The sequence below is a fragment of the Ptychodera flava genome, chromosome 8, assembly GCF_041260155.1.
Source record: "Ptychodera flava strain L36383 chromosome 8, AS_Pfla_20210202, whole genome shotgun sequence".
NCBI lineage: Eukaryota > Metazoa > Hemichordata > Enteropneusta > Ptychoderidae > Ptychodera > Ptychodera flava.
In genome coordinates this window covers 36,970,996-37,042,892 of record NC_091935.1, presented here as the reverse complement: position 1 = coordinate 37,042,892, position 71,897 = coordinate 36,970,996, and the positions used below count along the sequence as shown (strand labels likewise).

Here is a 71,897-nt window from a genome sequence, read left to right as displayed (position 1 = left end):
CTTCATCATGCATACCGGTAGATACAACAAATGAATAAGATCATGATGATCTAGTTTCATATACCTCTCTTAAAAGTATACTTCTGAGTATCAGCTGCTCCCACAAAATGCGGTAATCAACATAAAGAACAACTGTATCTCGTATGCACATGTACTTTTCAGTGTTGAAGAAATCAAGGAAATCGTCACAATGTAAATCTTGGCAAGGAACTTTTAGGAGGTTACAGGTTATCCCCAGGCCCTGTCAAAAGGCATGAATGATCATGTATGACTAGTGCATGGACAAAACTTGCCGACCCTCATAGACATTGAGGAAAGGCTGACTGAATGTGGCTACTTCTGGTAAATGAAACAAAAGACATTGTTAGGAAACTTAAGTTTCACATCTTTTGTTCATACAGAATCATACAGAATCATAGTAGACAAATTAGCCACAACAGCTTAACCCCCGTACAGGTGGTACCATAATACTGAAAACAATGAGGACCAATTCAAATCTGAAGATGATAGATGATGTTCTTAGTCTCTGTTTCGGTTCTGAACACAGCATTCCTCTTCTGATTGATAATTATAGCATCGTATTTTGAATTAGGCCACAGTGCAGCTGCAGCAAGCAAAATTTCTGATATGTACAGGTAACCACAGACAGTATATCTTCATCCTTGATTTGCAAAAGAATGTTCAACCCAGTGAACTTACAAGTTCAAAGTGTCGAAAAAAATGAGTGTTTGGATCGATTGTTGACATGAACAATGCGTCACTGGTCAATGTCTCTGTTGGTCAGTTCTTTCAAGGAATAACATTGCCGCCTTATGACATTATATCTTATGACATTTTTAGTCAGGCCATCCTGGAGCTCTATCAGCCACTAGTCTTTTCATGTACAAGAAAATCAGTGATTCAATCCTGCAAGTGTGGCAAGTACGATAATAGAAAACAGCACACAGACATCAAAACAAGTGGTCTGTTGGATATTAACCATCAATCTGAACCCTGGGGAAGTTTCTAAGAAATTCAAAAATGTTGCCAGACGTAAACACCTGACTATATCTCATTTGATTCGTTTGTTTTGATAGCCTTTCATTCTGCTATAAATACTCTCTGATTTCACAACATTCTCGGTAAATACTGTAAATAACATGCAACTTATGAGACTAACTATACTATGTATCTTGGTAACTAAGCCTACATGACAGCTTTGAAAAGAAAACAGAAACTATTATTCAAACACAGTTGTCTTAACATATTGGTGATAGCATTAACATCAGCTCATGCTGTGATATGGATGTTTTGTGGAAAGTTGTCCAGTAATGACAATGTTAATACAATATGGGAAAAATGCACAACAGCACCAAATATATTGACTACAAATTTCTTTCATTCTATTGGATAACTTTTTCAAATAATACTTTGCATAACTTGTCACCTGTAGAAAAACGTAAGTAATTCTAGCTTTTATTGGGTTCTGTTTGATTATAACTCTCCCATTTATGTTCTTTTTTCCTTTGCTTTTTACAGAATTGCAGTTATTATTGGGGTTTTGCTGCGTTTGTTGCATACTATGTCAACCATCCACTTTACACTGCACCAGGTGAGTTACTACAATTTAATAGCCTGAGATTTTCCAGCATCAAATGTCTACAAAATTTGAGAGGGAGAAAATTCTTCATCAGTCTTACTCTGAAAATAAATCTGTGTGTACGTTGCAGTATTAAAATAGCTGTTTCTCCCGGTGATGTTTGTGTTTGGCATTTTGACAAGAACAAGGTGAATGATGGACTTTGAACTGTTTTGTTTTGAATTGCTCATTGAGAAAAGGTAGTCTACCGGTATAACAGGAAAAACAAGCCAATATAGTCATGACTTAATATGTGAAACTTGCTTTCTTTGGTCAATAAATATATCTGGGTTTGTTTTCAGTCCCTTTGGACAAGGATCTGATCCCATGTCATACACATGCACAATTATTTTTAGCTACTATAGACTATAGTCTATAGAAGCTATTGGGATGGGTATCCGTCCGGCGTCCGTCGTCAGTCTGTATGTATGTATGTATGTATGTATGTATGTATGTCCGTTTGTGAGGCGTCCGTCCACTCAAATATCTTGAGAACCGAAGTAAATACTGATTTGATATTTGTTGTGTAGATGAAAAATATGATTTTGAGAAACTTTTTTTTTTAATTTTTTGATATTGTTGAAAATAGGCAAATTAATGCCAAAAAAGGTGTTTTTGGTAAAAAATCTTCTTCTTCATAACCACTGGTCAGACAACTTTGTTATTGGTATACAGGTCCCTAGGGGTAACCCAACTTAGATTTGTTCAAATTGTGATGAAACATGCAAATGTGTATTTTAAGGAATTTTTTTGTCATTTTTGGTCAAAATTTGACTTACATTGTATGTAATTCTTGTACTGTATAAACCCTATCAATTCACCCAGAAAAAAATAATTAATATGATTTGAAATAATTGAATTAATTAGGCAATCATCAAAGCCAAAATAGTTTTAGTGTAGAATTATCAGAAAGTTCATTCTTTTTTTGACAGTTCATAGTGAAATGCTTACCATCTTGGAGGATTAAAACTGTAAAGGCAACTTTCCTGAATCCCAACCTTGACATATTCTGAACGGTCATGTATTGTGCCCTGTATTTTATCTAAAAGAAATTGCTCAAATAGTCAATAGAGATAGAGATAGAGAAGTTCTAATTTCCAATTACTGTTGACTTGGTAAGGATAATAAAATTACTTTTTGAGGAAAAAAATAGAGTGGTCAATTAAAAGAGTGGTCAAAGTGATAGGGTTTTTATGGTAAAGCTGGGCTGTAAGATTCCTCATGTGCTATTTATAGCAATTATGCAATCTGTGTAAACAGTGCAATGAAAGTGTTACATGATTCCTTACAATGCTTTTGATGACCTTGAACTTCTTATTCTTAAGTTTCAAACATTTGTCTCTTCAGTGTGCTTTCTCTGAGTATGTACCGTCTCAACTTATTCAGCAGAACTCATCAAAGATATCCACCTTCTTCATGAATACATGTGTCACAAAAGGTTATTCTCTACGTAACACAGCAGAGCTCTGTCAACTGTTGAGTTGCTTGTTCTTTCAAAACCGCTGGTCTGCCAGCTTTAATATTTGGTTTACAAGTCCCTAGGATGACCTAAGTGAGATAATTTCATACAGTTAGGAAATACTTAATTTTGTATCCATGTCTATAGTAGCTTCAGGGACTTTGGCCCTATGTTTTTTGCATGCTATGTCCCAATATGGCTGCCAGCCAGCAATTTTTGTTCGAGTGCAATTTTTCACATGTCTAGTGCATAATACAGCAATGCCTGAACTGATTCCTTTCAAAGTTGATGCAAGCACATTACCCTACTAGTGTGTCATGCATATGCATGTTGATATTTTTTCCTGGTACAACTAAATATGGCCAGGTTTATAGAGTGTAATGCTGTGTTACTCAACACATTTCATTCATTGTGTTGACTTAATTCATTCACATTTATTCCCTTTATACAATGACATATGGGGACAATGTCATTGACAATGACTTGTCTAATAAAAGTAATCATTAAAATTTCAAAATCTAAATTAGTTGTGTTTGATTTATCATTTTTGCTGTAACCCATATAGGTGACATCCAAGTCTACGGAGCATTGGTAGGATTTCTGGTAAGTTCCCGATTCAGTGTCTCTTTCTTCACAATATCAAGATAAGATATCACTGTCTGTTTACCATACCAGACATGTGTTATATGTATTTATGGCACGTAAATTATTGCAGTGTCAAGTGATCTAACACTTCATGAAATTTCATCAATTATGCGATACCAATGATATTTCTGCATATGTACATAATGATTTTAATCACTTTTCATTGAGTAGATGCTTGCCCCTGAGAAATAGAGCTGTACTTAGTCAAGGTGATGAGTGTGTAAACAGCAAAGATGATGGGTATATTTATAGTGACAGTGTGATAGAATCTTGGAAGAGGTGCAGTTCAGTTATCTTGGTTTGTTATTCCATAGATAAATGAGTACGGAAACTTTGCAATTCATGTGGCACTGAGAAACCTTCGTCCGGAAGGCACCAAGGAGAGAAGGATCCCTTTCCCAACCGGCAACCCCATGACTCAGATGTTCAACTTTGTCAGCTGTCCTAACTACACCTATGAAGCCGGCGCATGGATCTGCTTCACAATCATGACACAGTGTGTGCCCGGTGAGTGACAGCGCCCTCTATTGTCGCTCTTGATTTTCAATCTCCCACAAGTTATGGCATAGAGATATAGCAGCAATGGAGTTTCTCACAAGCTCTTCCATGTTTTGACAAATCGTATCCTAGCATCCTCCCCCTTAATTAATTAGTATCTTTTTAATTAGTCACATTCACTCGCGTTGAGTAGCTGTAATGCCACACTTATTGCAAGATTTTATTCTCTGCAATCATTATTTCCAGTTTGCTCACAGAAATGTGACTTTATTCTGTGTATGATGTGTAGTTGGCAATAACTTATCTTGTCTATCACAGGAAAGTGCAAAACTATTCGTCATATCCAAAATGAATTCAGAATTAAGAATGCATTTTAATTTTTTTTAATTACATAAAATCTGAAGCTCAAAGCTGAAACAAAATGTAATCTAACAATTTTGCATGGTTGCTGTGTCATATCATGTTAATCTCTATTGCAGAAATTTTTCTATGTAACGGTAGAAATAACATTTCCTGGAACACCGGTAGATTAAAATAATCTCATCAGTTCCTAAACTGAAACCAAAACAGTCGGTTTTTGGTTTAGAATCAGGGTTCAAAAACAGAAAACAAAAATGGCGGATTACATCCTCAATCCTACCAGAAAAATTTTACAGTGTTTGAAGCATGAAGGCTTGCCACACTTGATATCATAGAAATATGTCATATCCACAGAAAACTACCACTCTGTATAGCCTTTCTTTCCTCACTTTTTCAATTTAACAGCTCTGTTGTTTACTGTGGCTGGTTTCTATCAGATGGCTGTGTGGGCTCAAGGTAAACACAAAAACTACAGAAGAGAGTTCAGCAACTATCCCAAAGGCCGCAAGTGTATAGTTCCTTTACTTATTTGAAAGGATGGCATTTTGTTTTTCACTTCCACATCCAGGATTAAAGTCAACAGGGAAGATAAAAAAAAAATGCAAGCTAAAGCTGAATTTAGTATTGTCAAAATGGAAAATGACTTTTTTATAGATTTTTTCGTATTCTTGAGAGATGCAAGAAAAAATTCTAAGATGACACTTTATTATGCATTACTGACAAATTTGATACTGGAGTGTGTACTTCACTTTCTGTCCAAATTTGTCCATGGTTGAGTGAAATTTACTTTAGGAGAAATGGTGATTCCTTAATAATTTTACAAGGTTGTTTGAAATGAGAAATTTTATGATTGTAGTGGAAGAGATAATAGCTGACTGCCTTTGCTTAATTGCTACGCTGGTTGTAAATGATTATTTTTTCCCACCAATCAATATGAGGATGTTGATTTTTTCAGCTGTTCATTGCAAACTTGATTGTAAACTTTCTTTAGAATTATTATTTTTTTAAACGTGTGATTCTTATCTTGTTTTCTCTTTCTTTTATTTGACAATGACTGTCACAAAAGCAATTCAGAAGTCATGTTGTGGTCATATGTTGAAAGTGTGAATCCTTGTCAGAAACTGACTGTTTCTCAATTATGGCATTAGTCGTGCAGACATACTTTGGCGTTGTTGCCATGCAAACATATCTGTATTTTAGCAATTACTTTTTAGTGTGTGTCCCAACTCAGAAAACATTTTTTTAAAAGACAGACATTAACATGCCATTAGAGCGAGTAGTTAAACTTACCAGTATTTTAAGTCTCCATTCAAAAAGTTGAATTTGTTGTGAGAATGTATTACTTTTGATTTCTTTTCCGTCAAGTGAATGTTGATAACCTTTGATTCATAGAAATGAAGGTACAGATCTTGAAATCCCAATTTTCTGTCATATTCTGTGGCAATCTGGCATTCTTTTCCTCAATTTCTAGATACTCCGAACAGAACCGTGAATTTCTGTATATTCCAAACAGAACCATGAATGTTTGACAATGGCTATGCAGACATTAAAGTTTTTTGTAAACTATCAAATGTGTATTTGTTTAGTGTTTGTAATCCTCTTGTGTACTGCACAAGTCAATAACACTCTTGATCTACTTGTGTGTCAGAACTCTTGTAGTTTTTTACCTTCTCGTGTCTATTTATAGACAGAGAAGGTATTAGAGTTGAAAACCAGTATGCTGCTGTCAAGTACTTCCGTCTGTCAAGACTTCCGTCTGTCAAGATCCGTTGACGTCATGCCATTGTGATGGGTCATATCATAAACTGGTGGGGGTGTTCATGGCTCAGGTTGAGGTGTGGGAGAACGATTTTGAGCTATGACAAAAAATCAAAAGGGACTTAGTGGCATAGCCACAGTGTTAAGCCTTTCTCCAGGTTTCTTAGTTGACTACAATCTATTACAGACTACTGAGCTGACGTTAGGGGTACTCACTTTGTGTTTGCTCACTCTGTGAGCGCTAGTGTTTGGTACTGAGTTGCGTGGATATCCCCTCATGGTCTCACGTGATCTTGGCCTGTTGCATAATCTGCGGAGATGATCATATGCCTCCGAGTCTGAAAACTGTCATTGTGTAAGCCTGTCGGCATTTTCCTTGCATTTTTTCTCATTTATTTTGCAAAATATCGGCGAGTACCTCAATATTTCAAGATAACCCTTTCTTCCCAATCGTTTCCTGGAGTTTCAGAGTCATATGAACGAAAATGAGTGAAAGTTTTAGACAGGAAAATCGGACGTCGGCCATGTTCAATGTTTACAGTACAATCAGAAGTTTACGTGGAGGAATTAACCAACAAACACTATTCATGATGCCCGCCCTCTAGAGGCAGACCCTCCTATATGAAGTACCACATTTGATGCTTGTGGAAAGCTTGACCACACAATGGAGCATTTAAACTTTTAGAAAATGACAAACTTAATAAGAAGGTATTCAGAAATGTCAAATACTGCGGAAAAATGCGCAAATATTCAATATAAACAGGTTAACTGACTGGTCAGCTATAAAAAACAATGAAAATGTTTATGATCAAAGTTTTTGAGATGCGCACATTTTAACAAATACAGAAATTATTAACATTATAAATATAAGACCAAACTATTTTTTCAGGGATGGGACAGGTTGGAAATGAGGGGTGAGAGACAAAGGCACTCCTATTGCTGCATGTGGATGCAGCCACACCATTTCATTTACAGCATACTTATTCACTGTGTTGTGTTCAAGTTCCATATTGTACTGACTGTCATACAAGGATAATATGAGCAAATCAAATCAAATTAGAAAAGGATCAATGCTGTTGTGTGGATTTTGCTGAACATGGCTGATTTTAATATTTCGCCCTATATATTTGGTATCCAGCAAAGGCATATTTTGATGTAAAGTCAAAATTAACACTACATTGCTGACAATATATTTTACCGTTTCTGCATGAACTTTTCTTTTTTAAATTATAGTATATTAGTACTTCAAACAGATTAACAGTTATCGTGATGTCAACCCATAATTTTACATCACAAAGACTGTAATTCTTCCAATTTTTTTGTTTTTCAGTCATTTTATAAATTTGCACTGCACAAGATGATTGAACAAATTGCAATGTTTGAATTTGTAAACTCAAAGAATAAAATCCTTTGGTCACAGATTAAATTATTTTTTAAAAAGAAATTTACTCTTAAACACTTTTAGCATATATTCTTCACACGGTCATGTATTTCAAGGAAAATATGCCTATTAAAAACAGTAATTTCTTCACTTTCAATTTTTTTTCAATACTATGACAATTATCAGCCATGAGGTTATACAAACACAAGACCAGATAAGCGTTTTTCATCATTTTCACAGGACTCTTTGGAAAATCCATTAAAAACAGTTAAAAGTGACTTGAAATGATCACTTGGTATACATTTAATTTACAGATGCCAGGTTGTGTATTTCACATGCACTCAGGTCAGTAAGGAAGTGCGTCATTACTATTTTGGACTGTGAATTCTTATTTCTGAATTATTTAACTTTTTCCCACATTGAACTATCTTTAGGCAGTTTATACTGTAGCTTAGAATTTTTTTGATTGATGTATTTAATCATCTTTTGGGTTCTTTGGGTCCATATCCCACCTCATGCCCCTACATCATCAACTATTTACCAACAACTCCATGCCAACAACCAATTACCTGACCTGGCCACACATTAGAGAAGGTACAGCGTCATTGACGGTATTTTTTAATTTATTGAATATAAAATACACAAACAGTAGCCATGGGTTGAATCTTTGAAAATTTTTCAAATTCTATGCTTAATCAGAAATGAGCTCTATGTTGATTGGACTGTCTCATCATGACTTATGTACCTAACACATCGAAACTGACTCTTTTGATGGAAACTTCTAAACAATGCATGCAGTTAGCGCTATGGTTACCATACCTGTTTGGCACCTGGATGCTTTATTTAGTAACCTTTTGTACTCATGTGATCATCAAGTGCCTGTCTGCATATGTGTTTGTGTGCAGACAATATGTGTAACATTCAATTCTGAAACCACGGTCCCTCCATGCTGAAACGCATGTTTTAGGATGTGTTGGATGTTATTATTTGGTCACGCAAACACACACAGATTTATTTAATATGATAAATAAATTTTTATTGAAACATTTTTATAACAAGACATCTTTAACCTTATGAGCTGCTTATTGGCAGTTTGGTCAGGGTGATAATTTGTGTTGTAAATCAGTAGAAATAACTAAAGGGGCCTGGGATTAGGGCGTGCAATTAACAGAGATGGAATGTTTTCTTGAAATACTACACAGATATAGTGAGAGGATTGCCGTACTAGGAATAAACTGACCCAGCTCAGCTTGTGTTATGAAAATGCTCAATATATCATATTTATTTTCAGGTAGTATGTGCCTCGAAAGTGAAAGCCAAATTTTTGCTTAAATTTGGTACAAGGAACCTTTCAACCTTCTCTTTCAAAATCAAGAATAATAATGGGGGTCACTGTCCAAATTTTGGTACTTGAGAAACAAATAACCAAAGATTTATCATTTTACCAATATGTGTAATTCAATATGTCTGCTATCCCTGTATTAACTCGATAAAAAAATAAAATTTTCAATTTTCATAACATAAGAACGGTTAAAGTTTTTCTTTCTCCTAGGGCTTCAAAATGAGCCCCTACAAGGGGTAGTTCAGAAAAGAATTTGAAAGTTGAGAGTCCCCAAGGCACATTCTACCTTAAGAGAAGTGGTCGTCGGAACTGCGCATGTGCAACTTTCTTGTTTACAAACAATGTATTTCGTGCACTATATATAGATGCATCATGTCAAAATAGCTGCGACTTTTAAATTTTACGATGTACATTAAGACAAACATGTTTTAACTTTCATCAATTGCAAACGTAGCTTGGATACAGTGTATATATCGGTCGTAGGGGTCCTAGCGACCTTTGAGCGCCGTTCCGACGACCACCGCCGTTTAATATCATAATTGAGAAATACTTGTATTGCTTGCTGGACCCTATGTCCAGGATTAGGCAGTGTCATCCCGGGATTTGCTGATTTATCCTACTGTATCTGACTTGTGGGATGCAGAAAATTAAACAACACAACTTGTCTACAAATATATCCACATTGTATCATGGTTAAGCAAATTTCAGAAACTGTACAATGTGCCATGTCACTCAAAAAAACTTGTTGGTTTGATATTTATCAAAAAGATCAACACACCTACAAAATAGTATCGAAACAAAACATTTTGCTAATGAAGATCCTCTTTGTAAAGCTGTACATAAGAGATTCAGGGACGGTAGATACCCTACGCTCTATGGTAGATTACACCACAGTCCTGTGATTACACGTAAAGTGCCCTGGGTGTGAAAGTTTATGGTTTGTTAAACTCGCACAACCATCCTGTAATTTTGATGCAGTCATCTGTTTGGTACAGGCCGCTGTTACATTGTGTGTATGTCCACTTCTGCTGGACTCATGGCAACGTAGTTTGTGGTATCAGTTCGTCTTTATTGCATGCACCGAAAGCTTTCTTAACTTGTAGGATTACAACATAAAGGTCAACACTGAAAGGGCCGAAAGCATCAGTACATGGCGGCGTTACAGGTAAAGGCCCTCACTGAAAGCATGTGTAAATAATTGCACAGATTAAAGTCTACTCCTTTTGGTAAATGTTGGCCTGGGTTACATATATCCAGGCTGAAAGCTTTTGTTTATGATGTTGTTACAAGTGCCGAAAGGAAGTTACACTCTCCGTGTCGAAACCATCTGTGAATGATTTCACTGCCAAGGAACGTCAAGAGTGACAGCTCTAATCAGTCTATAGAGGGACCATGCTTGAATGTTTGATACACTTACTGATATAAAGGTTAGTACTGAGAGCTTTCATGTATGACACGGTTGAAAAGGTCCAAAGTGGAAGCTTATGTTAATAATTAGGTCAAAGAAAAAAGGTCACCTACAAAAGCTCCGACAAATGATTTGATTACTGATAAAAGTCCGATTATAAACTGTTTCAAATGATGAGGTGACAGCGGCCCTCACCAAAGTGTTTTCTGAAGGACGCAGGTGTTAAGGAAAAAATCCATGCTGAGTGGTTTGATGTTGCATTTACAGATAAAGACCAACACCGAAAGCTTTCAAATGATGCCGCCAAAGATAAACTCTACATGCGGCGACTCGTACAAACCTCAAACACAAACACTTAATGATGAGAACATTAATTTTGAAGACTGGTAGACCGTCAATCATTGACATAATTACTGTACCCTAAAAAGAATGTGCTGTGAAAATCATGAGAGTGAAGTGTTCTTTCTCAGTTGTATCAGGGCAACCAAACATGGCTACCGTAGTTGGTAGGTTCTCCAGCTCATGGCAAATTTGCTCTGGTCCACTATTTAAAACATCAGACAAGTAAATGCGTCTGCATCAACTGGAAGCTAACTGGTAGAAATTCCTGCCTGAACAATAAAACTACCTGCTAACGATCTGCAGCAGTATTTTCCTTTCATATTTAAACTTTTCTTGAAAAAAACCAAACAAATCCAATGTTTTTAATGTCTTTTATTTGTAGCAAAGATAATATACACAAACGTTATGGATTTACAAAACCAGTGTACAGTTTTCATTTGGATATTTACAAAGTGGATTTGAATGTCTTTATTTATTGAGAACAAGACATTACCTTGATACAAAGTTCAGCTCAGAACAAAAATACCATAGTCAATGTTGAATTTGATTTCTTGTGGACAAATTACTCAATCCACTTTTCACTGTACGTGATTTCTGATGGGGAATTCTACATATTGCATGATGACAATCCAAGTCCACAATATGAACTGAAAAAAAAATGTGAGTTCTGTTGATCATTAATTAATATACAGTTGGCATTCAGGGTTGCAGTAATGAAATCAGTTTGAGTCACATCACTTTGGCAGAGTTACTGCACTACCATAGGGGGAAGTCTGCCACCAGAGGGCGGCCTTTGTTGTATCATGCTTTCCAATTCAAACATTTGTGCCCTAAGTTTCTTGATCTCATTTCGCTGCAGATCGATAATTTTATTGTTTTCGAGATTGGCTTCCTGGTCACGACTTGACTGAGCACTGCTCTGCGCTATGGCACTGGCTGCTGCATCCGGAAGTGGTTGGTTCTTGTTTTTGCGACTAATTCCCAGAGCTGCTTCCAGGTCGTGCACCTGTGTTCTCGCAATTTTCAGTTCTCGTCTCAGGTCATTGATTTCCTTGATCAAAGAAACATTTTCCTGTGAAGAGAGAGAAAGAAAAAAATGATCATAACATTATGTAGGAATAAATAAAGTCTTAATCAGAATGTTGCCTAGAACTACTATCAATTGAAAAAAGTACAAAGTAAGAATTTAATGATTCAAACATTTCCATTGCTATTGTGAAATCAAGATGCAAGTTTTTTATTTAAAAGCCATACATTATGCATCAGAATTTACCTGTAGATTATTGACAAAGTAACAGCACACAGAAGGGTGTCGAGATGTTACAACCTGACACAGGAATTCACCACACAATTGCTATGGATGGTATGTGTGGGAATATCAAGTGCACATACCTGCATAATTCTGACATTGTCAGCCCGGTGGATTTCTGTGTCTTTGGCCAGTTTCTTTCTGAGAGAAGACACACTCTGTTCTAAATGCTTGCGTTGACGACTGTATTCCCTCTGGATGTCAGCATCCACACTGGCTGACTCGGGCTGAAGGGAAAAAGAAAACACAAGATGATATTTTTACTCAACATTAAGATGCACAACACAGACATACTTCACTTCACTGAGGCAGCTGAACGATAGGTGAAAATTCTACATCTCTGTTGTTTGAGAACATGATTAAAACAGTTGAGTGTCATCTTTATGGAAGACAAATGACCTGTATAGTGCCATTAGTTTACATACATGCGATAATTATTTTGATCAAGGACATCTTTGTCCAAGTGTCACAGCCAAATCTATACATACAACAACTGAATTTCATTGCACGCAAAATATCACAACTATACCATTTCATGAACATATTTTCAAAAGATATGCCGCTGTAAGTATGAGACCAAATATGACAATATATCTTTAAAGAGTTCAGTACCAGTACATTGCTTTTTGGGGTTTTCTTCTATTCTTCACAATTGAAATGTGTCTATCAATGTAAACCCAAGCCCACACTCAAATGTCACAGAATTCAAATATCTCTGCATGTACTTACTGTGTCATCCTGTACGTGTTTCTGATACAACTGTTTGATGCTTTCTTTCAGTTTCTTTGGATCCTGTATGTAACCTATGCAATTATGGAGATCAGTCTTGAAACGTCTCAGCATTGCCTCAGAATCACGCACCTGAAAAATAATTGGGACAAATGAGGATTAAGTTTCTGTCAGTGGTATGGAAGCTGAGTTTGTGTGTTACTTGTTCTCAACACGCAGCAATTTGTTAACAGGCAGACACTGTTCATTGATAAACTTGACCACATTAAGACTAATACCAGTTTATCTAATCATGCAGGATTTTTTAACCCTTGCAACGACATAGTATGTCGTTGTTTTCACAAGATGTAGACTGTTTGATATTGCAATGTTGACTTGCTTTTATGTGCAGTCAATTATGCACATGCCATGCCAGTTAGTTTACGGTTCACACTATGCTTATCCCTCATCTAAACTAAACTGAACTGAACTGAACTGATCGACAGCATACACGACGTCTTTGTTTCACGTTTACTTTTTTCAAGTTATGATTAATGTGGAAATTTCACTAAAATGTCGCTGATCCAGGGATTGTGTAATCAGTTTGATTTGATACTCCGATATGAAATACTGTGTAAATAAAGCTCGGTATCGTCGCTGAGTTTTGCTGCTTTTGGCTATGGTTGTCTATCTTAGTATCAACGTGATCCGAATGCCAGTTCATGGAGATCAAGATCGCGAGAATGTAATTGTAACTGTTTTCTGTATTTTGTCTTCCTTTACAATTTCAAGTAAGTGCTTTGAATAAAGAGTTTTTTATGTTGTCTTTAGCATATCAGTGGAAAAGCATTAAGATTTGGACTGTTTAGTTTTATCAATTTCGAACTACAGAAATCAGCTGTCGCCACGCTTTTGAGATCGTGGCGATTGCCGATGGGTTTTGTTCGCCACAAACAAGTTTTAGTCACATTTTGCGACTGTGGCGACCTCTACCGCAAACCCTGCTTTCATTGCCAAGCATATGATTACGTTTGACTAAAATTTTATGATTTAAAGGGAACAATTGATATGCAAGGTTTAAGGAGTAGTGGTGGTGAACATTGTTGGTTTACACAACAAGTCTTCTTCCAAGAGAAATACTTGCAACCAAATTGCATGTAACAGCATACCTTCTGTCTTTCAAGATGCATCTCTTTCTCAGTGGCCTTCAGTTTCTGTCTCAGCTCTGTGATGTTCAACTCAAGTTGTGTGTTCTGTTTGTGGAATCTCTCCAGTTCACTCTCCATCTGCCGAGACAAGACAATGACAACCATGGGTGAATACAGATTGCAAATAGGGAAAGATCAAAACACAGTTTAAGTAATAGGTAGAACAGCCTACTATGCGAGCTGTGAATGTTGCAAGTCATCAGCCAAGACTCAGTAAATATCAAAGTCATTACACCTATGGCTAATTACCCAACACTAGATGGTTCCATGAATGAATGACAGAAACTATACTACTTTTGCACCTGGCATGGTTACGTCATCTATTATAGCATTTTGACTCATAGTCAAATAAAAGGTGTCAAAGTCATGATAAAATAAATTTGATGTAATCAAGGACTATCTGAGTAAAAACAATACATATTACATACTTCTTGTATCTGTTCTTTCATGGCCTTGATGTCGTTCTCTCTTGGCTCGATCTGTTTCTTCAGCTCCTTGATCTTGTAATCCAAGACAAACTTGAACTTCTCCAGTTCTTGATTCTTCTTCTTGAGATCATAAATACGTTTCTCCTGCAGGTCACATCAATTACAAAAAGTTTGGTTATTCTCTTTTTCAAGAAAATACTCGCCTAGCTACGATTTATACAAATTTGGTGAAATTACTGATATGGCTGACAATTTTGATGAAGCTTTTCTTATCATATTAAATACTACCACATCTAATGAAACAGTCTATTGACTGTATATTTAAATCATTTCCAACTCCCATTTCTTTGTACTTGGGTCAAACTGTATCACTTTGCACTAAGGTCACTTCAAAGGATGGTCTTCAATGTGTGCATTCCAGCTACAATTTACTGTTGTACTGCTGCAATGCTAAACAACTTTGGAGATTTTTTTCATTATAAATTTCAAAATCAAAACTGAAATCTGAGAGGTCTCTTGTTACCTTATCTTGGATAGTTTCATCTCTTTCTTGAATTTCTTTCTTGAGACCATAGATATCTTTCTCCAGTGACTTGATGACACCTTGAAGTTTCTGCTGCTCATTCTGGAGTTTCTTGATCTCTTCTTTATGGTCTTCAATCTCCTTCTGAAGACTGGTGAACTGAAGGTAGAAATTACAAGTTCAAAGTCAAGGCTGATACACAAATAGGTTGTCATCAGATAGCTTGGTACAGTTTCTGGTTGTGTTCCAAAAGGGATAACAGTAACAAAGCACTACTTATAAAATGTATGACAATAATATGTGATTGTGCCTGAGAAGCTCATTTTTTCAAATTCTGATTGCATTTTATATTCTTGATAGCTTGCCTCTTATTAATCGTCTAATTTCTTTATAACATGATCTCAACATTGAATTTTGTGAAAATGCTTTGGTCGATTTCCTTGTAAATGCTGACTAGCATGCAAGCAGTTGTACATGAGAGTCATGATGTAATTATGCGTAACCTAAAGGATGAGTTTTTCCAAGACACTGTAAATCACCCAATAAAACGCATCGACTATTCTAAACATACCTTCTTTCTCATGATGCCTGTTTCTCCTTTCAATCTAAGGTTGGCCTCTTTCTCATCTCTCAGTTTTCTCTCATATTTGTTCTTGATGTCCAGGATCTCCCTGTCAGCATCCTCTTCTATCTGTTTCTTGGTCTCTTCATATTCACGGTTCTGTTGACGTGACTCGTCATTTGCCTTCGGGAAGACAAAGAAAAGAGATGTAATTGAGGATGAAAAGTTTTGAATGAGCTCGCCTTGATAAAACTTCAATGAAAATTAATTTTAGGTTTTATATGAAGAGAGTGGAATGGTGGAATCAAGCTAAAACTTATAACAATGCAACTGGATCATAGGAAGTACACTTGCTCTTTTTTCATAATGAATCACCAGGACTTGCACAAAGTAGATCAGACCATAGAACCTAAGGTCTTTGATTTGACAAGCGACTCTTCCACCTGTGTCTACCACAGGTAATTTTGTCAAGGGGTAAAATGTAACAATTCAAAATATGACTGCATTATCAACTGGAAAGATGGTTATTTTGATTTTTTGGAGTGAATGTTTCTGGAAGATGACAGCTTACCTGTTCAAGTTGTGTTGTTTTCTCCTGTAACTTGGCTTCATAATACTCGGTCAGTTCTTCCAAGGCCTGTTCTTTGGACTCTTCCATCTCTTGCAGTTGTCTCTCATAGTCTTCCTGCATCTTCTGACTCTTGGCTTGCAGTTCTTGGTATTTTTCATATTCCAGCATCAGTTTCTGGTTGTTTGCAGACTCTGCAAAACATTGCACAGAAAATGGATCAGTAAAAAATTGACAAATCATCCACACAAATGTTCTCTACTGGAATTTTTTTTCTATGTTTCAGTGCAACACCACCAGTACTATAATGATATCTTACTTGAGAATAAGTTTGTTATGGTGGGCTTCATAAATTTTTTAATGTCAGGAGACAGAGACGGAGAATTCACAGTTGACAGTTTTGGGAAGTGTGACCAGTTTTGCTGATGGCAATGCTGTGGGCTACTTTAGTATGGCTGGGACATGCAAGATTTGACAGCTAGTATATTTTGGTCATATACAACACAGGTATAACACAACAATTCTAAATCTATGAACCCCTTTGCTTTCACAACTACACATTATCTGGGTCCATTGAATTTTAATAAAATTTTGTAATAAGTTAATGAAGAAGAAGCATTGGAATATACATGCTCAACTGTCTTACCAAGATCCTGGAGTTCCTTGGCGTGTTTCTCCATGCTTTCTGCAAGTTCCTCTTCATGCTTGGCTTCCTCCTTGTCCTTGTCAGTCTTCAAGACCTGGTTCTTTGTCTTCAGGGATTCCATTTCTTGGATGAACTTCTCAGTCAGTTCCTTGATCTTCTCATTGTAGTTCATATCCTTCAGTCTCAGCTGGTACTCATTCTCCATCTTCAATTCATCCACACGGGTCTTCAACTCCGCCATCATTGAATTCTGTCACATAGGAAGCAGATATTTGAAGTTAAACACTAAAGTTCCTTTGAGACTGTCTGGTGATCATTCATCCAATGAAGGAGAGGCAATAGTCTGCTGGGCTTACAGATGCTTATAAGAATATTAATGGACTGAAATTCTTGCCACTGATAAATTGTTCATCTCATTTTCGACATGTGAACAGTTAAAATCTACAATAAGAAGCACATGCAATTAACTGGCAAACTGCGTATATAATAATCTGTCTCAATGTATGCAGTTTGGACGTAAATTAATTTCTGAGACATCGTACATCAAAATGAAATGATAATTTTGTTACCTTCTCCTCCAAATCTGACTTTGTGATGAGAATTTCTTCGGCATATCCGATTTCTTTATCTCTCTTCAGACCACGACCTTCCTTGTCGGTGATCTTCCAGATCATTAGCATTGCATCTTCTGACACAGTTACTAGGTATTGGTCATCGTAAGTGATGCGCATCTGAATATGAAAAAGACAAATGTAATTTTTAGTACAAAAGAATGAGAAAACGATTCTAATGATTATGCTGTAAACTGTCATCCAAAATATAAAAACCAGTGACAAATATCATATTTGGTAAATGTATTCTATTACAATTATATTGTTATTAATTGCTGTATGTATATCTAAAGGCGTTCAATATTGCTGGGTGCAGGTCTATACATTTCCAGGCATACACGGGCAAAAGATATTCTCTTCCCTGACATGAATTTTGAAGATCTACAGTTCCAAGTACTGGATACCCACCTTTGAAATAGCGTTGGCATGTCCCATGTATTCCGTCCACTCTCCAGGTACTGTCAGTGGAAACTTCATGGATCTCAATGCTCCACTGTTAGTACCAGAAAACAGCATTCTGCCACTGTGAGACATGGCCACCTGGGTCAGTGTCATCTCGTTGGTTTCCACGTCTCGTAATATCTGCGAGTCGGATATCTCCTTCAGGGTGCAATCGGAGCCAACGGCAAAGGTCGTCTTGCCATCGGGAGTGATGGCCACACTAGTGTAGCTGCACGACTTGAGTACGCTCTCGCCTTCACGTTTGCCTGTGAATGCGTTCCACTCGTACACAGCACCGTCCATGCCGCAGGACACGATCTTGCTGTCGTCAGCACTCCAGACAACCGACCGCACTTTGCCGTTGTGTCCCTTCAGGTTGTTAATGTTCTCATAAGTAGTGGAGGAGTATATTTGGATGACATTGCCATGGACGGCAGCAAACAGGTGACCACCATTGCTGAAGGAACACTGTTAGAAGAGAACAAAGTTGATGAAAATCCTATGCTATCCTTTCACAAACGGAAATGATAACAGGTAAATGCAAAGTAAAACAAGGGTTTGGTGAGCTGTCAGAAATGCGTATCCAGACAACATTCTGCAAGTTGAAATATACTGCTGTCTGAGTCTTATTAATGGCAATGAAATGTATGGCAACTGACACTATTCAAAGTGAAAGTACTTTCACTTGTTATGATTTTCATTCTGCAAAGTGATTCAGTAAGTTAGCGTGATGATTTTGGGTTTTCCTCCTCCAATGCATATAGAAGCATCTTCAAATGTGTACACATCGGCACTTATTCTCACTTTCCGAACTTGTTTAAAAAACTCTCAAGAAAGTTACATGAGTGGAACTGACCTCACGGCAGCCTCTGATGGTAAATTCTTTGAATGTACGGATATCATCAATGAGTAAATTCATCAGACGGAGCTTATCACTGAATCCAACAAGGATGTAAAGACCGGACGGATGCAGGGCAATGCTGTAGGCTTCCTCTTGAAACTCCTTGTACAACTCAAGAGAACTGAAAAAATAAATTTGCAGTGAGATTATTATGTTTCAATGATTATAATAGTTTTCAAAGATTTAATTTGTTGTAGTTATTTCTACGAATCTCACCAAGCACTGCACTGACTGAGAAGGTAATATTCATTTTAGTAGTCACTGCAAAATATAAGAGAAATCTTTGCAGCCAAGGGATTCTAAGGACAGGATTACAGGATTCTCCGTGAAATCTCTACATTCAAAACTAACATAAGACTGATATAAACAACCAGTCTACAATCAAGATCTGAAAATGAATACAGTACTGATTGGTACAGCATCAGCTATCCTAGGAAGCCAAATGAAAGCAAAAGAGACATACGGTAAAAGATGTTCCCTGAATGCACTTGATCTTGAGTCACGTCAGAAATGACAATCATAATCAAACATATTGGGGATGCTGGTCATAACACCCGACATATCTGTTAAAAAATATATTTATGATAACTTCATGAGTTGAGCACTCACTTTGTTTCATAATTCCAGATACGCACTGATCTATCAACAGAGCAAGTGGCGATGAGTGGCTTCCTAATGCAGACATCAAGGCCAGTGACAGCACCGTAATGGAAAGGCTGGGCTAACACTTCAAATGTTGCTTGGTCTCCCTGAAATACAAAACAGAGACAATGATGGTCAAACATGATTGAACCCAACAACACCAATTAACTTGACTCTATTTAAGTTTAGTGGTGAGGTTGAAGCCACATGACATTAAAACTAATTTTAATGATGGAAAACGGTTGCACAGAGACTTCAAGAAAGATTGTTAAACTATGAAGTCCTATTTTAAAATAATAAAGAATATCAGTGGATCAAAATGTTGTCAGAATTTCTTCAAATTGTAATATTTTCTTTGTGTATTGCAGCAAAACTAGAGATTCTGTGCTGACAGTGTCAAGGCTGACAAAGTTATTTCTGACGCTGTATAATCTTCACAACTACTTGTCCATCTATTAACATAGTGCTATGGTAGTAAACAGTTACAGTGAGATATTCATCTACAGCTCTTAGCAAACAGATACCAAGCAATAGTACGCCTGATCTATCAGAAAAGGCAGTATACTCACTTTGCCTATGTCAGCACTGGAAAGTCCCATGCAATACAATTGGTTTGTCTTGGTACTTGCTACAAGGGTTTCCTCGGACGGACTCACAGTCAACCAGTTTATTTCATGGTTTTCTGCTTTGCTTGGGTCAGCACTGGCTGAGGGATCTTGAGGAACCTGAAATGTTGGAAGACAAAATATTAATCTTTGATATACTATGAATTGCTCTCTCGGTAATTGCCTGTAGCAGTAAAGTCAACATCTAAAATAGTTCATTTTTCATTTTCAGAACTACAGTTTTCTTTGACAATGCAGTTTATATTGACAAACTTTATTTTAGGTTGTTATGATAAAGTGATCAAAAAGTAATACTCCTTACTTTTATTTCCCTTGTTTTCTTGTAGGAATCCTTATCATCAGTCTTTTCATAGAGATGTACAGTACCGCTTCCACCGGAGCATGCAAAGCCCTTGGAGTAGGCTACAACAGCTGTTACTTTTGGTGGACCAGATGGCTGAGCTGGTTCCTCTTCAGAAATACTACCCATCCGCTCTCTGAGAATTAAATGTCAATGTTGTTCAGTCTCAATGAAAATGTGAAATATTCATGCATATTTTTATATTGTATGCACTGCGAATAGTCATATCCTAATCCTTGTTCTTATAATCTTTGTTGTCTAATGAAGGCAATAAAAAGTATGAATTTGATCAAGTTTTAGTCTGTAAATTTGATCAAAGTTTTGGCCTTGGAAAGGACATTCTTGTCAATGTCAGTGCACTACTGAAATTGAGTACAAGTATACATTCCAATTTTTTTTACATTTTGATCTTGTTAGAAGATACATTATTGGAATAAAGTTCAATGAACTCTTGAAACGACTCACTTGTCTTCAGATTTCTGAGCAGAGAACTGAATTGAGAACTCGTTCTTAAGTTCACCAGTCTCAAAGAGTAGGAGACGCCCTGTGTCGGTGCCAGCAACTACTCTCTCATCAGACACCCACGCATGTGACAGGAAATTCTGTGGGTCCATCTTCTGGAAGGCAAACTGCTTCAGGTTTCCCTCGCTGTAACGGAAGAGTTTGAAGATTCCATTGCCGACAACGCAGAGCTGTGTGTTATCTTGGGGATTGAAGGAAACCTGGAAAGAAGATGAAGTGACATGACTCTTAATGATGAAGATTGAAAGAGTACAATTGTGTCTTTCATAATGCATTTAATTGTCTCACGTACAAAATTTCTGTTAACGTTAACTGATCACTGAAAAATTTTACAAATACAAAAGATTGCCCGCACGCTGGAATATCAATTTAGCTTGAGTATGAACACTTGTCATCAATAATAACAATGAAGATTTGGTTTACATTTTTATTGTGATGGAAAACACTTTTGACTGCAAAGAATATAATTTAGAAACCTACCTGGTAGACATCATTGTTTTGTTGGTTTGTTGTTTTGGTGACTGCCATAACTTTGGATTTCTCCCAGGTCCAGTAAAGCAGATGCCAATCTGGACGTCCACCCTGGGCAATCAGGTACTTGGAATCTGGACTGAAGGCCAAGCTGACATATTCATTGAGGCAACCTCGCTGGAGCTCAAGACTTTCCTCTTTCTCAGGGAGTGGAGGTCATAGATGGTGATGGTGGCCTTCTCTGCTCCCTTCTCAGCTATGGCAGCATACCTACGGTTTGGACTCACGCACATTGCTGTCGTGCCCAAGCTTTTATCTGAGCCGGGGATGAATTTCTGTGCTTTTTGGTCAATGTTGTACAGGATGATGTTGGAGCCACACGGGTAGACAATTGTCTGTTCATCTTGGTAGCATATGTTACCCACCACTTCCCCTTTCAGGCCAAACACGTGGCGTGCTTGTGCCACAGCAATCGACATTTTGGCACCTTTTGGTCACTTCTCAAGTAAGAATTATAACCTGTCGGTAACAAAAAGCGGCAATTATTACTCTATATGTCAATCATTTCTTACCTACTGTAGACAACTAGGGTTCGGTGGTTCAAATCAACATTTCTGTTCTAAAAGTAACAGCATATTATCATAGGAAAGATGTCTTTAATTATCTCCTATATTCGTCAAGCCATCACTCATCAGTGCAGTGCTTCATAATAGGGGTAGGAACCGGGGTACGAACCCTTTGTAAACAATCGTTGCGAACGCAGGCGATTACGGGCGGGCGCATCGTACGAAGTGCGTTACTGGAAGTAACTTAACCTGTGGGTAGACGATCACCAAATCAACCGAAATATAAAATTAAATTCTTGCCATTGCTGATCAAAATAAGTTGAAAATATGGAGGAAGGTAACAAGAGTTGACTGCAAGATCTGCAATTTGACAGTGAGTGACAACGTTGACTGCAAAGTGTAATCTCGAACTCATCAAACAAGTCTAAGGTATAGCGCCTTCCCGAGGGTTAGTTGCGACGTCCTTGCAGTTTGCAGAGTAAAACCATTTAAAACGAGTGTTTTGTTAAAATGGGGCTACAAACTTACCTTCGAACCAGCCAAAATTAGATTTAATGTGGTTAGAATGAGAGAACTCGATGCTAACCTCTCCAATCGGACAGTGCCTGGTTGTTGTGTTCTGTCTGTGTTGCTATGTCAACTGGGCATGCGTACAGTGATAGCCTCTAGACTTGTACAAACATACGTAACTGTACACCCATCTAAGCAAAATATATAAGCAGTGTATGCAATTAAAAGGTATTTTAGCCAAATATCATATCATAATTAATAATCATACTTTATATATTTGCTATAATAAACATAAATATTAATGATTGCGTTTAGCACGATTTTTACCAACAATAATTTGTTAAACGAGGCTGAATTAGCGCCATCTATAGGGCATATGCTGAAATTAATCGTCAAAATGGCTGCGCCCATGGACACTACAAATTTTAAGTCGAATTTTTCCCAGTATTTGTTTTGAATTCCGACTCTACGCGGTACCATGGCCTTGTCTTTCTTAGGCCGAAGGTGTTGCCAGACACTGACAGTGCGATTTAAAGCGGCTATTGGTAACAGTGTCCGAGTACTCCTTTCGACTGAATCAGGGAAACTGTCCGAACAAGAAACAAGCGATGGTCAACAAGTTGAAAGAGAAACGCAAAACTATGCAGCTCCGGTGGACGAATTTTATTACTTTCACGAGGGATGCACCGAAGAAGTCAAGAGGACCGTCATAGATGGCTATAAATTGTACTTGAACTTCCTAACAGAAGATGATGAGCAATCGTTACAGAGAGAAATCGACAGATACATGAAGAGAATGCGATACGAGTACGATCATTGGGATGATGTAAGAGGGCGCACTCACCCAGTATATTTGCACGTACACCACGTAAAATATGATCAAATCTATTCTCACTCAGCATGTGTATAAAGTTAACATTTTGTGTACGGATATTACCGTGACGGTAATGTTCGCATTAAAAATATACTTGAATATCTATACAGCGCGTCAGATCAACATTTTTCCCCCACAAGTCTGACAATACAAGATCATGATAGTAGCAATTAGAGTCGTGATTTTTTAAGGCAGGCTTAGGATTTCATAGTTATGTGAAGAATGAACAGTGATCACATTTCTTTCACATTCTTCCACATGTATTTGATGTACCCTTAAAATTGGAAGAATGTTACTGTGTATCTGTATTCGAACTTGAGAAAATTATTGCAGCTACAAGAATTTTTTAAGAAAAAGTATACTTTCCCACTACGATATAAAGATAGGATGGAAATGTTTCACACTATTCTGGTCAAGATGGACTCATAGAGCTTACATGTTTTATATATTTTGTGTATTGTATATTCAATGAAGAATATGTTTAGGATGGCACTCAATAATGAGTCTGTGAGCTGTTTCAGACATTTTCTATAAAAAATTCATTTCAGATGGTGGTAAAAGTTTGAGGGTCTGGGTGCACTGTACATGCTGTTTAAATAGGCCAGAACCACTGGAACTCCTTAACTTCATATTTGTCAACAATGAAAGGGCATACTGCACCCTGAAAAGTTGAAGCTCAGGTCAAAGATGTGACTCATTGTCTAAACACCAACAACTTAAAAATGTTATCTCTATTGTCCCCAGCATCAATATATTGCAAATTTTCAAGTTGCAACATTTGACATTTCAGATAAGTAAATTCTATAATAGGGCAGAAATTGTACAGAAAGATATTATAAAAAGATATTAAACACACAAAATACAAAGTTTACCCTATCAATTTTTTGTAGGCAATACATGGTTACAGAGAAACAGAATTCTCGCGGTGGTCTGAAAGAAATCAAAAAATCATCAAGAGAGTTCGTGACCTTGCTTTTCCATCTGATATGAGGCAGTTACCACTTGTTCACGTGATAGACTTGGCTAAGGATGGGTACATAAAACCACACATTGACAGTGTTAGGGTGAGTACAGTATACATGCATAACTAAAGTAATTTGCACTCAAAGTAGTTTCATGTTTTTTTTCTTTTCTTCAGCAGAGTTTTGTGAACTATAGGATGCCAGACCACTCTATCAGTGCAGGTTTATACCTGGTTATTTTATTTGGGGGGGGTTGCAAGAAATTTTGTTGTGCATCTTAGATGTCATACAAAAATGATGCAGTACTGCAGGTTTTTGTTTACATTTTTTTCCATTCGTAGCGCCTGCCACCCTGTCAATTGTTTAGATGTAATGTTTTCAAACAAATCCAAAAAACAGGTTTGTGCAGCTAGCTTTCATTGGTACATGGGAAAATGTGAGAGACAAACCCTATTCTCTTTTTGCTGTTCGACTATATCAGCAAAGACAACATATCTGTTATTTATGATCATGCAGTTTCACGGTGGTGATTTATCATTTCACTGAGTTTTGACCATCTCAAGTTTGTTCACTTGTCAAATTTGGTACATCTTAGTATGACAAATTTGACACCCATGATAAAGTGATTTCCATTCTTACTCTGTATATGACCAGCAAGACATGCGTAAACATACATTGACAGCATGTACCAACTTGTGCATATTTGTTGTTGTGTCAAGTCACTTACTACAACTGATCAATTGTACATGTATGTCAGCTGTGCCCATAGCTTAAATGTAAATTTCATCTTTTCATCAGATTTCTCTGAATCTGGTGGATGGACTATGCCCTGAACAAGTTGTGTCTCCACCATCATTTTGCATCTATTGATAGCATTTGTTCTTTCATTTGACTTCAACTGTGTACACAACAACAGGTACTTTTGGGATCAGCTGACATCTGATATGTTTATGTAATTATATATGCATAGACACATGTATGCATGAATATCTGTAAGGAATTCAGAATCACTGAATTTCCCCCTTGTTATGTGAGTAGATACATCATGGATCGCAGATAAAGTTTGCTCCAAGTGATCATGCCAGTCCAACAATATGCATATGAAATGAGTTAAAAATAAAAAAAATGATGTAAAATAAAAATTAGATCAAAATTTGTTGATATTTTGTTCCAAAGTACCTTATATAGAGTGAGTTAAAGTTTGTTTATGGTGAATTCTGCTGTTTTATTACATTCTAATAATTTTTTATTCTTTTCTTCATTCTTTATCAAAGATTTTCTCATCAACAATGGTGACATTCAGAATATTTTGAATCCGGTGGAAATTCACAATATTTTGTTTTTTGGACATTTTGATTTTTGATCAGAAATATCCAATGGAAATACTCACTTTATTGCATCCCATTTTGTCTGCTAATTCCCAGAGATGTTTACATTTATATTTATTCATATGATTACAAAATAAGCTACAATGTATCTTTAGCATGTTTCCAGAAATTTTTGGTCTTCAAATTGATCAAAAACTGCTCAGATATTTTAAATTACATTCAGTTCCATTTGTTTTGTTCCAGAGTTATTCTCACACAGGTTTGATTAAACTATCTATGATAAATCTACAAACAATATGATCATGGGTCCTTGTTGATTATCTGTGTACATATATCCAATGCTTGGCTTCAGGGCAGAGATCAGGGTTCTGTAGAAATTGATCAACAAGGGTGGAAACATGTCTATTGTACACACATATTACCGGTACAAGTATCACATTTCACATATCAATTAAATGGACATATCAGTAACACTGAAATTGTTCTTTGCTTTCTGTCTCTTCTAACGACAGGATAGCTACAGAAATGTCTTAGAGTACTCGTGCAAGTTTTAAAATATTACTGCCTTGACGTCTATTTCTGTGTCAAGCATTAAAATCTCATAATACATTGATTACTGTTTTACTGTTTTGTCCATTTCAGTTCTGTGGCAATACCATCACTGGGTTAAGTCTGCTGTCAAGTTCGATAATGAGACTTGTCCATGACAAACACAAAGAAATTAAAGTGGATGTACTTCTCCATCCAAGGTCACTCTATATAATGAGGTGAGAGTACTAACTCAATTGATAATCTTGTCACTTATTCAATTAAAAGGACATGACTAATGGACCGTGAATAATTAACTTTATGATTAATAGTCAATAATGATGAATATTAATAATTAATATTTGAAGAACAACTAGTGACATTGTCCTTCTTGACATAATATTGAAGCTCTCCCGTCATCCAATTTATATTGACTTAACATTTTGGGGCAATAAGCTACAACTGTCAGACACTGAGAGTAAAACCTCCTGCAAACTTCATATTTCATCATAGATTTGCTCCAAGTCTGTGGGCATATAGATATCAAAACATAGTATTAAAATGGAAGGAATAAACTTCAGCAAACTGTTGCATTAGTGGTAGGTTTTTGCGTACGCGTAGATCTGTATTTCAACATAATTTAGGGAAAAGAAGATGAAAATGTAGTCTGTTTTCCCAGAGCAAAGATCATGATTATTTTATCACTGAAAAGTTAGCAATATTGCCCCTAACATGCAGGAAATTTGTAATTCTCTGATTACGCATAAAAAATTATAAACCTATCTGTTTCATGACTCTCCTTTGCATCAAAATGGTGTACAGCAGCTAGATTCTTCCCCTTGGATATTTTAGTCACTGCTGTCTTTTGCCCATGAACTTGAACTTAATGTTCTCATTACAGTTCAGTGTAGCAAGGTCAACAGCCCCAGGATGTCGGGGTAAAGCCAAGGCAAACTGTCTTAATTTCACCTTGTAAAGGACTGTGTAATTCATGTTCCAACATGTCCACAGAATTGAGAATGAAGAAACCCTTTAAAATCTTGTTTGTCTCTCTCTCACTATCTCTCTCCGGACTCTGATTTACAGGGATGCCGTGAGATTGGACTACACTCACGAGATTTTGCAGGATTCAGAGTCTCATTTCAAAGGACAGGCCGTGCCTCGGGACAGGAGACTATCAATCATGTGCAGAACTGAACCAACAGACAGCCAGAGCTAAGACAAGCAGGTCGGCCATGGATTGCAATTTGTGTATTCAAGATCAGTCGCAAGGCACACGAGTCGTTCCGTACTGGATGACAGACTTTCAAAAATCAGAGCCTTTTAGTGAAACTTGCACAAAGTAACTGTTCAGAAATCATTATGGTTCAGATAATTATTTTTAGCCACTGACAAACATAGTAAAATACTTCAGAATAATTGATGTGTGAATATAGTCTGAATATAAGACCTCGCAAATACAGTGGAAAGCATCAGATTTTATCAGAGAAATGTTTCGAGAGCCCAGCATGGTATGGACCCAAGTACTTGAAAGATTATTTTAAATGACTCGAACACTGATCACTGTCATTCTTACACTCAGCAGTGTTGTGCAGTGTTGCTGTATTCTGAAACTGTGCACAGTTTTTAGGTTTATATATTAAGGCATGTTATTATTAGTGATTTACATTTCTTGTACAATATTTTATCAAAAAATCATACAATCTATTTTAGATTTTACTGTTTTGGGAATGTGATGATCATTTTTAGAAAGAGTTCATAGCAGGAGAGAAACTAGACATGTCAGTCGTTGGATGACGCATTGAAATCCATCAATTGAGAGTGCTGTTGATGGAATATTCTGTCATGTAACCCAACATGACTCAGATTTTGCCCGCTGTGTCGTCATCTTTGCACGAATGCTGGCTGACACATTTGCTTTGAGTAGTGAATAAATTGAGGGGCCTAGTTCTCTATCACTGAGTAAAGTAGTCTCATTATGTTAACCGCTTTTCCTTTCTTCATTGTGGTTTAACTCTTTATTCAGGTTATGTTAATGTCACATACATACTCTTTCAATCACTGAAGTCATAAAAGTGCTGGATTTTCTTAAGATAGAGCCATAAATTCAAAGGTGGTATCAATCTGTAACACAATATCCACACTTACGCATAGACAGTTTTTTTAAATTTCAGTCTGTGTTCATTTGACATGAATATTCATTAGAATGTTTTAGTATGACTAGCATCAGTAATGTGTAAATCATCAGGACAAATGATTTGTGATGAACAAAAAATAAGAAAGGTATTGAGCCCACTTTTACTGCATCAGAACTGGTGTGATGTGTACTGCATTCCTGTATCATGATCAAACAAGATGTGCGTTCCAAGAGACATTGTGTGATGACTGAGACTATCAGATGATAAAATTAAAACAGAGTTACATAAAAGGGCAGTGTAATGATTAACAAAGAATCAATGAAAACTGCTAATTCCGGTCTAAAATAAAAAAGTATTCTGGTCATGTCAGCATATTAGATTTAGGTCAAAGACTCCTTGTCAAAATGTATTACAAGCTTACTACAGTGAATGCTATAGGTGCCAAGGTTGTGTTGTGCAGAATCTTCACGGATATAACTGGAAATAAAAAAGTATCTTTTTCTTATTCTCATTCAATTTGTACATTGTTGTGTGTTGTTTGGTCACCATACTGGTAACATAATTTTAATTTCGCCACCAGAGTTTGTTTTTAAATACCATAGGAACACTTTAACATTCAATAATTGAACACATGGAAACATTATCCCATCTTTGAGCTCAGACTTGTTGTACATACCATGGGCAATGTTACTACTTTGAAAGGATCTGTCATCTACATTCTTATTCCTAAGCCATTCAATACAGTGTCTTATATGTGCATATTTTACTGTTTGTAAAGTGTGATGGGGATACTAAAAATCTCAATTTTATGAATAGATATAGAGATTTTTTTTTTACATGATGTGTCTTCCAAATTCTTACCAATCAAGAACATCAAGCCGTTTGTGGTCAAATACTTGGATGTTTCCTAGGTAGTTTTCCTCGTGAATCATTGTGAAACCATCCAGGTGAATCCGGCGATTTTCAATAGATTTCCAAAGTGTTCAGTAAATATGCAAATGTACACAAATCCTTACCTATCAGCATTTAGCGTTTTATCAGTTTTGGCTCATAGGGAGTAGACTGGTCAGAAAATATTGCTGAAACCACAGACAAGGAGAAAAAGCAAACCACACCAGCACACTAAACATGCAAATATCACAATATGACATAAATGTGTTAATGATGGCATTTCGTTCTCTTCGTACTCCACTGCAAAAGATTAAAGTCCCACTGGCTGTAACTCTTGAAATTTGACCTCAAAATATTTTCCTGTTTTCTCCCGGTTTTCTCTGAATTCTAGCCTCTGAAGCGATATGGGCTTTTACTGCACTAGGAAACCATTCCCTTGCGAAACGTTTGACAAGTAAATTCAAATTTTAACGATCATTGTGATTTCTCTCCACTGTCAAACATCGATAATATTAAATAGGACAGAGAACATACAATGTCACAGTTGATAACATTCACCCCTATGCATTACATTGTACTACTCTGTGCAGTCTGTGTGAAGAATTCAGTGCAGATATGCACAGTATCAATAGTTTTTGCGTTTCCGCATGGGGGTGTTTTAATGTATGGGCAAACATTTAATGGCAGTGTAATCTTTATCTTGTTCGCACATACACTCCTAGCGGGTAGTTAATAATAAGTATATACACACATCTAAATTTATACATTCTCACAAACTTATTTTCGCTTGGAAGTAAAAATCATAAAAATAATGCTAAAAGTTACAGAATGCATGGCATTCTTGGTGGAATTTATTGTCAGTGACTGTTTCGTCACGAACGCCAGGTCAGAGTTCATTCTTGATCCAGTAAAACTTTTGCCACGGACCTATAGTTAAATTTTCTGTCACCCCAGCTATAAGGATAGCTATCTTTGATACTTTGCAGCTTTGAATGGATACCGTCAACATAATTTAATGAAGAGATGACGTGTGGCTCAGTTGGACTTTGATGGCCCGAGGGTAGTGTGACATCATACATTCAAATTTCGCTCATCAGTTTTTCTGTAACTTGTGATCGCTAAATTATCTTCTCCTTCTTCTTTAGTGTTATGAAATGTGAAATGTCAGGCAGTCTTACGTAGGAATATGTTAAGCAATTGTCCCTTACAATTTAATATAAAGTCATGTTACTCAGAGAATGCATGGCAAATATCTTTGCCCGTATACAAAGGTCAATGGCCTTGATCGCACAGAAAGGAACTTGAACATGAATTAATGTCGTCTGTCATATGTCTGTTTGACTCATCGTGTAGAATCGATACACGTTTGAAAAAAACCGCTTTATATATCTCCAAACAAAAAGTCGCAGCTCGGCTGTCAAAATTATATCAGGACCTCGTTTTCTTGTGGATTGAATCTTTCTATAACACGATTGCCGTTTTCTGTACCGAGTAATCGCGTTTGAAAAAATATCAATATTTGATTCAACAAGGGAGTGTTTGCCCGTTGGCGACGGTACGATCCACTGACATGCATAGTTCTCATGGGAGGTTCGTAGCATTTGTCTGCGAGTGATCAATTTCTTTCCTTCGTATTTCAGCATACGTCACCGTTCAATACAATCCTTCAACGCGACCTTTGGTACAAGCACGTCCCCTTTCTTCAAACCAGAATTCGAATGATCATTTGCCACAGGCAAGCATGGGGCCAACATCTGATGATCTGTTTTTGAAATTTCAAATCCTGGCAAAATCGAGTTTTTCCGCAGTGAAATGCTATATCTTTAAATTAACTCAGATAAATTTTATAAAGTGAACTTGACAAAGAAATGTGCCAAACAGTATGCATCGATAATTTCGTTTACACCCTCCGTGTTGATGGGAAAATTCGCTGTGTTTTTTCCTAGGAGACAATGACGTTGTCACCCAAATCACCAACATCAACATTACCTATACAGCAAAACATCACAATCTTGTAGACACGTTAATTTTTGAACTGCGCCTGTGGTTTTAATGTGAAAGTCTTGGTGTTATAGCGTTCTTTGGATATCACACACTGTTTATTAAGTCGATTTCATTTGTCTTCTTCGTTCAGAAATATGAAAAAATGTACCAGGTATAAATACATCAATAGTAATAACAAAGACAACACCAACACGTTCTCTTCATCATAAAGCAAAGCGTTGAAGGAAAACCGTTAGATCGGTTGATGGAGGGACTATGTAGGCCTACATGTTTTATTCAACTCGTTTCCCGGGTAACACTTTAAAACTGTACGTGTTGACTGCAGCGTTTATTCTTCAAAATACTCCCCTAGGCATAAACAGACAGGAAATGATGACTGTTTTTATAAACACTATCTGCAGGGAGTAGCTTAGTCTGGCAGAGACCCTGCGATTCGCGGTCTTCCCTGTTCATGCTGTTGGAACACGCGTGCGCCCTTCAGAGACGCGACGCGAATCCCAGGGTCTGGACGTTCTTGCAAGCGACCGGTCGGATTTCTGCCTGATCCGGGTACTTTATAGAACACCACACATCCGTTAAAAAATGACAAGTACAATAGCAAAATAAAATTAAAAATGAAAAATAAAAACATACCGCGTACATAGGTCTACCAGCTACTAGTATATATTCTCTCCGCCCAGTTAGATAGGTGTTTCTTTTGACGTCACTACCCTTATGAATATTCATATACTTGCAAGAACTGACAGTCGCTGTGTCTGGCAGCGCGTGCTCACAGCTGCACAGCTGCCTTCGAATGGGCGCGCACAAAACAAGGCACAGCGACTGTGGAGAGTCTAGGAGTAGCTCTGCTTTCCCGTCGTAGAGGATCAATCCGATTCGGAATCCCCTTCACATCCTGGAGTTACTCATAAATAATGTGTTTATGTAGACATGCATAAATTGGCACGGAATTAGCTAAGACTTATTTAATGTGCACGCGTTAGACTTGGTCCGAGTTGGTCAATTAAAAAGTAAAGCCCTTTTTTTGTAACAGCTGCTACTGCATGTTGTTTTGTTTCATTTTTACTTCGACTAGCGAAAACCTCAACTTTAGCTAACACAACAGACAACACCGCAGCGTGATTGGTTTGATAAAGGTATCATTCCAGTACTCAACTGTTGATCAGACTTTCCTCAAGGTCTCAACCATTCTCTTTCAAAATCAAGAATAAAAATGTGGGTCACCGTGCAAATTGAAAAGTTATTTGACGGTAACGTTCAAAATGGCCGCCACCCCTGTGTTAACTCTCTTGGGAACAATTTAATTTTCGATTTTAAGAACTCTACATACTCTATAAGAGTTTCAAAATGAGCCCACACTAGCGATAGAAAGGCATTGCAAAACCTTAGAGTGCTAAAATCTGCCGCCGACACGCATTCTACCTAAGTTGATATGCACAAAAGAGATGGTTTCTTAAATAAATGACCTCAATCACAAACTTGCATCAAGTCGATGTTCATATTTGCGTGAAATCTGATACACCGGACAGGAAAATTAACATATTCAAAGTTTGTCGAGTTCGAGACTTGCACATTTGTGTTTGCAAGTTTGAGTAATAGTTCGCCCATCAAGTATCAGGTGTGCACCTCGAAGTTAATGATAAAAACAAAGATCAAAAGTAAACTCCTTTATTGAAAAATTATCCCCAGTTGGCGAGTTACGATACAGGAAAATTCCGCCAAGAAGAGAAAACCTTCTGAAACGCTGAATTTGAAAGATTTTTTGACCCCGATGTTAGAAAAAGGTTCATTACCCCTCAAGTATCAGAAAGTGCGATCGACCCATCTCTTGGAACATTGGTAAAGCTCAATCTACTTTGGCCGCGATCGATATCATTTCTACTACCGAGACACGGCACCACGTGTGCGAGTCCTTGCAGTTACATTGGCTCAGAAAGGTCAATTTGGTTTTTCGCTGCTCTTAAAAAAAAATTTGTATGGATTTGAGAACTCAAAGCCACCGGCAAATCTGGAAAGGAAAAGAGAAAAAAAACTCCGGCACAGTTATTGCGAAAATGGGCGAGATCAGCAATAGAAAATTTCAACATGGAAATGTCGAAGAAATGAAAATAAAACGTGCATTGCAATCTGAACAACTGTCAAGTATATTTTCTGTAACTGCTCAGTGAAAGGAGAATATCGCAACCATGGTTGAATGAAACGTAATTAAAAGATGCATCTTAAGTGTAGTTGCAGGATTTCGGCATGGACAACACAAGGAATCTACTTGAAAAGGAAGTGTGTGTGTGTGTGTGTGTGTGTGTGTGTGTGTGTGTACTAGCCTTGGAGTTTTAGTAACAAATTTACTTCACTTTATTATAGCGTATCATAGCGAGAAAGGATAAATTTGTATAAAAATTGTATGCACAACAATGGTACATCTTCTGATAGGCTTCAATGGCGCTGAGTAATTGATGATAGGGTTGCTGTATTTGAATTTGAAGTTTTACTGCAAAGGTCAGTGGCAAAACCGCATTGCATCAAGATTAATTGTTGATTAATTGTTGATTTCATTAATTACAGTTCGAGAATAAATGCCCATTGTTTTAATTATCATGATAGTTGGAAAAGGCGATAAGCGAAGTCTTATAAGGCTCCAATAGCTTTAACTTTCGATGTATTTTCCTGTAATTTTATTGTTTGTAAAATAGAGTTTTCTGTTCTTCTCCCCAAATATAAATACCCAGTGTGTTCAACTGGTGACAAGCCGGCACGCATGTATGTAAAATATCCAGTTAAGGTAGAACGCGCCGCGGGGACACAATTTGGACTCTCAAACTTTTACAATCTTTTCTGATATACCATTTGTGAGGGTTCATTTTAAAGCTCTTGGTTTAGTTTTTCAAAATTCGAAAGTTTATTTTTCTCCATAGAGTTATCACAGGGATGGCGGCCATTTTTAAATTTAAATATCGGTAGATCTTGAGTTATATGTTTCCCTAGTACCAAAATTTGCACGGTGACCCCCGATTTTTATTCTTGATTTTGAAAGAGAATAGTTTAAAGACTCCTTAATGAAAGTTTGAGCAAAAGTTTTAAGTCTTTCACATATTTAGACGCGTTCTACCTATTAGAGCTCGAGTTCAGTCTGCAGTATACTTCACTGCTCGACAATTACACTGCATGTTGTATACGGTGCGTTGTGCTGACCAGGCTAATAAACTTATTGTGTGTTTCGACGTACCATACAAAAATGGAATGGAAAGAAAAGAATAAAAATATAAAGTATCATAATACTATCAAAAGTTACGGCTTTTGAGGGACATGTGACCATATTTCGACGCGAAAGGTAGTCACTTTTCTTGTCTGATAATCGATTCTACAGACGACATTCACTCATGAATTCGATGACGTCGTCAGTAACTTTTCTGTTTAATTAATTTGCTGCATCATCTTACAACTCTTGGTTAGATGATCGATACGGAGATTTGATTTCGTTGCATATACTGGGTATATTACAAATAACCTCTGTTCTGCACTGTTTACCAGTCTCCGTTCTGCTCGTCAAATAATTTTCGTTCTCGAATGATCAAAATAAAAATGTGCACAACTTTGCACCATAGCCGCTTTGAGCTATAGGGTCATGCTGTCGCATTGTTTTGGAGGGAGGCAAATAATCAGTGACATAACACACTCTTGAAGTTCAAGTTTCCTAAAGAATATAGGTGCAACGAGTGTGCATTGGATTGTTGCGTTACACCAAGTTTACCATGGTCGCTTAATTTTTATGTCGAGTTTCTGAATGTCTACACCAGGCATAACAATAAACTGGGACTGGGCATGAAGTCAAGAAGCTGGTGATTCTTATGCAGCAGGGGATTAGAGGAATATATACACATACATCTACCAATAAACCTTCCTAGACATACAAAACAACACCCTGAAAGCCCCTGATCAGGTAGCAAAAGCAACATTTAGCCGAGGTATTCTTGCCTGATGATACAGTGAGAATTCCTCGGCGGTTTAATATTGTAAAACGTATGGACAGGACAGATGTTGAAAAATGCCAAAAGGTCATCGGTCACACCGTTGCCATGACTCGAGCTTCATCAAATACTGAACGACAGACATGATCATATTTCACATGCTATGTCATTAATGGTGTTGATGTTCTGTAACTCGCTTTTTCTGGTATGTTGACTCCATGCTATCATCAAAAACAGCGCCTAGCAGCACCTGTCTTACTTACTTGTTTACGACAACTTCTGCGGCATGCCAATGGAAACTATAGGGGGAAAATTTCCATTTAATGTTCCGACATGATCGTCACAAATACCTATAATGTTCAAGTTACTCTCCGACATGATCGTCACAAATACCTATAATGTTCAAGTTACTCTCCGACATTATCGTCACAAATAGCTATAATGTTCAAGTTACTCTCCGACATTATCGTCACAAATAGCTATAATGTTCAAGTTACTCTCCGACATTATCGTCACAAATAGCTATAATGTTCAAGTCACTCTCCGAAATATGTTTACAAGTACATTGATCTTTTCTAAGGTTACCGCACTGCTGTATGACGCACTGGTAAGTACGACCGCGATTGATGACGTCAGCGGTTCATTCTTAAAGGAAAGACTTAGTTTTCTGACAATTCTTTATACCTTTGAAGGGACAGTAAACGAAACAATTTGAAGTTTTCTATTGCCTTCCTTTTAAGCGGGATGCGATTTTAATAGTTCTTTTTTATTTGAATAGCAGAGTTTTCCATTGACGTCGACGTAAATCAGTTATACATGAATTGATACGTTGCAAAGGCCCATCGAAGCTCATTACATGTAATGTGCTTCCAAGCATCACCCTGCTCGTCAATCATGACTTCACACGTGCTATTCAAACACCTTGTCAACACTAATCAAATAACGCATGTTAGATATTTAATTTGTTATGCATTGCAGTCAACAGATGTGAAACAGATGCTTGAAACATATCTAATCATTTCATATTTACGCACATCAGTTATTCTAATATCTGTATACAATATCCTTTTATTTATTCGTTTTCGTTTCTTTTTATACATATCACTTCATTTTTGAATTCTTACCATATTTTCAGATTGTCTTGTGAGACCTTTATTGTGATTTGAGGACACCTCCCACAAGGGACGACATTTCAATAAGGGATTATACTACATTACATTACATCAATTACATTACATTATATAACATTTACATTACATTACATTACATAACATTACAATACATTACATTACATTACATTGCATTACATTGCATTACATTTCAGTGCATTACATTACATTACATTACATTGCATTACATTACATTACATTACATAGCATTGCATTGCATTACATTACATTACATTTACATTCCATTACATAACATGAACATTACATCGTATTGCATTGCATTACATTACATTACATTACATTTACATTCCATTACATTACATTACATAACATTAACATTCCATTACATTATATTATATTATATTATATTTCATTACATTACATTACATTATATTGCATTGCATTGCATTGCATTGCATTGCATTGCATTACATTACATTACATTACATTACATTACATTACATTACATTGCATTGCATTGCATTGCATTGCATTGCATTGCATTACATTACATTACATTACATAGCATTGTATTGCATTACAATGCAGTACATTACATCATAGTACATTACGAAGACCTGTTGCAGTTTAATCTATCTGTAGACCCTTAATTTTGGGCTCGCCTAATTTCAGAGCACCCTAACTTCTTGAAATTTGAAACAAAACGGGTAGAAATGTAGACTGAAGTAAGTCAGAACTCCAATTTTATGACGTTTGAGATCATAACTATTTGGTAATTGGTTTTGATATGATTTTGTGTCCTTAATTGGATGTAATGAATATTAACGAAGTTCTACTGATAAATTTATAGCGAATCACTTTGTTGTTGTCGAATACACATCATTATGGTGTCACCATGGCATCACAGTTGGTGTTGTGGTTATGCAAATTTACATTCTCTAACAATATTTCAAAACCAATTCAGAGCAAGGGGCTGGTGGTATTGTAACGTTTGCTGGGCCCCATGGTAAAACGGCTAGAACTTAGACTTCGAGCTCTATTGCCGTCCATCCGGCACATAAAGTTGCGACTGACGACTGTATATGCCTTCCTCCTGTTGCATGAACACATAATCACATTATCATTCAAGTTTCCATGACGACACTGACAAGGCGTGACATGCCTCGGGGTGTTGCGGGTTGATTCGGGGCACGTATGGTCAAATTAATAGCCTTTGATTGTGTCACTGTGATCGGCTTGTGCTGAAATGGAGTTTCCAAATCCCTTCGATAGGCAGTGAGGAGTGCCAGTAGAAAAGTAACAGTGTGATATGAGATAGATCAACTTGAGCTCATGCTGTCTCTGAGTCGCACAAAACCCAGAACTGACGTTGAATATATGGTCACGGTGACAAGCAGAGAAGCCACATACCTCCCGAATCAGAAGACCTAGCTATACCGGTACGTGGAGCACACAAGGCACGTCTGGTTGTCAACTCGCCGTGCATACGGTAAGTATTGAATGCCTTTGCAGGGATGTCCCAATACCTTGTTTCATATATAAATTCATGTCAAATTGCTGAATCTGGAACTAAAACATACACGACTCTATACGTTGATGACACATCTGTCCTCTGTTGGTGACATTAGTTGAGAACTGCTACAGGAAAATCTCACCAAAATTTATACTTATATACGGACGACAGGGAATCAGCCTCATATTCGATTGATTATTAAATGAACGTGACTTACATGTACCATGTTCATGTCATATGATCGCTTTGCTTTCTTTTTTGTATGAGCTCGAAGGTACGTTGCAACAGTGTGCCTGTACTATTTGTTGAAAGATTGAGTGTCCTTGTGTGATATGGCATCGAACGCGTTTGAAGTTTTAATTGCTAAAACCTCACATGCAAAACCTTGCCTTCATGAAAGCATACTCGAAACTACTTTTCGAAGCGTCTCATCCTATTTCAATGAAGGTGATTCTTTCTTCATTGAACAACCAACCTGGCGGCCATTTTGAACTTCAACACTGTCGATTGTTGCTCTCGGTATGATCGTAGGATTGTCAATTTCCATTTCCCCAATTTGGAAAATTTTCAACAAACGTTGAGGTCAACAACCTTATGGTAGTATGCTTCTCGAAAGTAAAATCCCTAAACTTTCGCTCAAATTTTCCTCAAGGAATATTTAAATCATACACCATCAAAATCAAGAATAAAGTAGGGGATCACCGTGCAAATTTTGGCACTGGAGAAACATATTACCCAAGATTGACCGATATTTAAAATTCAAAATTTTCGATTTTCAAAAAACTAAGACGGTGAAAGTTTTTCTTACTCAAAGAGCTTCAAAATGAACCCCTACGAGTGGTAGGTTGCAAAAGAATTGGAACCGTTTGAGTGTCCACATATCTGTCCCCAGTAAATCGAAAGTTTGATACTTGCACATGCAACTGATAAAGAACACGGCCGCACAGCAGTAGGGACATATTAGCAAGTGTTGGGATTTTTAGAGGGACCTCTTGTGCCGGCAAATCAACAGTAACATCACGACACTGTGTACAACTACAAACTGGGAGTTTTTAACGTTGCGCTCTACTCATCGCGTCAGTGGACATCAGTGAGTTTCTTCCGTAATGAAGTGGCCATTCTCTTTTGCGTCAAACAGTCACTGCCCCTGCAGTCAGTCGGTGCTAATCTACATGGTTCCCCCGCTTTAGATAAGAACAATATCTATTTTGATAACTAGGATGTTTCCCATCAACATGCTCAATCGATAATTCTGGAGGTTTCACTCATCAAAGTAAAACAAGTGAAGAAAATTGCTTTGAAATCAGTGACGCTGTGAGAAAAGCCATCTGGTCTTCCTAATGATTTGCTTACAGTCTGCTGAGTCGTCTAACCAGGAGGATAACTCCCCTCCCGTATGGTAAAGATCCCTCCTCCTCGTGACCAGCAATGGAAACGGGCAGTGTATGACACGTATACTAAATGCAGGCGGCAAATGGCAGTAGCAGTGTTAGTAATAGGAGAAGAAATGATCGAATGAGTACCATTCTTGTAATTCCTATACAGGCTGAATGCCAGTACAGACTACTAAAAAGTCACTCACATCACAAAGTGAGAAACCATACGGCTCTAAACCGCAATAATTACGGAATGCCGTGACCTTTTCATCCTCCGTCGCTGACAACAAGTGAACAACAAGTGAAAGCGTATATACACCATAAACTCCACTAGCCGTCTCTAAAAGCTTTTCTTATCGGCTGAGATTTAAATAGAATCGCCCGGGGGTGTCACAATTATGATTGCAGAAATCTGTCTAATGTACATACTGACAAGGGCAATCACTCTTTTAGATTTTTACTGTCACTAAAAGACGCGTATACGTGCTTAAAATCATGTAGGCCACCGTGGACTGTACCATGCTCTAAGAATTTTTTTGTAATATTACCTGGTTTTTTCCAAAGCGAGTGAATTGTGTTTGGTGAAAGCAAAATTTTTGCAGTTTCCACAATTGCTCAGATATCCTCGCGAAAGCAATCGTTCAAGTAATTTTACATGCAATTGATGCAAAGTGGCCTTGCCTTCACAAAAGTTGAATTGCAATGGATAATAATAAGGCTCGCCACATACCAATTTATTCCTAAATTGCACAAATATTTTGTCTATCACAGATTGACGACACGTCGAGAATTAAATTGTGAGGAATTTCTTCACTCAATCTCACATATAAGCCGTGATTGGCGGATAGTAAAACAGCCAACATAAATGAATCAGGGGAAGTAAAAATTCTTGTTTGTTCATCGCTTGAACGCATCTCCAGGTGAAAACAACAGCCATAGCTAAGCTTGTCCCCATGACCCCAATGAATCCCCGGCTAGTGATTGTTTGGTTGGGGAAGTCGGACACAGTCGAATAGGCAGCAACCTATAGTTTAACATCCTGTTTTGTAAAACTGCAAAGCTGTAAGTCATAGATATAAAAAGCAAGTACATTGCATCCGCGAACTGAAACCTGCCTGTTGGTGGTCTTCTACAATATTCCTGTCCAAAAGCACGACGGATATCAAATGCAATATCACAGATTGTTTGAATGTTCAAGATCAAACATGGCGACCTATCCAGTTTTACCAGATACGACTCAAGAGGTATGTATAGCATGAAAATATTTTATCGATGGAAGTCTTTTTGACCGCTCTATGCTATAGTGCAGCCAGGCTTGAAGAACGTTCCTCTATAATATGTCCCCCGCTGATTTTTTTTTCCAAATATGAATTCAGCGTACCCATAGGCAATAATTAATGTTCGGGTCCAAGAATAACGCGACAGCTGATCGAATCAACTGCCACTGGTGACGTAGATCAACTGCGGCTTAGGCCTTCTAAGCCTAATCGAATGTTGACAGATTCCCTTAAATATCTGTAAGTTCGACTGTTTTCACACTATTGTGTTAACAAACCCAGCCCAGAGGATCCAAAGTGACTGTACGATCCCTTCAGTCGACCTGAAGCATAGCACGGGGTTAAGGTCACGGGATACCGCATTATGAGGACTATCATATTATTGTGCATTGCAAAGCATGAAGACTACACTGATGAAATTGTATTTTACTCACATTTTATAACATCACACATTTATGTTAATGGTATTATTCTACACTGTGATGAATGCAAGCCTAATTACAATTTTCATGAAGTAAAGTGGTCTGGCAAATGTAAGTTGTTTTTTTTAAATGAAATTAATATGCATAACCTGAATCTGGAAGTAAAGTTATAATCACCAGCTTTCCTATTTAAAAATCCTGTAACCTTTTTCCTTTTTATATAAAAAGTCCGTAAAATTCATAGGAAATGAATATTTTAATTTAACTTTCTATTAGCCATACTTGATTGTTCAACACTGCTACCTTGTTTTACGGGGTAAGTTTTATTTACATATTTTTGAAAAGAGGACAGGATTAAAGTGAATTTTGGGAGCCTTCGGAAAGACGTCCTGAAAGAATAAACTTTCCTAGGTGTAGGCATGACCCGCTGTGTAAATGCAAAGCCGAGATCCATTTCAAACATGTCCGCCGGCAAGCTTTCCGGTTTTCAACGTCGATTGATTCCAGTCGTATCGCTTTACACGGCTTGCTTACCGAATATTGTCACACTCGATCAAGACACTCTTGAGTACTGCCCTGCCATGATTAAATTGAGCGAGCATTATCTAAATAGCTGACATCAATGGCACACTTAATTGTGCATGGTAGTGTCGTGTCAAGAACCCTGCAGGTTCTCCATTGTCCTGTAATCTATACCATGCCCGGCATCCTCCGAAATACCACTTTGAATTGTAATGTGTCCAAATTATGCCAGTTAGTTTCGTATCGGATGTATCGAAAGGCATATGCCAACGAGGGATGCTGCAAGGCTACTGAAAATATTTCCTCGTAAATACTTTGCGCAATGCTCGTAAAGTATACGTTGTAGAAATGAATATTTCAGTTATGTAATTTGACTCCTGAACACAAACATTGCATCCATGGTTCATGAATCCTACAGTAACACAACTTTTGTAAAAGTTGGGATGGACTTTACCACCCGCTATCTCAGAGAGAGAGAGAGAGGGGGGGAGAGAAGGGGAGGGAGAGACAGACACAGAGACAGACAGACAGAGACAGAGGCAGACAACAGAGACAGACAAACAGACAAAGACGGAGAGACAGTCAGAGATAAAGATAGGTAGAGATAGAGGGGTGAGAGACAGACAGATGAAGACCATGACAGCGAGAGACAAAGAGAAAGGGGAGAAAGAGATAGGGGATAGGGAAGGAGGAAGAGTGAGGGGAGGAGAGGAGGGGGTGAAAGGTCACTTGAAACACAAAGGTGCAGAAAAATATCCAACTATTAGGGGATGCTTTCCCCTAACACAGCAAAGCCCTTTCTTTAAAGTGTTTTCCAATGTCTATAGCACATCCCAGTAGTAAGCATTGCCTAATAAATTGGAAGCGCCCATTTTCACGCAATGGTGCAAGTAGGGAAACGAGTAATTTTTAACATATATTTGAGACGGTCTATTAGGAAATCAATTTGTTTCGTTTCCTTCTGTATTTACGAGTTACTGTAGTTGTTTTTCGTGGTACATCGTCACTGGAGTATGGTTCAATGACACTGTTTATCTAGAATGTCACTAGTTACCGCCCACATGTTGGGCTTCATTTCAGCTACTCTCACGGGTAGCCTTATCGGGACACTCTCCAAACTAATGATAGTCAATTCCAGCATGTTTTCAAAAATAATGACGTTTGTTTAAGTGTTAATCTGAGAACAGCCCTCCTTATACTCCCTGATTGCGTGCTCTGAATGCTACGTTGTCAAACTTTGACAAACGAGGCTCATGAGAACACACATGTACGATAGCTACACAGTGTGCAGCCGCTATCTTGTATGAACGTATTGATGAGAGACCTTCAGAAAAGCCACGATGAATGCAAAACGTCTCCTGCATAAATAATGTTATTAAGTTTGTTTGTCCCAGAGTTAAAACAACGTTTTCTCAGTGTGTTTTCTTTCATGCAATCGTCAATTCTAACCCCGTATTACTATTATTATTTTGACTTACTGATTGATTGATTGATTGATTGATTGATTGATTGATTGATTGTATTCATGCAACAGACGCCAAGATGACATGCATGACACAATTGTGGAATTTCAGGTGTAGGGCACCTGAATATCGTGAGTTTGACGTTTACATAACTTTTGCTCATTATGTTTGCTTTCTGTAAAAACGCCACCATGCATGCATCGGCTTGAATCCAAACAAAGTAAAGCTTATTGACGCACACATCTTAAACGCAAGATTTTAGTTTTATATGGATTTTTATGCTCGCTTAAAGCACTTGTTCATGAAAAGATCACCAAGAGCAGATATTTTATGACTTTCATGACTGCAGGCGCGGGGTTTATGAGGAAAATTTTGAATTTACACCGGAGTTTGGTGCTAAACAACAAGGACAGACTACGAACCTGAATTTAATTTAACTCCTTCCCCATGGCATGCATACAATAAAACCAGGTTAGGTTTAGACTGAAATAACCTGAACTTAGCGCTGTTAGATTTCTGCGTTCCTGAATCTTACGAGAATCTTATTAGCACGATCGTCCTCTCCGCGGATGAAGTGAAAGACGAGTGTGTAGGGGCAAAGTCCCGACGGTATCAAGGTAACTGTCCAGTGACCTAACGAGCTCGTTAATACAATCCCGCGGGTGAAAATCTTGCGACGTTAGAAAAGACGTCGCACATTCAAAAGGAGTATAGAATGTGACTCGCCCTCGTTTCCCACTTTCAACTGACATCTGTCACTCCGAAGTGAGAGCCCAGTGCGACGTTAAAAAGATGGCGTCTCTGAGAAAAACACTTTCCTATTCAGACATCCTTTTAAACTTACACATTGATATTTTTAAGTGTATTCAATAAAAGAGATACATCAGATCGAGGTACACCAAAACTCTACGGGTATTATCTCCCCTATGGCGTGTAACTTATCATACAGACTTCATCTTATGAGAAAGAGTTTTTACGTCGATGTACTTGCCAGGCAACTGTTTGGTAATTTAGGCTGGAGCTTTAGATTCAATGCACTCGCCTTTTTTCGAGTAGGTCTATATCTGCACGAGTCAGACTCTAACATTTAAAAATGCCCCAACCTCTATTTTTAGAATGTGATCGATTTGTATTGCGATTTGATCCAATGTGGTCGAGCAACTGATAGTTATCACTTGTTGATTTCACATATACTATGGGAATCCAACAAGTAACATGCTACACAAATCAATTTGTCAACGTGTGCGGCCAAAATTTATGTTTGCGGAGTATATATATTGATCTGACATGTGCGTACCAGGAAGATGCTGCGATCTAGTAAAACAATTTTCATCGATTTGCACATATAAGAATGTCTTTCAGTAATATAATTTTGTTCCAAAGTTGGTATAATGACAGAACAATCAATTTATCTGTTTTCTTCAGGAACCTACAGTAAGCGATTGAAAGTCAATATGTCGTGTGATGTCATCTTTTGCTCATAGCTCTGCAGGACGATCAAGCTGTTACTTACATAGCCAAATTCTTAAAAAATTTGACAGCTTGCAATGTGTTAGCCCAAAAACTCTCACGGAAATGGCTGATAGAATGATCTCGAAATTCACAACGGTCGATTTTTCCCGATTTTTTTCCTGTGCTTTGCTAAAATCATGAATAAAGGTGTGATGGGCGTCGTCGACGTGCGCAGCCAAAATATGTTTTTGCAGTCTGAAAGTATATTGACCTGAAATGAAACTATGATCTTCACAAAAAGTAGACGACTGACAAACTATGGGAACCTGTGAAGTGAGACTGTAGGTCACCTGAACGTGATCGCAACGAGTCACGAGAGCTCGTCAGATCAGATAAAACAGGTCATGTGACATCCATTAATACACGGCCATATGTATTTTCCAAGCTTGTCAGTATGATTGAGCCACTAAAACATGAAACGTGATCACGTGATCGTGAAATAAACGAGAACATTAAACTTTTGCTTAGGCAGATGGCTTGCTATTCATGTTGGAATAGAAATTTACTTTTCCATACATCCTATGCGCAATTTTGAGCAAGTAGACCAGGACACGGATATTTCCCGAATTTGTTATTTGAAGGCTGATCAACCACAACCGTACAACGACTGGCTGCAGCAAACACTTCTTGACACAAATAAGTTCTGTGAAACTACAGTCCTTTGTAGTTCAATACACGGCGAAGGCTGCTGGAGCTGTAAACATTAGAAGGAAAAGAAGTTTGGAAACGATATGGCCGAGATACACACGTATCGCCGCGTTCGGAGACGATCTTCCTCATAAAAAAGGCACAATTTATTCCATAAACCAGCGTCAATGGCTTCCACTACATCTCTAAATTCATGCCTGCTATCCTCATTGCGTCATCATCGATCTTCTGTGCATTTTGTGTTACAAAATCCGAGGGGACATGCTACCAACATGAGACGACCCCTTTCTAACAACAGTTGTCGTACACTCTGTGAGGCTCAATCAGCACACCCGGATGTATATGTTTCAAGAGATCACGGACTGACAGTAGCTGGCCAATACTTTCAAATGTACCGCAGCTGTTGTAAGAAATGAAAATTTTGTTTCCTAACTTCCTCTCTTTCTAAGCTTACAGGGCCCCGCCGTGTATCGAACCACAAGCGACTGTGTGAGTGAAACCAACAGAAGTGCAATTTATTTCCTTGAGGAATTCCTCTGTTTGTGTCAAGGAGCCAATCTTCCCGACAACTTTAACAGTGCTTCTTGAATCCTACTAATCCTCGACGACTTATGGCATTTATTGCCATTAACAAGCCGGATAAGGTCATAGTTCACGTCATCGATAGGAAGAAATCAATCAAAGAAAACGTTTCAAGATACGTTGAAGGTTAATGCATCACGGTAGAAGTCGTGCGTCTTAAGAAATGAGACTCACACAAAATTCGTAAAGCTCTTCGTGCTCTTTAAGTCTGTCAACACATTTTTGCTACACATGATTAGTCCCTGCAATTGACCTTGACAATCTACCTATTTGCGATCTTTTTTCCTTCGGAGCAGGTGCTTGAGTAATTTGTCATGAAATTGCACCTAAGAAGACGCTGTCGGACTTACAGTTTTTAGACTTATGAATTAATGAAAACCGACGTGCAAAAACGAAATATATGTCACTGCTGTACATGCAGACGATGTCGCTTACTTGTCCAGTAACATTCCCTTGCCTTCAAGAATTCAATCAATTTACGAGAAATATTCACACGAAGCTCCAGGAATCACCGTCCAATCGTCGTATTTGGCATTCAATTGCGCTATAAATGCTGTCCTCAGTGATGTATGACTTGGAACTGATATTGCTATGGAGACTCAGTCGTCTTTCTCACCTTTGAAACAAACACAGACCGTCATCATACATACAGGAGGAAATGGACAAATCGTAAACAAGGGACTCCTTATCTCGCGATATCGCGATTGGGTGACCACGCGTAGAGGCGTGTACAGATTTACACATTGCTGATTAATCTGAAGATTCGAAATGTTTTTCTTAAAATGTTCCACTCGGTGAAGTAGAAAAAGGGAACTGTTTGTGCACAAAAAGACGCAATATAGGCCTATAGCGAAAGTTTCGAACCTGGCAGAAGTGTTGTAAAATAAAGGCTTGTTTTCATGCTCGATTTAATTTCAGAAGAAATGCTGCATAGGGATTGCTGCATACACATTAACTCATTTCTCCTCTATTGCGTGGTGCTTTAAATGTTTTCATGTCATGCCAACTACACCTCTTCGACATTGTTTCTTTATCCACATACTGAGCTCCATACAATGACCACTGCTGCCAATTCTCCCGTCACTAAATATACCTCATAAAGTTCTTAAAGTCTCGTTTATTGCAATACTCTATAATCAAACACGATCTCTCAAGTGTTGCTGCGGTAATATATTTGATGCGTCTAAATAAAATAAAATGTATAAATATAAATAATAAATAAAATATTATTATCATTATTTCCACTTCCCATTTCTAGCCCAGTATCTGTCTTTGTCAGTGTCTGTCTGGCTGGCTATCTGCATATAGCTCTCTCTCTCTCTCTCTCTCTCCTCTCTCCTCTTCTCTCTCTCTCTCTCTCTCTCTCTCTCTCTCTCTCTCTCTCTCTCTCTCTCTCTCTCTCTCTTAATCGCTTTTATATTTTGTGACACTGCATTACCACTTATTCACATAAAACAGGCAACAATCACCTCCCGTCTGACACGCGAGTCAGCAGCTGAGCTTCTATTCATGTCAGAAGATGAACCGTGAATGGACGACTAGGAAAATAAACATGCAGATCTTGACCAAGTATCAAATAGACTAACATAATATTAATGTATCTCACCACTTTGAAACATTTAGAAGCTCGTTAAGTTTTATATCCAAATTTGAGTTTGCTATTATTGTCACATTATTTGATAACATCATAGCCAGTACCGCTGTTCATGGTTTCTCCTGTTTGAGCCTAAGAGAGTGTCAGTGGATCTAATCTATGTAACAGATGAGAATAGCATTTGTACATATCACTGTTTAATGGAATACGCAGAGAGGAAACGTCCAAAGTGACGAGTCATGGACATTTCGTTCATTACTGTTTGGTTCGGCTACATGTTCTATACCAGATATCCGAATAGCCTTACGTTTCGGCCCACATCAGAGAGCCATGGTACGAAGTTTTGTCGAAGGCGCAAATGTCCGAACCGATTTGAGTTATAAAAAGCCTCCCAATTGTTATCTGAAAGTGAATTTCGTTATTAACATACTTATTCGGTGACCATCCGTGCAAGAGGGCGTGCTCATTCTTTGCCAAACATCTGACATCACTTCCTGGTCATGTCACACCGGCGCCCAGTTATTCCCCATGGATTCGTCATGAATTCGCTTTCTGTGAATTGATTATAGCAGATGTCACGGTGGCTTTTATATGACGCACGTAACTTAATTGACGAGATCAAATATACACTTCCATCACGTTTTAAAATTTTAAGTGGAGTCTCTTGTTAAAAGTAAACACGTAATGCGAGCTCTCGCTGGTTGATGTTTGTTTCCTGCGTTTATCTGGACCTTTGAGCAAGCGTTAAGGTAGAACGCGGATCAATCGAAATTGAAAGCATTAAACTTTTTCTCAAACTAAGACTCCGTAAGAGAACTTTAAATCATTCACTTTCGAAATCAAGAATAAATATCATTGGTCGTTATGCAAAATTTGGTAGCAGAGAAACAAAATACTCAGTATTTCCCAACGCTTAAAATTCAAAATGGCCGCCATTCTGGTGTAAACTCTGCAGAAAAAAAATCAAATTTTCGATTTTTATAAGTGGGTAGGACAAAAGAAATTGCACCAGTTTGAGAGTCCGGGTATCTGTCCCGAGGCGCATTCTAACTTAACACTGCTGATTTATTTGAAGAGTGGAAAACAGACTTAATTAAAGTTGGAGGGCATTTCCACTCACGCGTCGCAGAACACCGCAATAGATTAAACCCACATTAAACTGAATCAATCACGAAATAATAGGCAAGAAGCATTACATGGACATGATTATGACCATCTAATTTACCCTCTATGTTAATTCATTGCCCACTTACATCAGTACGCAGTAAATTACAGCCTTTTTCAATGATTTTGGAGCATAAGCAATAATGAACATGTGGAATAATTGATCGTTCTGCCTTGTAATAAGCAACACAAGGGTGGGCACGTTAATAAAGTTCCTGGCGGTTTTTTTTTACATTTGTGTCAGGCTATTGTAATTACATAGATGAACAGTACCGACTTATATTTGACAATTGAAAATCCAGTGAATAGCTAGGCTGTCAATACTAAGACGGAAACAATCTTTCGGTATTACGAGGGGTGAAGCAACACGTTAGCTCGGCAACTGACCTATTTATTTGCTTTTCAGACTTAACCCGGACGGGAACGAGATTGTGCTCATAAATAATACGTTTTACTGCAGTGATTTTCGAGATGTTCATTTCCGAGCCAGACGATATCAGCAAGAGTCTTCGTTTTTTTGTAATGAAATTTACACACCCTGGCGCAGTGAAATTGTCACACAACAGTGTGTTTTACAGATCAAATCTTCCGGCTGTTTCAATTCCATCGTAATTGGATGTCATTTTCGACTAGCTCCCTAAATGACAAGGAATCGTCATGTTCGCCAAGGGAAGTTCGATTCAACGAAAATAGACAAAGCCAGTAATGACGGCAACCTCTGCTGATGGCAGAGGCGGCTGTCATTGTAACATCACATAGGCATGAATGCACTGTAATCACCGGATACAATTGTCAAGCATATCTCAACGAAGGTAAAATGTCGCTATTTGACCCCTGAAATTTTACGTGATGAATTTCATCTTTAGTTTTTGAAACATCAACTTATAAAGTTAATGCACTTTTTTCCTTCTTTTTCTGCCTCAAGGAAAGAAACAGCGCCTTTAGGCTCGTGCTGAATTGAACTTTACGCATTACGAGCAACCTTGACGTTGTTATCATGAACTTCCATTATTAGTTTTCCATTGTCACGAGCACTTAAATTAATAATGTAACGAAAGTGCCTGTGCAAAGCTCGGCTGATCGATTATCGATCGACTCTACGCAGAGTATGCAAGGTGAAGTTCAAATAAGAACGGAACCTTCGCAGAACCCTGAACAACAACACGAACACGGAGAGTGAAACAAGACACGGGTTGGGAATAGCAGGATTGTATGTAATTAGCCGTGGTATCTGCCAATCTTTACTTTGCGTTGTCCATTAATGCGTTGCTGGTACATTCAAAAGTACCTGATATATTCAAAAGCGCGAATTTGATGTATGCCCGTACGAAAGACTATACATAGTGCACGGGAAAGCATTGTATAAAATAACAAAATTGATATAACGTGTATGATTCATGGTAAAAAGCAAACAGGGGACACCTGCGCATCTGCTTCAAAACTCGCGCTGACACGATATCTGACGCCAGTCGGCTTGTTGTTTCATGTCAACAAACTACGGAGTTGGTGATGTCATGCCACTTGATGGAGCTCTATCAAGGTGACATACTCCCATGTGACTCTGATATATACACTCGGTCTTTGCAACAAATCAAGGTCGAGGCAGCTATACGTGACGTCACTGAGAGACATACTTTCTCTGCTCAGAAATGCGGCGTTTGCTCGTTGCGCACTGGTACGTATAGAGGGAACATATTTATGAGTATCTCTCTTCTCAGTTTGCAATTCACCCACATTAGCTTTTTTTGTTTACCTATTCAGAGCAACTGACCACCGAAAGAATGGAATCACACACCGTTGTTTATAATCTGGAATCAACTGTAAGTATTTTAACTCATTTCTTATTATTATTGACGCCGTGTTATACAAAACCTAACCATGACCATCCCGTCGATGTACCTGACTCAACAATGTGTATGATAATGTCGATTGATCTTTTGATTAAATAGTTACCCTTAGTGTTTTGACGCTGTTTTTTTTTTCAAAATTAAACATAAATATCCCGAAATTTTTACTAGATCAGTTTAATTACGTCTTGTTAATTATATTTTAAGACACGCTCGTCAAATATGATCTTTGAAAGGGGCGATACAACCATACTTGTGTTATTGAATATATTTCACGCAGTACAGGGTATAAATAGAACACGGTTTAATGCAATTTGTTGTTATTGGGATAGCTTAGCTTCATACTTCCGTAGTTTGCAACCGTTAATTACTGAGAACCAATATAATGAATAAGACATAACGCGAACATACAATTTTATGCTATAGATTACATGTAGGTTTCTCAAAATTCTGATTTTGGGTAATGTACTAAAGTGATGGCAACACGATAGACAATTTTTATCCACAGCAATACCGGATTGAGTGTCGTATGTGCTATTTTTGTTCTAACAATAATGTTTTGACGCGACGCAAGACTTGCTGGTTCAGGTGTTACAGGGTGTTGGGTGTCGTCTGCGTGTCAAAATTCAATCGAAAAATTAATATAGAAATAACGGGCGACGCGCTTACCATTAACGTTTATTTGTGGGCAAGGGCGAGAGGAAAGCCAAAAATTAACGGGCGAGGCTTGCCGAGCCCGTTAATTTGGCTTTCCTCGAGCCCGCGCCCACAAATAAACGTTAATGGTCAGAGCGGAGTCTGTTATTTCCATTACATTATCAGCGAATCCAAGAAAACCGTCAAAATTTCCGAAAATTTTAGGAGCGAACGACAACTGGGCCCAAGAAACTGAGAATTACGCGACGCACTGTCAAGCGCGCTGTAAAAAATTGGCGATCCGGAGATGTTTTCAGAAATTAGTATCTCAACTGACCTACAAATGCTCCATTTCATTTTGTGATTGATTGTGATTTACGTTTGAGATGTAAAGTTACGATACTTTGAGTTGTTAATCTTATTATTCATATTCACGGCATGTAAACCACCCATTACTGTGTAGTTGTGGTCAGTCACGTGGTTCAGCTCGATCAATCGAAATGCGACGGGCAGCGCATGGTAATATAATTCCCCATATCACATGATTAAAGTGGCACTCCCACTTGGTAACATTTTTAAAGCATATTTTTTAATGCCAACGGTCGATATTTGACGTGGCGACTGCGCGCGGATCACGAGATATCGATAAAAACATGTCCTCAAAAAAGTAAAAGTTTGAATTCCGGTGGCCCACCTAAATTCAGCTTCCGAACATCGAACGTTCGGCACTGGGGCCATTGTCAACTAAGCTATGGAGTACGAGTCTACGCTGACGCTGCTGTACGCCACAGTACCACTCGCGTCGGTGATCGGTCATGCTCCCCGGGGGAAAGCCGAGTCTTACTGACTCTAAGAAAAAAACGGAAAACAAAGTTTGATTCCACCAGAATTCGCATAGGTGACTAGCACAGTTATACGTGCGGTTGATACATAGCGGCCGCCGAGTGGTATGCATAGACGCATACCACGCGCCGGCGTACTGTGTGGCAAACGACAAAGTGTAGTCATCAGAGGCGGCTAATATTTGACACGTAAAACTGATGTTTATGTGGTATTGGTTAAAAATATAGTACAACTGATTTAGAATAATGAAAACGACAAAAACTAAGGAGAAGTTTTACAAAACTTACCTGAGGTAATGGCATAATGCTGTATATAAAGTCTTTGCAGTGGGAAGTAAATTAATTGCGTCTTTCGAACTTATTGTAGACTCCCTAGAATATCGTCAATCAGCACAACAACAAACCTTCGGGGGATTTCGGGTCAAAATCAGAAACGATCGTAAAATTTCGGGATGTGAAAAATACGCTCGGGAAATGACATGTATTTATCGATATCTCGAGATCCGCGTGCAGTCGCCACCTCACATATCGACCGTTGGCATTAAAAAATGTGTTTTAAAATGTTACCAAGTGAGAGTGCCTCTTTAAGTAAATGCACTTCTTTTTTTTCTTTAAGACTCTAAGTCAATTCTATGCACTCTATTTCATCGCATTGCACTTTAATTTTAGTCTCGTGAATTAATTTGTACTCCATCAACAGTTTGCTACACTTTTACATACAATTAACAACATACTAATTAATATACCCATTTCGCCCCATATTTTGTCATCAAAGCTCCCGTCTCCGTAAATTTGCAAACAAAGCTGTTTTTGATATAGATTAATTATCATTCAAAGTTGTGTCCAATATCAACTTAAAACGATATATGTATGTATGTATGTATGTATGTATCTATGTATCTATGTATCTATGTATGTATGACTATGCATCTATGTATCTATGTATGTATCTATGTATGCATCTTGCCATCTATACGACCTAATTACTCTCTACACAAAATTGCAAATGATTATTTTTTAAATTCTGAGTCTCCTCAAAACTTGCAACAGAGGAAATATAACTGTGCCGATATTGCTTTTACGTTTAACTATGAGTAAAGCTATCCTTGAACAGGTCACACATTTTGAGAGTGCAATAGGTTTTGCAAATTTAATGCAATAGCGAGTAATAGTCTAGACATGGACGGCTCATTTACCTTGACATGTTGATAATCTATTTTTTTGCCGCAGCATGTAGCAGCCAAACAGAGAATAGTAAAACGATAATAATGCTATCTCGTGCAGCGTCATGCAGTGGAAGCTGTTGATTAAAAAGTCCATGTGAATGTCCTTAAATCATGGCAGAACACTAAAAACTCCAGTTCAAGTCATTTATGGTTATTGACAACGCATGAACTTTATGCTGATGCAATGATCATATCGTCGAATCTATGTACTGGGACTTGAAAGTATTATTAGAACAAATCATACGGACTCAACAGGCGGTTTTGAATAAGTCCCCGAAGGTATAGATCAGAATCACAGCGTATCAATGTGTTTAATTGGCGAATAAATCAATTGGTTTGTGAGCTTGACAAAGGGAAACAGTGCGCACGCGCAGATTGAGAGTATCATCCGTACGCCAAATAATCGAACGTCTGCCTTTTAGAACAGAACCGTTGTTTGTTTTGTTTGTGTAAGTGAATAGCTGGCGAAAACGAAGGGCATGTTTTTCTGACCTGCCAATAGACGGACATCATTTCAAGGGAGTGCGAGTATCAATACGAAAGCTGTGACCTTGAACTTGAATACTACAGTTTTTAAGCTGCTAGATTTTATACCTGCAAAAAGTAGTCCTCGTGGAAAAATGAGTGGACAAAGTATAAAAAAGAACTTCATAATGAGAAATTTGCATATTTTGAAGTATCATGTCCATACATTTTCATATTTCTAAAGTTATAACGAGCTTAACGGTCCATCACATAACCTCTCCTCGTTGATCCAGTTTTCTCGTCAGTAATATTCCTTCACTCGATATCAAAACTCATTTTCGAAAAGGACAGTTTAAATAAAGTTTGTTAAATTTTTACGCTAATTTAATTTAGGTTAATGCTAATAAAAATTGAACAGTTACCTTGCAAAATGTAGATTCTTTGAGTCGGACGTTATCTTTCGCGAAAACGTGACAATAAAATTTATGTTTTGAAATGGAATATAAAAAATTATCGTGGGGGCATACTGACTGACCTTTGAATGAAAAATATTCTTAACAGTGCACTATTTCGTCGTTTTTTATCAGTATCTGCTATCATAAAATTACAGTGGGACATCAATATTTTTCAGAAGAGCCGCCCACTTGTATACGGGTCACAGCACTTTCCATGATGAAAATTTTGTTTGTTTCAGGAGCCTGATACGTCATCAAATTTGACCTCCCCGTATTTGACGTCATCTGATTTGGTGTACTATTGCTTTTACTACACGATCATCTTTCTGATAACGTTGTTTACGATCATCGGCAATCTCCTGGTGATTAGCTGCGTGGTCCGTTACAGACACCTGAAGAACTGCTGTAATTATTTCATCCTAAATTTAGCCGTTTCCGATCTGTTGATGGGACTGATCTACACGCCGTACAACCTCAGTCACATGGAAATACCGCAGATACGGGAAACGATGAGTAAGTTGACGCGGTGTTTTGACTTTCTTACAGTGCATTGAATTCCTGCTGAGATTAAATGAACAATGAATATAACTTTCCACATTATCAAGTTACTTTTGATCCATGGAGCAAGTACATTCTCTTCAAGTATATTCATCTTCTCAGTTGAGTAAGTTGAACTACACAGTGTGAACCTTGCCAACACTTGTACAATATGCAATGTTATTATCAACAAATGAATTCCAGACGGGATTAACATTCACTTTTCAATAAAACACTCAAAGACAGGCATTTTCTGGTTATGATGGTTTTCTGAAATCCCGGGAGAAGGCAAACTTAAAATCTACAATTTTACTCATCTTCATGTGGGTTTTGATTTCTCGGCCTCAATTAAAAATCTCAGTCGAGAAGCTATCACTTACACTTCAACTGAAAGTAATTTTCGGATGGCTATGAAATTTTGACAAACTTATTCTATGGAAAAGTTGGCATATTGCGGCAGCCGTATGCCGGCCCTTGCATACTCCCGACTAACCCAAAATAACAATGTATCTATAATATGACATCATCATCACTATCGTATCATAAAGTGACGTCATTTGCAATTTGGTAATACTATTGTATATATATATATATATATATATATATATATATATATATATATATATCGGAACTAATCTGGGATATTTGATCTTCATATATTTCAAATTTCTTAAGAGTGTTAGGTGCCCTAAGCTTAGAGCTGAATGTTGCAATATTTCAAATTACTCATAAAAACAAGTGTATAACTTAAAAAGAAAAAGCATATGAGCTTAAAAGTTAAAAGTTTACCACACACACACACACACACATACACACACACACACACACACACACACACACACATATATATATATATATATATATATATATATATATATATATATATATATATATATATATATATATATATAAGAACAGCGTTTCACCCATTTATCTACGGCCTTTGAACTGCCTTATTAATGCGAAAAGTCAGTCTCATCAGAATTAAATCAAGGGATTGGAGATATTGTATAAGGTCAATCTTGGCGGAAGCAACAGATATGAAACGATGCGCCCTCAAGCAGTCACTATAGTAATCCAGATTTAAGAAACATTATCCTTTAATAGCACTATTAAATATCGTCACATAATCTCACTCAACTTCTTCATGACCTGGACCAGACTAATAACACGGAGTTCAGGCGAATGTAATTTACCGTGTATGTAATAGCTCAGGAACAGTAAAATCTCATGGAAGATACTTTTCTACTTACCTCAACTCCCCACCCAGGGCGCCCCTCTCTCTCTCTCTCTCTCTCTCTCTCTCTCTCTCTCTCTCTCTCTCTCATTATAAATAATTAACCTTTCTTTCATGGTTACTATAGGTACACTGAAACTGTCATTAAAAATTTGTCATATGAAAATAAAGAATGTGCAACATATACTAACTTCATGAAATCATACACTGAAGTTTATTCTGACAAACTCTGTATGTATTTTTCCTTTACACGCAAGATACGTGGCATTTATGTCTGTTCCTTCTCGCTGGAGTTGAAGTATTCCACTGTTGTTCTGCCTGGTCCTTGGTTGCTATCACCGTTACACGCTACATCTCCATATTCGACCCACTTCGGTATCATGATCGTGTCACAGCTCGTCGCACGGCGGCGGCTATCGTCTCCATATGGATCTTCTCCGCTTTCTACTCATTTGTACAGTACGTCAGACCTGTACACAAAGGTAGATATTTCTCTATATATGCGTATTTTTCTCGCTACCAAATATTTCTGACTCCGTTGCTACTTTTAAACACATTCGTTTTCATTTTGTCGTGGATGTATCGAAGGAAGTCAAGGGGAATTACATCATCATTGACAGTCGCATACATCTATCTATCCGTTCATCCACTCATTTGTTAGACTGAAAGATCCGTCGCTCGAGGATGCTCCCTACGCTCCCCTAAGACGGGGAGCGTAGAGAGCGCCCTCGAGCGACGGATCTTCCAGTCTACTCATTCGTGTGCATGCAAAAGCTTACGGATGTACATTTGTGGACATAATTCGATAGCAGTGTCGAACTCTTAATACTATATACCTTTCCAATTTCAGTGAACTTCCACGGTCTCTGCCGCTACGAACTCATGTACGATGAGCTGTGGCACAGCTTAACCATCTCCACCGTCGTTGTACTAATTCCCCTGGTCATCATGATGACACTCTACATCAGAATATGGCTCGTTGTCAGGAAGCAGGTACTTACTACATTTTCACTAACTAACACACTTTATCACTACGCCGTTCGAAGAAATATGCAGACACGGTCATTGTGTCGTGTGATGTTGTGCGCCAAAATATGGATGTCGATAGTAAATTAAAAGTGTTCAGTGGTTATTGTACATATCACAAAACTCCTGCAAACAGAGAGCTTGAATAAAGTTGAGCGAGAGAGAGAGAGAGTGAGAGAGAGATTTCTAGGAGAGAAATTGATGAATTCGTTTCATTCATTCATTCATTCATTCATTCATTCATTCATTCATTCATTCATTCATTCATTCATTCATTCATTCACTGTCAGTCAGTCATCGATCCCACAATTCATTGGATGAGAATTTCGGCTGGTAATTTCTTGCAAGGTCTACTGTGAATTTAGGGTGTTTGTGTAATGAAATTGTTCGTAATTTCTGTCGCAGTTGTATCAAGCCCTTTTTTCTTTTAACGCTTTAAATATTTTGAGTAAACTCGTTCGACACAGGTGTACAGCCTACTTAACGCGGTGCTGTTACAGTTTTTAAAAGCGAAATAACGTGACACGCGAGATTGATGTGTTTATGGCGAGATATCCGCCGTGCACGTTTCTAGATGGTATCGTCTCCCTTACAGGATAGGAAACAAGCAGACAGCTTTGCCAGATATTTTCTGCGTCGTATGCTACAGTTCGAGTTCAAAGGTCACCTAGAATTTCTGTTGAGTTCAAACTGAGTGGTCTTCTCTATAGCGTTGTGAAATTCCTGCTTTTGATGTCGTCAATGTGTTTTGCCTTTGTAAATGATTTTTCCATTCCCACAAGTCATGTAGGTGCTAGGTATACGCGTGATTATATTACAAGGCATAACAAAAGGTTCGTGTGTTTTTTCTATATGTACAGGCGTTTTAAAAAGGAACAGCGAATGAAGTTTTTAGGGTTTTTTTCCCGTGATTTACTTTGTCATGTCATTTGCAGCCTGGCTAATACATATAGGTATATTTCTAAAATGTTGCACAGGATCATTATCTCGGTACCACTTGCGCCGTGTGGGAATGTGGAACAAACGGACTGTCGAAGCAATTCTTATATATTGCGAGTTTTACAAGGCATATTTGGATTTGTTCACCGTGCAGGTACGAGCTATGAGTATCGAACACGGCCACAGTTTCCGACATGAGCTGAAAGTTACCAAGATGATCGCCATGATACTTGGTTATTTTTGCCTGGCGTGGATGCCGCTGCTTATATTCCTCTTCGTTGAGTTCACTTGTCACTGTGAAATAAACAGGTACATCAGGTAAGTACAATTTATACGTATAGAAGGATGATCTTAGTCTAGACCGCCCAAAAGCGTCGAATTTATAGCTATATACTCAACTGGATGGAAACCAATGTTTTAAGATGCTAAAAGTGTTGACTATAGCCGCAAATCATTCTGATCAACTTCTGATTCTTTCTTTTAAAAATATACCGGCATTCAACAAATAAGATTAAAGAGAAAAGGAAGATATTCCTGAGAAGCATACAGACATCTTGGTTTCACAATCGCAAAGTACATATCCACGGCCACGTGATCTGCCGTCGTCGGATGATAGTTTTTGTGGCCAAAATGGCGTTGGGGCTCTTGTGGTCAGAACCTGCAAATGTGAAAACATCCCGAGCATTGTAATTATATCAGTTTCCACGTTAGAGATTCGACAGCGATGTCTAAAAACCTCACAAAGTAGGTTTCGCGGTTAAAAGGAATAGAGGATAAGCGCAAACGAAGAGCGTAAAAATATTGACACTGAGAGTTCCATGCTGTAGATACAGCTCCTAGCGTTCTCTGCAGACTTAGCTCTGCGTACCTAATGGGAGTTCAACATTTTGTTTCATCCAAAAGACAACCCTTCTCAATTGCGAGCGCGTAACAGTTGCAGAAGAAAAGTTTATTCGGGGTCAGCACTTCAGTTTGATTTGCACAGTCACAAGCATCACAAAATTATTCATTGAAACAGACTTAATGAGATGCAAGTTTGGAACAATGAAATTTCTGAAACAATGCAGGAAAGATCGAGACGTCAATCATAATATCTCTCTTCTCTGTCGCGGTTCTCTCTTCAGGGCTGTGGTTCGTATCTTCTTACACACAAACTCGGCAGTGAATTTCGTCGTTTATGGCATGTGCAATAGAGAGTTCCGGGCGGCGTTCAAGTCGACCCTCACACCGCTGTTCTGTTGTGAGAACGTGCGTCCAAAAAGTGGTCACGTTGATCAAAGGTGAGTATACGCTACATACTGTAATTACAAACATTTGGACCACAGCTCGTCACAGACACCATCTCATCATTCAAGGCACCAGTCGTAGATGCTTCTCGTATATGCTACTGATAAATGCAGACTTTTGGTCATGTAACAAAAAGAGACAGGTCGGCAAGTAAACTGATTCTGGGTACGGTTCTGGACTTAAGGGAGGAGCTCGTCGGAACTCTGCTCAAAGGTTGCCAGGGACACCTACGACCGATGTAAACACTGTATTTAGGGTATATTGGCGATTGATGAAAGTTAAGACATGTTTGTTAACAATGAATATCGTAACATTTAAATGCTGCAGCTATACTGAAGTGATGCATCTAATTATCATGCATGAAATACATTGTCTATAAACAAGAAAGTCGCACATGCGCAGTTCCAACGACACTGCAACGACCGCCTCCCTTTAACGTTCCATCAGCAGCAAGTGTCCTCTACATCTTTTGTTCCGCCTGTAAATGGTCTTGATTTTATCTCCAGTAATTATCGTCAAAATACATAATAGGTGTTACACTTATTAACTCAGCCGGGATGTTGGTAAGGATCAATGCCATCGTCGATATCTGAATCTAGATTTCATATGTCAGCCGTAGCATAACATAGCATAGTGCGCAGAATACGTGGCGCTATCAAGGATAATACTTTACATATGCTGTTAGTGGGAGGTGGAAGAAGACGACGGACATATTTACGCTTCATAGTCTGTTTCATGTACTGATTAAGCATATAAAGGTAAAATAAAGCACAATGCGGAGTAGTTGTTCGACGCTCACAACAAACGTCAGGTAGTCACAATAACGTGAACCCGCATCCCCTACCTCAGATGGAATTGATGATGAACCTGAAGACAAATTTTGCAATGTTACAACAACAGATATCAGAGCACGAGCTCCATTCGATGGGATTATTGCAATGAACGGTTGTCATTGCGTACGTCGTGTACACTTCATGTGAATAGTAAAGGAACATACAGTACATTGAAAACATCAATGTCGAGAGACCATGTGACTTTTATTTTTTGACATTTCAAATTTAATGGTAACTTACCACCAGACTTTATTTTATCAAATGCAGGAATGGTGCAGGGGTGTGTGAGGAGAAAGCACAGAAAAGATTAGTCAGACTCTGCAAGGAAAGAAAACAGCCAATCAAAGATACGTTTTTGTGAAAAAAGGAGCTTGGAACACCGTATCTTGAAATGATATAGTGCTGGAAATGTGGCGTCAGGATGTGAGTGGAAAGAGATGTACATTTTGCCGACCACAGATTATCAGGGTATTATCTCAGGCTTTGCGTTGTTATCCCCTCTACCAGGTTGCTATCAAAGTCATCCAGGACATTATCTCAGCCTATCAGGGTGTAATCGAACCTTGCTGGACGGAAGACGCATGCAGTGCATTTTTTTACCACTGTACATAAAGATTAATAAATGTTCTGCTTTTATATCTATCGCATGGAAAAGTCGATACATACGTATCTATCCAGTTAGAGTGTCGATACATGTTGCTCTGTAGCTGTGGAAACGCAGCTGTCTGTGCACATTCCAAACAGTGGCGGCGCTCTCACTTCCGTTGCACTTTTGCTCCCGCGTTTCCACAGCTAGTCGCTCTGATGACACTCAGGTGTAAAGAAAATTGCCTCCACTCTCGGTCGTCCCTTGTGGCCTGTCCAAAGGGTCACAAGGCATTATCAGTCATAGCAAGAGTGTAAAAAATAAATAAATTTATGATTATGAATACCGTCGATAAACATCAAATATTTCGGTCATTATTGTATACTTAAAGTACCCTACTGCAATGGTATCCTGAATGATGATCAATTTTGGCTAAATTCGCGCAGTTGTAGTACAGACCGTGTTCTTAATAACTTTAGGGAGCCGTTATTTACGGCCTGGGGGTAGGAGGAATTTCATCGGAAACTCCGAAATTTCGAGTAACCCCCCCCCCGTCAACCATAATGAAGTTTGAGTAACCCCTCTAAGTCAGAAATTACGAGTGACCCCCCTCCTCACGTAGAAAAGTTAAATACCAATACATGTATTTGTAAAATTTCCAAAATACAGCAATAGTAAAGACCCTTCAAATCCTGATATACCCTGCTAAATTATCATCAGTTATCTCATGGGGGTTGAAAAAGGTGAAGCCATCAAAATGAAATTCAAAGTCACAACAAAATACAGATGTAAAAGCTCACGCTGTAACCAGTATCTAACCATACTTGTTTTGGATGGGTATCATGGCAGGGTTTTCACTAGGATATCTGACTGGGCAGAATTTGAAAGTACAGGGATGAGAACACGCCAGACGCTAAGGGGAAAGTGTCAGAGGGGCTGTTTCTTATCTTGCAAGGAAAATTTGAGAAATTGATGTGCGCAGTGGTGCAGTCTGGTGCAATCTGAGATGTATTTTCAATTTGTCTTTTACTAGTACAACTGTTGGAACACCGTAAGGGGAGAGCACAAGAGGGGGTATTCCCCCTCTCGCTTCGAAAATTTTGAGAAATTGATGTGTGCAATGATGCAATCTGAGAGGTGTTTCAATTTATCTCACACAAAAAATTGAGTACCCCTTCTTCCTCTCCACATTTTTAGCAACCCCCTTGAAGTTTCCATTTTTTGAGTGACCCCCTCACATTCCTCCGACCCCCAGGCCGTAAATAATGACGGCTCCCTTATGATTATAAATATTCTCGATAAAAAATTATGTTTCTGTCATTATTGTATACTTAAGCTTACAAAAGTACCGTACAGCACTCGAATCATGAATGATGATCAGTATTTGTGCCAAATTCACACTGACAGGCAGTTCGTTGGCTGGACATCGTCAGGTCCGCGCGGCTTTGTTTAGGTCGGCGTAGAATAGTCTCCCTACACTCGGAGTGAGGGTCCCTGCCCGAGGAAACACCCAATCGGCTGGCGAAGTCGGTGGCGGGACGGCAGGTACATATGATGCGGGTACATCTTTTGGCAAGTTAACTGAACCAGTTATGCACATTTTCGCAGGCCGCAGGTCACTACTGCACTAGCGCACTTATAAGTATGACGTAGGTTAACAATTAATAGAAATTTTAGAAAAAAGTATTTTTTTAAGTGGTGATGTCTTCTTGCCTACCGATACTCAAAACTTTGCTTTTCTTTTCTTTTTTTTTTACTTTTTTTTATTTCGGGAGATACGAAAAAAAATTAATTACATAACTTGCAAAAGAACATGAACTCTTTACATATTGGCAATCAAAGCATAATTTTCACACCTAATAAATAAAATTACACTTAAAAATGTTCCCACTTAAGTAGAGCTCTTTCAATACAGTTATTTCTTTTGGCAATGTACATTTCAACTTTCTTGGCAGTTTTTACATTTATTCTCACAAGATTAAAAGACGGTATGACATTTTTAAGTGTACAATAATAAATCGATTTTTTAGCGATGAGAATCACCTGATTTAACAATAAGTTGAAAGACTTGTCTCCAAGCAGAATTTGCTTAGCTGAGAAACTGGATGGTGCTTCGAGAGCAGCACCCCACAGTCCCAAAAAGCTTTTCCATATTGATTGTACACATTCACAATGCACAAATAAATGAAGAATTGTTTCATCAACTTCCTTGCAAAATGAACATAAGCTGTTGATTGCTATTGGTGGACTCATTCGATATAGGGCATAATTAGTATAAATGATATTGTGGACAACTTTCCATTGAAAAGCTTGCAGTTTTGTTTCCATGGTTACATTAAATGGTAGTAAAAAATATCCACCCACTCGTTTTCATCTACATCGAGAAATTGTGAAAAAAAAAATTACATTTCGGTGTGATAAAATAATCTGATGTAAAACGTTTTCTGATAGTCTTTACTGTACAATTTTTAAGTGGCATTAACTTATCATTGATAACAATACTGACAGGCAATTCCGGTCTAACTAACTCCGGTCTGCACTGCTTCCATATCGGTGGTATTGACATTAAAATACCTTGCCATTGTAACAAGTGGTTTAAATTACAACCAATTGCTGATAAGTCATTCCATGTTTTAAACTTATTTTCTTCATTAAAAATATCTGCAACATATACAATACCTTTTTTGAAAAGAAAGTTCTCAAAAATCGACCTATTTTTACGAGAATCTCTTTGTTGTCCAGATAATGTGTTGGGCAATACCAAAAGAATTACACGGGTTTATCTCGCTCCAAAAATCCAACATTTCTCTGCTAAATTTTGGCAAATGAATAGGCAGGAGCTCGGTGCTAAATTTGCTACAGAAGACAAGATTGCCACCAACTGGAAGCAAAAGAAAATTCAAAAATGCTTTCCATGGGTGACGTACATCGTCTGCTAAAAAACGTTTCATCCTTGAAACTTTAAACGCCTTATACATTGCAAAAACGTCAACCATTCCTAAACCCCCATCTTTGATCTCGCCTATCAATGAGTTTCTACTGATACGATCAGGTTCTTTCCAAATGAAGCGATGAATAACACTGTTAATGATTTTTATATCAGCCATCTTGATGTTAATAAGGTTAAATAAATACAAAAACTTGGAAATTATCAATGCCTTAATTATTTGGATTTTACCAATTAGAGAGAGCCCTCTGGAGCTCCATAGGTTCAGCAAGCGGGACATAGAATCTAGAGGGCCACTGATATTATCATGGTAGGCACACTCGGAGTTGTACGAAAAATAAACACCAAATTGAATCTTGATAGGAGAGTTGGGCCAATTGATACCCAATTGCTTGTCCTTTCTGAACCTCCACTTCCCCGACCACAAAGCTTCAGTTTTGCTACGATTTATAGACAGACCAGAAACAGAATGAAAATTGTTAAGCAGAGAAAGGAGATTTGATGCTGACACTTCATCTGCAAGGAAACACGTCAGGTCATCTGCAAATGCAGAGTTTTCGATAACACTGTTGAGAATCTCAATTCCTCGAATAGAGTCATCTTGTTGAATTGCTGCTAACAGCACCTCTATTCCGATAATAAAAAGCACAGGAGAAAGAGTATCACCTTGGCGAACGCCCGTTCAAGTTCAAAGTAGCCTGTAGATAGGTCGCGGTTAAGGACGCAACCGGAAGGGTGTGAAGAGAAAGTGCGAATCCACTTGATAAGGGAGAGGCCAAAATTGAAGACTTCGAGTGCTTTACACAGAAAGGACCACTCTAAACTATCGAAAGCCTTCTCGAAGTCAATTGCCATTAGAATACCAAGTAAGTTCTCCCTCTGTGTGTAATCCATTATGCCCTCAATAATTCGAACACAATCACCTATATGACGCCCCTTGATGAAGGCTGACTGGTTTTCATTAATAATTTTGGGCAGAATCTTGTCTATACGTCTTGAAATACATTTAGCAGCAATCTTGTAGTTTACATTTAAAAGTGTGATGGGCCTCCAATCGTTAATGTAACGCTTATCTTTTCCTTTCTTTTCAATAAGAGTAATTACTCCCTGTTTCTGGCTATTGCCAAGGTCCCCTTTTTCATAAGTCATATTTAGAGCACTGACAACATACGGGCTGATCAGGGGCCAATATTTAACATAGAACTCTACAGAAAGACCGCGGTGTTTTATTTGTGGGCATGCTGTTCAGGGCTTGAGGGGCTTCGTTAACAGTGATTGGGCCATCATAGGACGTCTTCTCAAAATCACTTAACTTGGGAAGACTGACTCTGTTAAAAAAGTCAGTAATAGAGTTTGGGTCGTTCTTATTTTGTCTGCTACAGTAAAGTGTGGAGTAAAAGGACTCGAGCTCTACTAAAATGTCGGGGAAATTCGGAATTTCCTGGCCATCATTGTTTACAATCTGCGTAATATGTGATTTTCCAGAGTTCGCCTTTTCAAGACCTAAAAAGTACTTTGTGTTCTTTTCTCCCAACTCGTACCAGTTTGACCTTTAACGAATTATACTACCTTCAATTCTGTGATCCAATTCCACCTGTAGTTCTTTTCTAACGCCTTCAATTTCATTACTCACATAGTTAGAAGAATCTGATGCTAACGCAGCCTCCAGATACGTGAGCTTAGACTCAAGCTCTTCAATATTATTCTTTCTGGCTTTCGCCTTTTGTCGGCCATAAGCACAGGAAACCGTCTTAACTTTGTATTTGATAAATTCCCATAAATGAATTGGATCTTGTGAATGATACTCTTCAACCCAGCTTTCAAAATTACCGTAGGCCCTAAATGAGATTTATAAACTCCTCGTCCTCAAGGAAACTATTATTAAACTTCCAATAAGAACGTCCGAGGTTTGTACGACTATCTCCTATGGAAAGTGTAATTGCAGAATGATCGCTATAACTACAAAAAATGATATCTGTGTCTATAACAGCCAGTTGAAGAGAACTACTTACAAGAAAGTAATCCAAGCGACTCTGTATTAACTCCGGACGCAGTCTTCGCCAAGTAAAACGCTTCATAGACGGATTTCGAACTCTCCAAATATCGGTGAGATCGTGCTTGGAACAGATATCGGTTTGAGAAGAAACGGACTTTTTCCATATTGTGGGGTTGCCTCCTTGTCTATCTAAATTTACATATATTCCCATAATGTGATCCCCTACCCATATTACCTTTCTCTATCTGGTTCTATATCAATATTACGCATCATTTCACTAATGTGCAAAAGGTAGAAAGCATGCTCATTTTCATTATTTGGGCCATAGCAATTGATCAACAGAAATGGCTTATCAAAAATGTCAACAGAAATAACAATAGTTCTGCCCTAATCGTCAGTATTAACTTTCTTAATGAAAAAGTTGATATTTCTAAGAATAGTGGTTACGCCTTTGCTATAAGAGGAATCGTGCGAGAAAATGAAATGGCCCGGAAGTAAGCTAGGCCACATTAACTCGTCTTTTTGACACTGTGGGTCTCTTGCAAAAAAATAATATTGGGATTTTTCTTAATTAACCACTGAAAAACCCCTTTTCTCTTCTTATAATTGGCTATACCACGAACATTTAAGGAAATAACATTGAAAACTAATTAAAAATGTGACACTACAATGCATAAATCTTGTTCCAAACTTGTACGGCTCCCGAATTTTACAAAAGGACAAACGAAAAAGAAAAAAAGAAACCTTGATTTCTACAACGAAATCAGGAAAAAACGAAAAACAAAAAAAGGAACAGCAACGACAAAAACAAAAACAAAAACAAAAGGCAAAAAATGAGGCACAGACATGGCTTAAAGGCACATGTTACACAGAGATGTATCGACGTCATGGCCTAATAGACCAACCAAACCAAAAAAAGCCTACGTAATCAACACTTCATCAACTTGTATATGGAAGCAAAAAGTACTGACTTACCAATCAAAGTTTACTGTGAACGATCTTTGTCGGTCCAAAAGTAAAAGGGGAACGGGGACTGGGGTGTTTCTAGTGGCGGTGAGAGGGGCACTGGGGAGATTTGGTTGTGAGGGAGAGGGGAAATCAGTTTTTTCAAGTCATGACTGGAGGGCACCTACGAAGAGCTTTTACGTTCCCCGCTATTTTTTTCCTGAAATTTCTTTTAAATGTTATAATTGCACCTGAAAACACCTTTGTTGAATTAGTTTGAAATAGATTGGTTGGCATGCCCATCAGTATTGACTCCTTGACCTTTGGACAACCAATAGTGGAACCTCGTTGGAGAAAAACTAAGTTTGATATCACTCTGCGAACAATGCAAATCTGAGTAAAATCACAACTTTTTAGCGGAGGATATCTGCTTAAGACATGAAGGACCGATGTCTTTGTCATAAGGTTGATCCTATCAATCTTCGGTATCAAATTAAACTTTCTCAAAATTTGAGAAGAACCTTTGCCGATGCTTTTGTTAATCGAACAGAGCCGAGCTCATCCGAGCAACATACGAACCCCATAACCCCACTTCTAAATTCTAGAACCTTTCCTCAATGTCACCGGAAGTTTGCTTGCGCATGCGTAATTGTGAATGAATGAATGACTGCTTTATTTCACCAGATGCTTCACAGTATGTACAATAATAAAAACGAAAAGGAACGGTGTCTTACTGAAGTTGTACAAAGTCAAGAAAAAGAAAGAACATTGCAGTATTGTAAAATCTAGTGGGGACCATGAAAATAGTCTAATAGGACTAGTCGAGTTCATGGCCCCTGAGTATACTAATAATTATTCAGTACAAGCTTGAGTGTGGTGGAGGATAGAAACAAACACAGTTTTAACGTAGATTCAGTAAGTGATGTTTCAATGCGGACTTGAAAACTTGTCTACTTGACAATTGTTTGAGATAGTCAGGCAGGGAATTCCAGTGTTTCACAGCTGCATACCTAATGTTATGTTGTGAAATTGTCAAATTTGAGCCTGGAATACGAAAATTTTCAACTTGTGTTAAACGTGTTGGATACGAGTGCTTTGGAATCTCAAAATAGTGTTCAACTGCATGAGGAAGATTGTTATTTTTCAACTATACGTCGCCGGTTTGACCCCTTTCCGCTGCAGTCAAAGTCAATCCTGTGAAACATTCGTCGACTCTCTACGTAGGGTTAGTGTGTGCAAACTCTGCTCCTGTATTTCCGGGCGATTTTTGCCGTTTCATAGAAAAAAGCCTCTGCATGAAAGTCATCGCACTAATTTTGTAAAGTTTCTGTGGTATTAGCTTGCAAAAATGTTTCTAATTTCTGACAAAGTCGAAGTCGTCGATCGTGTGATCTGCATTGTGTCTGCTTCAGTTCGATAACCATATGGCAGCCCTGATGTTACTAGCGTACTTTGGCAAGACCAAATGCTTTATAAGTATGACGTATGACAAAAGCTCGGATATTACGATTACATATTACAAGTTTCAGTTTGATTTAATTTTTGTAATAAGTTAGGCTATCAAACAGCAAAACAACCGTTGGTCTGGCTGGAGCTAATGACATATTGACAGTTCCCAATGATATTTGACAGCTGTTTTCTTTTCTTGTCATCAGTTAGTCTTTAATAAAAAAATTGTCTAACGTACAGAAGTTTTGGCTTAACTTTAACTGTCTGAACATGATTCCTTTCTCAGGGTGAGCAAATAATGTTTTAAGTCACAAGCCCCCGTAACCAAAAACATTTACTAGTAATAGCCGAGCGCAGTGTCCATTAGCCGGCCTATCAGCCAACTATGTGACATTTCGGTGACCTCAACGATCCTACGCAATTGTAGAAATGGATGAAATTACAAAAAAAAATCACACAAAATAGCATCGTGTATGATGTTTCAAATTGGTGTCGATCCTGATGTCATATCCACCATAGTTGTCAATGCCAATCCAGCTAACTCAACGGCCGATCATTTTCTCTCTTGATACGAGCGATTTCATCGCTCTCAGAATGGTCCAAATGAATGATTTTTTTATTTCATAGAGTTATACTGATGAGTACAACGAATTTCACAGCCAGATCGGTGTTTTCATGCTGCAATTTAGCCACTCTTCATAATACTTGATTCATTTCATAACAGTTGTTTTTTTACGTAGATGCTTTACGTTTTCATGCATAATTTTGTTTATTCGAGAGAGGGGCAAATTGTCTCTTGATATCCATGTATCAATTGTGGAAATAGATGACATTACAACAAAAAATCGCACAAAATAGCATCGCATACACGATATTTCAAAGTGGTGTCGATCCCCATGTCATATCTACCATAGTTGCCAATGCAAGTCAAGCTACCGTATCTCAACGGCCAATCATTTTCTCTTTTGACACGAGCGATTTCATCGCTCACAGAATGTTCCAAATAAATGATTTTCTTTTAATTCGAGTAGTTATACTGATGACTACAACAAATTTCACAGCCATATTGTCTTTATTTTGATCTTTGAAAAATCGTTTTTTTCATGCTGCAATTTACCCACTCTGCATATAATACTTGATCCATTTCATGACAGTTGAGTTTTTACGTAGATGCTTGACACTTTCATGCATAATTTTGTTGTTTTTTTAGATAAAATTCAAGATGTAATTTCCGATAACTACGTCTTTTATCCCAGAATTACATGATTTCTTTAATGTTGAACCTTAGTGAGAGTGTTATATCAGTTAGGCTCGGCATGGAGCCAGACTTCGTTTCTTGCTTCGTGGACTCGGTAACCATCTTCGTGTTCGCTTTGCTTTAACTACTTTAGGCAATATCATTTGATGCTGATTGAATTTGCTACTCCCTAATTTATGCAAGCTCTCAGTTCCTTGACTGTCTTCTTCCAAAGCAAGTGCGTTCTGAATGTATTGTCACCAATCGCCATAGCGCACCTATTAGCATGTATAGCGAGGACGTTGGCAAGGCGACTTCCGCCGCTGAACTAGGTCAAATCGCCATGCAAATGATATGCTAATCAAACTTCTAACTTTCCGTCAAGTTGTAATTCCAGTGTTGCTGAAAGACATGAATTTTGCGAGGAAACTCTCATGGATTTCGAAGTCATCGGGAAGTGTTCGTTATTTAGCAAGTAATTCGTATTTAGAGGTGAGATGAACATTTTAGCGGCATTTAAAAGTTAAGTTTGCTCTGAGGTGCATAGTATGCGTCAGCTCATACACCCTGAATCTCCACGGTCAATTGTATGTATAGGTCAAGTTTTTGTATGCGATCACAATGTCTGGGAGCGGCCGTGAAACATTAATGTAGAAGGTGTCACAAACTAAGTTAACTCCACTGCTTCAGGAAATCCTAATCCGAACAGGAGTGTTTGAACACAACTCTGTAAGCTAATATATCAGACGACAGTACAAACAAGGATGGTATAGTTTTCGAGATGATAGTTTCTAATGCTGCCATATTTTCTCCATCGAGGTAGAAGCAAGCCATTTACACTCAGAGATCAAATGCAATAACAAATGGGTCAAGGCCCGTGATCAACCTGCTTTACACAATGCTGTTGTCAAATATCTGCTTCTCGGAGACCACACGAACTCAGCACGTTTCGGTTACGGTCTCGGTCCTTGCAACTTCGACATAAAATTTCATAGCAATAAATGACAATTGCGTTCATGAAAAATATCAAGTGAATTTAGGCTTACAGTTTCAAAAAAGGCAAAATGAATAAATAAAAGTACTTACTTTTTCATTAGATCTGATGAGATGTTTGAATAAAAGTTCATTCAAAATAGTATACAGATAAATACTTTGAAATTATAGAGTCTAAAGATTAGGGCTGTCAACAGACATTTCTTTTTGAACTGCACTGAAATTGGACAAGGTTATACGTCGGGGCGGGGCACTTACCTTGAATTAGATATACCCTGGAGATTTTGAATTACAAAGCACAAACCCTACAATTTTACATTCAATGGCGAGGATTTCAAAAGCCTATTATGTTTGGCCAACTTCCTAGGTCAAAACCTACATGTTCTACCACAGGCACTTGTTACATTTCTGAGATGATGATGACTTATTAAGGACAATGGTTACAGCTTAATTTTTGCGGGGGTTCGTCGATCAAAAACAAACTGGATCGCGAGAATGCACATATGTAAGAGGAAGGCGAGGCAGGTTTTCAGTGTCGGAGTTTTGAAAATCTGTCGAATTTAAGGAAGGACTGCATATCCCTGGATCAAAACTAGTCTTAGGTGTAGAAAGAACTCAGAGAAGTTATAAACAATCATTGGCCGTCTCTCTTGCCTGAAATGCGACCGCCACGAGTTTGTCAGCCATTCCGAACAATTAACTCGCACGAAGTTAGGGTACCTTTTAGCTGCACACAAAGGCGTCACCTTAACGTATTGCCGAATTCACTGATTTTCGCATGCTTGTCTTTTCAGCCCACATATTTCTAGAAAATCCATGATAAAAAAATAGAATCCTTATATGTTTTTGAAAAATCTGACAAAGAAGACAGGTTTTAAACAATATTTATCGGCCAGACTCTGGAAACCATCTTACCAATCCAAAACAATATAATATGTACCAATCCAACAAATAATCCACTGTAAATTCACAGATTAAACTGGATGCCGGGAATAAATGTTGTATCACCAATGATGTTTCACCGATCTTAGCTCATTTCGGTCTTTCGGGTTACACATGCGGCCAATTCGCCATCGGCCTGTTCAATGTTACAAAGTCAAATGTATACAGACTTATTTGGACATTCATCGTCTCAAAAAGGGCGCGCCAAATTGAAAGTTCTTTTCACCACATGAAAAATAGCCTGTGTAAGTGACTTACATCACATTCAAATCTCTAGGCTAACTTACAGGGTAGAGTTGCCCTTATCACAGGATCGAGTGATAAGAATGGAATAGGGATTGCCACGGCAGAGAGTTTGGCAAGAAGAGGTTGCTCCCTAGTTCTTAGCGGCAGCAGACATCCCATGAAGGTAGAGTCTCTGACATCACAGCTTGCAAGGTAAGTTTTGTAATTGTACCCGCGACATATTATTCAGTAAGTCTCGATAAAGTTCAGCTAGCGCTATTTTTGGCTAAGCAACAGTGATGCAAAGCATGGCCCTGGATCTAGAAACAGTGAATTCTAGTCTCAAACTGAAAACTGTGAAGGGCTTCAAACTACTGAGCTGTACAGTGAATCACAATGCTCGTAAAGATGACAACCATTTTGTGGTTGATTGGTTGGTTTAATTAACACGATTGGAACTGATTTTGAATAATTGGATAGTAAAGTAATGTCTATTTAATCAGCAAATGTAAGCTCATCTGCTTTTCTTTTTAAGTTACACACTTGTTTTTATGAGTAATTTGTAATATTATAACATTCAGCAAAAGGGCACCTAACAGTGTTGAGAAATTTGAAAAATATAAAGATGCACCATCCCACATTAGTTCTAATCGTGTTAAATTAAGGTCACTACTCTCTGCATTCTGTAGAGGATGATTATGGCTTCACCTCGACAGTTCAAAATTTCCGTTATAATGTTATTACCATGCCCTGTTCGTCGCATTTTACAACCATTTTCAGAATTAGACAGTGAAGCTACTGCTGTGAACTGCAATTAAACTGTTTACCCTTATTGGTTTCAACTGTAGCTAGCTGCCAGAGTCAGTTATTTTGACTGCCCACATGCAGAGTAAAAGCCGATCTTGTGTCATCTGACCACAGGGTAGCCAGGAAATAACACACAAACAAACAAATAAACAAA

The 71,897-nt window shown here is 38.0% G+C and overlaps 5 protein-coding genes across 6 annotated transcripts in view; 4 read left to right on the top strand and 1 right to left on the bottom strand.

The window, feature by feature from the left end:
• The window catches only part of LOC139139222 (probable very-long-chain enoyl-CoA reductase art-1), a 15,103-nt gene extending 8,952 nt beyond the window's left edge, over positions 1-6,151 (top strand). Inside the window, exons 8-11 of the mRNA XM_070708060.1 lie at positions 1,519-1,591; positions 3,643-3,680; positions 4,037-4,229; positions 4,986-6,151. Of these exons, the coding sequence (XP_070564161.1) occupies positions 1,519-1,591; positions 3,643-3,680; positions 4,037-4,229; positions 4,986-5,113 (432 nt within the window). The 3' untranslated portion in view covers positions 5,114-6,151. The remainder of the gene's footprint in view (positions 1-1,518; positions 1,592-3,642; positions 3,681-4,036; positions 4,230-4,985) is intronic.
• A 5,017-nt stretch (positions 6,152-11,168) lies between these two features.
• Positions 11,169-22,543, bottom strand: LOC139139220 (cilia- and flagella-associated protein 57-like). The gene is given in 19 exon segments (XM_070708058.1): positions 11,169-11,883; positions 12,204-12,347; positions 12,850-12,981; positions 13,998-14,114; positions 14,465-14,608; positions 14,988-15,146; positions 15,559-15,732; positions 16,121-16,311; positions 16,764-17,013; positions 17,333-17,494; positions 17,783-18,283; positions 18,672-18,837; positions 19,326-19,465; positions 19,928-20,083; positions 20,286-20,460; positions 20,790-21,046; positions 21,327-21,484; positions 21,487-21,836; positions 22,412-22,543. Coding segments are annotated over 18 exon segments (3,660 nt in total). The 5' UTR covers positions 21,797-21,836; positions 22,412-22,543; the 3' UTR covers positions 11,169-11,559.
• Positions 22,544-22,782: 239 nt separating this feature from the next.
• LOC139139219 (alpha-ketoglutarate-dependent dioxygenase alkB homolog 7, mitochondrial-like) lies at positions 22,783-28,729 on the top strand. Its single transcript, XM_070708057.1, has 4 exons — positions 22,783-23,219; positions 24,158-24,331; positions 26,200-26,324; positions 27,172-28,729. The coding sequence occupies exons 1-4, from the start codon at positions 22,872-22,874 to the stop codon at positions 27,302-27,304; spliced, it is 780 nt and encodes a 259-aa protein (XP_070564158.1). The 5' UTR covers positions 22,783-22,871; the 3' UTR covers positions 27,305-28,729.
• Positions 28,730-37,485: 8,756 nt separating this feature from the next.
• Positions 37,486-60,252, top strand: LOC139139218 (adenosine receptor A1-like). 2 transcript variants are annotated; one of them, XM_070708056.1, is made up of 8 exons: positions 37,486-37,702; positions 50,048-50,106; positions 53,997-54,270; positions 55,789-56,013; positions 56,382-56,524; positions 57,651-57,814; positions 58,621-58,776; positions 59,884-60,252. In XM_070708056.1, the coding sequence occupies exons 2-8, from the start codon at positions 50,068-50,070 to the stop codon at positions 59,975-59,977; spliced, it is 1,095 nt and encodes a 364-aa protein (XP_070564157.1). In that variant the 5' UTR covers positions 37,486-37,702; positions 50,048-50,067; the 3' UTR covers positions 59,978-60,252. The 2 variants fall into 2 exon arrangements, with proteins under 2 accessions (XP_070564157.1, XP_070564156.1); XM_070708055.1 differs by lacking the exon at positions 37,486-37,702 and adding an exon at positions 40,175-40,346.
• An 8,898-nt stretch (positions 60,253-69,150) lies between these two features.
• LOC139139217 (D-beta-hydroxybutyrate dehydrogenase-like) overlaps positions 69,151-71,897 on the top strand; it is an 18,686-nt gene continuing 15,939 nt past the window's right edge. The window contains exons 1-2 of the mRNA XM_070708053.1: positions 69,151-69,268; positions 70,989-71,149. Of these exons, the coding sequence (XP_070564154.1) occupies positions 69,188-69,268; positions 70,989-71,149 (242 nt within the window). The 5' untranslated portion in view covers positions 69,151-69,187. The remainder of the gene's footprint in view (positions 69,269-70,988; positions 71,150-71,897) is intronic.

What these genes read in the sequence shown, in the direction of transcription:
- LOC139139219 (XM_070708057.1), top strand. Translation starts at nt 22,872, where the DNA reads ATGGCCTTGTCTTTCTTAGGCCGAAGGTGTTGCCAGACACTGACAGTG. An exon ending in AGTACGATCATTGGGATGAT is followed by an intron (nt 23,220 to 24,157) that starts GTAAGAGGGCGC and finishes AATTTTTTGTAG; the next exon opens with GCAATACATGGTTACAGAGA. An exon ending in AGGTCACTCTATATAATGAG is followed by an intron (nt 26,325 to 27,171) that starts GTGAGAGTACTA and finishes TCTGATTTACAG; the next exon opens with GGATGCCGTGAGATTGGACT.
- LOC139139218 (XM_070708055.1), top strand. Translation starts at nt 40,292, where the DNA reads ATGTTCAAGATCAAACATGGCGACCTATCCAGTTTTACCAGATACGAC. An exon ending in CGTCAGACCTGTACACAAAG is followed by an intron (nt 56,014 to 56,381) that starts GTAGATATTTCT and finishes TTCCAATTTCAG; the next exon opens with TGAACTTCCACGGTCTCTGC. An exon ending in GAAATAAACAGGTACATCAG is followed by an intron (nt 57,815 to 58,620) that starts GTAAGTACAATT and finishes TTCTCTCTTCAG; the next exon opens with GGCTGTGGTTCGTATCTTCT.